A 72,089-nucleotide genomic window follows, 5' to 3' on the forward strand; every position below is an offset into this window, starting at 1 on the left:
GTTGGTTGGCTCGTCCGTTTGACTGATTGGACTATCAACTGGTTGGCTCGTCATCTTGATAGTTTATTCTTCGCCAAATTCAACGAGACACTACACTTTGTCGTGGTTTTATAAAAAAAAATGTATAATATTTCGAATTTTACAATACGTTTCTTCACTCAAGGTTTAATGTAAAGGTCCCAATGTGTGTGTGTCTCTCTCTCTCTCTCTCTCTCTCTCTCTCTGTGAATATATATATATATATATATATATATACATATATACATATATACATATATATACATACATATATATATACATATATATATACATATATATATATATATATATATATATATATATATATATATATATATATATATATATATATATATATATATATATATATATATATATATATATATATATAAACACGCTTTTCACACACACACACACATGGAACTATTGAATAACAAAATTAGAAAGCATTTGTCAGCATAATATTTTATTCTTTTTAAATTAAAATCTGGTACTTGAATTGAAATCTACTTTATATATTCTACATGTGTTAACTATACAAATGGAGTAATTTTATTCTTTGCTGAATCCTTCTTAAATCCTGATTATGAAGTCCGGTTTCGTTCTCACGCCGTCGAGTTAATATTCCTTTTCGCAGTCTGATTTCTTGTGCACTTAATTTGTTCATTCAAGAAAGGTGCAGCTTGAGAATTGTCCGGCCGACCGGCCGATTCACACGTGCAGTTCAATACTATTCTTACACGGCATCGATAATCAGTAATTAATTAAGAGTAGTTTAGGTGTCAATTAACATACAGTGCCAGACACGACATGATTATATAACTAGCAACAGGCTTCATGTCTCATTTCATCAGTATAATTGTGAAACGACACCAATGAAACTAATCATTCTTAAGCCCTAAAAAAAGAAAACGAAGAGGTTTATCCCCAACATTTTTCCCCAACCGGTCGATTACCAATCCCACCATTGAATGTAGGACAGATCACACATAGGGGATTATCAGCTCGAATTCTGTGCTAAAACTGCCTTTCCTTTGATGCGTACAAAGTTTTAGTAAAGATTTTCAAACTGACAAGTTCGAAGTACAATTAGATGTTTGCATCAAATTAAAAGACTTTCTCAAGAGGGCCAAAAAACTCCTATTTTTTGTACTTTTCTTGTTCATCATATTCTTGTTCAGTGAATTGCTAATGGCGAGTGATTAAAAAGAAAGTGGCTTCAAAGAGCTTTAATGATTTGAAGATTAGAAGAAACTATGCACTTAAAGTACAAATGTAAGTAACGAGTGAGGAGTACTACGAGAAGAGGAAGTTGACTATTTTCTGAAAGGAGATTGAAAAAGACGAACAGTATCTATCATATAAATGAAAATACGTATCTCACAAACGACAAGTTCAAACTTACAAGTCTTATATCCTTCGTTGCAAAAAAGATTTATGTAGTAAGCTGAGCTATAGGAAGAATAATCGCTGACAGAGGCAAATTCTACAGAATCTTTGCATTACGAAGCAGCATCAGAACAAAGTAACAATCATGTAAAGCAATCAAAGAACCAGAGCATTCTCGCTCGAAATAAAGAAAACATAAAATATTTTAATTACGAAAATTTGACATTGAATTTAGCCACGGGTAAAATTGTTGCCTCAAGTGACGGAGAATCTGTTAACCAGACTGTGTAACAGATGTTTTCAGATCACTGCGCAGATGGATTGAAAAAACGGTTGAGAACCTGACTTCCAGATTACGTAGCCTCGGGTAGAAAAAAAGAGAAATAAGACCCCGAAAAAATGCAGAGAATTAAGAGACTATTATTTCCCATATGAATCATAAATGGTCAAAATTTGTGACAACATTTCAATTGACATTGGATGTTGTGATTTGTATATAAATATCAGCTGACATAAATAAAACATCTATTATATTTTATTATTGTAACATTGGATGTTTCTAAAATTGAAATCATGAATTTAATTTCCGATATCGTTTGGATATTTTCACGGATGACCTGGCCAAATTTACTTAACGCACCACAAAATTCTATATTGTCACGAAAACGCAATTTCATTACACATCTATATACAAATGATGTTTCCCGATTCCAAACAAGCAAAATGAATTGCAGTCGAAGAACAAAGCAATCATTCAACGTCAGCCAGCTGTATCATAGTGTATACAGCCTACAGATAAATCAATTAAGAAACCGATACTTTCCGATTGATATCTAAAAAGTGCTCAGATTATTATCATTACATCGGACTTAAAAAACGAAATATGTTCAGTAAATGAGTGCTCCTACGTGTTCTGAATACTTCAGTAAGTCTGGCATACAAGAAGGCAATCATGTTGAAAGCACTGAAAGCACCGCCAACAAACTCTCGATGAAGCAACAAAATTCACCAAGGTTTGATATGTACGATAGAACAGGACAGTGGTAGTAGTGGTGCTGGTGGCGTGAGTAGTAATTGAAGAACATTGGAGTACCACTAAAAACATGAAGAAGAACAATCAATTGAATTGTAGTAGGTCTCCATTTCCTTCCAGCCTTGATGAGCAGGTATCATTTGGTAGCCGTTTCCAACTTCTTTAACAAGCGCAGAACAATATATGAAGAGTGGAATGCTACCGCAATATTGGGCCTGAGGGAATAAGCCTCAAAAGCTTTTTTGTTGTTGTTGTTGTGGGGTTTAACGCCATTTTTCAGCACACGCTACATGGCGGCCAGTATTAATGGTAGAGGAAGAACCCCGGGAAGACCCCGGAAAGAACCACCGACCCACGAGAAGCTACTGGCAAGCTTTCTCACATACCCACATTGGCTGAATCCTAGACTCGAACCGCCGCAGACAGAGGTGAGATGGCAGTGATCCGTAACGAAGAGCGCTTTAGACCACTCGGCCACTCGGGGCCCCTCGCCTCAAAAGCATTGGGCTTCATTGAGAGCTGGGCCTATCAGGTGCGATGCATTTTAAATATATATTGTTTCTTGAAAGCATATACAATTTATGTAATGGACCTCGTGATGTGATGAATGAATATCTATTTGATAAATGCATCAAAATTCCAGTCGGAAGAAAAACTAAATGAAAATCCTACGAGATATATAAAGGTGGTAAGCACATTCAGGTGCAAAAAGAAGTGAAGATATAGAACAAGGGGACAGACAGCAGCAGCCGCATACAATTAAATTTCCCGTACCAGTCTATATTTATTCTAATTGAATCTCTTAAGAATGCATTTATTTTTACCTACTAACTTCGGCCTTCGTGTTTGCACTGTGTTGAATATGCGATTCACTTCAGGGAAATGGCAACTATAAATATTCATTTGAAGAATGTACCCGAAAATCGTTCACAGAGTATGGCTAGAAAAAATGAGAGAAAAAAAACCCGACCCATGTCCATATTGTATCTGCTTACTGAATATAAAATTCAATAAGACAGTTGGTTACGTGCATATTTCATACCATGGAAAACGCGGCTCAAGTCCCAGGACGGAACCTTTGACACACTTTAACCATTCCGATTTTTTCCAAACCTAGCCGACGTCTTTAATTGTTTCAATGGAACAACCTATTTTTTAAATTCATTTCTCAATTGAGGCTATTCATTGTCTAGTCTTACAAGCAATTATGTCCTTTCTTATAAATAAATCATAAAACACATCTTCAATACATAGAAAAGAGGAGTTTATAGTCATTCATTTACGTATATCAAAAATAAAACAACAGCATGTATTTAAGTTGGGGATATAGCTCATTGGTAGAGCGTTCGCATCGCAAGTGAAAGGCCCGTGCTCGACTGTGTTCACTGACTCTATTGTAATACACATGTTTCCACTTTTATATTTTTTTCCTTTTAGAAATTAATGTTTACGTTAAAGAATCTTTTGAAATTGTACTTTGTACTTATGGGAAATAGAAACGTAGGCGCTGTATAGTTACGACACGCGTGTTCAAATTGATAAATTACTTGAAGACTCTACAATACTTTCACTACACTAAATAATACAACACGGGAACGATGATGACTACTATCTTTCAAATAGGAGTTCCATGCAAACTTTCATCTTACCTGACAGCTGGAGATGGGCTACACGGAGAAAGATAGAGATGGAAGTTTATTTCCATCATATAAATTTTTAGTGTTGTGCGGGGACAATTCAACTACCTATATATAATGACAAACTGCATAGAATTATATTGCTACACTAATTTGGGGAGATCAAGCTGATTCAACGTACAGCTATGCAACGGGGAAGAACGGGAAAGGAAGATCGTTTCATTGTGTGGATGTGAGTTACTTCCAGAAAGGCGGAAGAGAGGGAAAGAGAACACTTGAAAAATACTTGCTGTTGAGTCGATTTTCCTTTCCACATACTATCTAATATAAATTGGCAATGATTTCAGACCCTCTATACCCACCCCAACTGACCTCACCCAACCCGACTGTGAAACAAGGTTTTAATACTTCATCCGTTACTTTTACTATAAACCGTTTCAGCTATAGGTGTTTGTAAAATATTTTGCTAAAAAAGTTTGGTTTGCTTTGGTCCTTTAATGAAATGCAACACATGTAGGCTGTTTAATGCGGAGGCAATTGGGGAACTCGCGAACATAAGGTGTTATCCCGCCACAGCCATCTTCCCTCAGTCAACAAATGGACAGCCACTATTGCACCAGGTAAAACTAGGAGGAAAAGAAAGAAACCTGCCCTAATAACATCATGCTGGAATGTCAGAACTATGACAACTGGCCTTTCCGAAGACCTCCAATATATCAATGTTTCACGCAAACTGTTGTCATCAGCTTCGAGCTGACAATACTTAATGTTGACATTGCAACTCTCCGAGAAGCACGATTCCGATCGACTGGATTGATTAGAGAGAAAGACCACATATTCTTCTGGCAATGAAACACCTACAAGAAACAAGAAAATACGGAATAGATTTCTCAGTCAAAGACACACTAGATGATCGATCCTCTCACAAACAGTTCAGAGAGAACCTTAGTACTCCGCCTAATAACTTTCGAGGGCCCCGTCAACCGTCTGAGTGTGTAAGACCCAACACTCCACTCGTTCTCCGAAGAAAAGGACGAGTTGAATGACGTATTAGAGACCACAATCAACATAATTCCGAAACAAGAACATCTGTGCCTACTATGTTTTCTTTTTTTATTACAAAGTAGACGCCAAACGATATTGAATCCATAACTTGGCTGACCTATTCTCACAAGCATACCAGAACTCCAGGTTTACCATCGGTATGAAAAAGACACTTTTAATTTGTCAAGATGTTTATCAGCCATATTCTCTTAATACAGTATCAACAACTACAAAATTGCGGTTGTCTTCATTTTCACTTGCATTGTTTCTACCATCACAAACAAAACCTCGATTGAAGCTGAATTTATTTCCCTTGTTGGAAAGTCCACCTTAGCGGTGTTACAACTGGATAAAAGGGCCTAGAGCACCAACAAACTGAGTGAGCACACCAAAACAGAAGTGTAGTAAGCCTAGGAGACTTTTTAAGGTCAAGGTCGATTATAAGTCCCTTTCATCAGTATTCATCGGAAATATTCTCCTTACGAATCTCTTACTCCAATATACATCGAGATCTTACCGTTATGAGTCTCTTTTATCAGTATGCACTGCAGATAACCCCGACTCTTGAAATAAACCTAATTAATACCTCAAGAATAAATATAGGTTCAGTGAATCTTTAAGAAGTTTATCGAGTCTATTTTTCTATTTACATTTGTAAAATCACTTTTAGAAATGTATATTTAAAAAAATCTCATATGAAAGCCACTATTGCACCAGGTAAAACTAGGAGGAAAAAAAAAAGAAACCTGCCCTAATAACATCATGCTGGAATGTCAGAACTATGACAACTGGCCTTTCCGAAGACCTCCAATATATCAATGTTTCACGCAAACTGTTGTGATCAGCTTTGAGCTTACAATACTTAATTAATTTAATTCCCTTGTTGGAAAGTCCACCTCATCGATGTTACACTGGATAATAGGGCATAGAGCACCAAGAAGCTGAGTGAGCACACCAAAACAGAAGTGTAGTAAGCCTAGGAGACTATAGGTAAGAGGAGTAAATAGATTGATTATTTAGATATACAATAGCAAAAGGATTATGAGATTTGTTGTTCAAGTCCTTTATGAGTCCCTTTCACCAGTATCCATCGGAAATATTCGCGTTCTTAATCTCTGCCTTCAGTATACATCGAGATCTTCCCGTTATGTGACTCTTTTTTCAGTATTCACTGCAGATAACCCCGACTCTTGAAATAAACCTAATTAATACCTGAAGATTAAATATAGGTTCAGTGAATCTTTAAGAAGTTTATCGTGTCTCTTTATCTATTTACATGCGTAAAATCACTTTTAGAAATGTATATTTAGAAAAACTCATATGAAAGAAAGAGATAACAATTTCCAATTTATTCACGTATGTTTTACGTGACAAACTGAGACTTCACTGTGGACATGAAGACGAAACTATTGATTCATTGGAAAAGAAGAATTATAAGCTACTTTTACATTTCTTTGAGTGAATATTCTAATAGATCTGTTATTTAATCCACATACATTTAAGAGAAAGATCGTAAGGTGCCTGCTACATTCCTTGGCAGTATGTTGTACCGTTGGTTTGTGTGTGTGTGTTTTTTTTTCTTCAGTGTTTGTTTTCTTCGTTGTGTATTTCTTTCACATTTGCCGAGGGAGGTAAGGCCGAGTGGGTCTCCAGCAAATTGAGGATTCGATCTTCTACATGTGCATGTCATTCGGGCCTGATAAATGACGGAGAGGATGCTATACTTGTCCTAGACAATGTAAAGGACTTTTTCAAATTCAACCTTTGTTGTAAACGTGAAATATAAAATTTAATGAATCAGTTGGTTACGTGCATATTTCATATAATTGATAACGCGGCTCAAGTTCCAAGAGGTGACCTTTGAAAACAATAAAACCATTCAATTTTTTATAAACCTTAGCGTCATCATTAGTTGTTTCAATGGAACAGCCTATTTTTTGAATTCATTACTAAATTGTGGCTATTCATTGTCTAGTCTTACCCGCAATTATGTCCTTTCTCACAAATAAATCATAAAATACATCTTCAAAACATTGAAAAGAGGAGTATATAGTCATTCATTTACGGATATACCATCAATGAGAAATAATGAAAAGGATACAAAAGTATGGTCTTTCCCTCGCATTTAGGAAAATACAATTTCAATGAGAATCGGTTTTTAATCACAAACGTATATCAAATATAAAATATATCTATCCTTTCAGTTGGGGATATAGCTCAGTGGTAGAGCGTTCGCATCGCAAGTGAAAGGCCCCGGGTTCGACTCCCGGTATCTCCATAGTTTTGGTTTTCCAATGCCGTTCACTGGTTGTATTGTAATATACATGTTCTCCATTTCAATTATTTTTTTCTTGTTAGAAATTTTTTTTTACGTTAAATAATCTATTGAAATTGTACTCTGTACTCATGGCAAATAGAAACTTAGGCGCTATGTAGTTGCCACATGCGGGATCTAATTGATAAATTACTTGAAGACTCTACAATACTTTCACTGCACTATATATCACGACACGGGAACAATGTTGACTACTATCTTTCAAATAGGAGTTCCATGCAAACTTTCATCTTACCTGATAGCTGGAGATGGGCTACACGGAGAAAGATGGAGATGGAAGTTTATTTCCATCATATAAATTCTGTGTGTTGTGCGGGCACAATTCAACCACCTATATATAATGACAAGCTGCATAGAATTATATTGCTACACTAATTTGGGGAGATCAAGCTGATTCAACGTACAGCTATGCAACGGGGAAGAACGGGAAAGGAAGATCGTTTCATTGTGTGGATGTGAGTTACTTCCAGAAAGGCGGATGGGAGGGAAAGAGAACACTTGAATAATACTTGCTGTTGAGTCGATCTTCCTTTCCACATACTATCTAATATAATTTGGCAATGATTTCAGACCCTCTATACCCACCCCAACTGACCTCACCCAACCCGACTGTGAAACAACGTTTTAATACAGCATCCGTTACTTTTACTAGAAACCGTTTCAGCTATAGGCGTTTCTAAAATATTTTGCTAAAAAAAGTTTGGTTTGCTTTGGTCCTTTAATGAAATGCAACACATGTAGGCTGTTTAATGCCGAGGCAATTGGGCAACTCGCGAACATAAGGTGTATCCCGCCACAGCGATCTTCCTTCAGTCACTGCCTGGAGCATAGAAAAGCCTACGCTCGACAAATCGACAGCCACTATTGCACCAGGTAAAACTAGGAGGAAAAAAACAAAAGAAACCTGCCCTAATAACATCATGCTGGAATGTCAGAACTATGACAACTGGCCTTTTCGAAGACCTCCAATATATCAATGTTTCACGCAAACTGTTGTGATCAGCTTTGAGCTTACAATACTTAATGTTGACATTGCAACTCTCCGAGAAGCACGATTCCGATCGACTGGATGCATTAGAGAGAAAGACCACATATTCTTCTGGCAATGAAACACCTACAAGAAACAAGAAAATACGGCATAGATTTCTCAGTCAAAGATACACTAGTTGATCGATCCTCTCACAAACCGTCTGAGTGTGTACGCCCCAACACTCCACTCTTTCTCCGAAGAAAAGGACTAGTTGAATGACGTATTAGAGACCACAATCAACATAATTCCGAAACAAGAACATCTGTGCCTACTAAGTTTTTTTTTTATTACAAAGTAGACGCCAAACGAATATTGAATCCATAACTTTACTGACCTATTCTCGCAAGCCTACCAGAACTCCAGATTTACCATCGGTATGAAAAAGACACTTTTAATTTGTGAAGATGTTTATCAGCCATATTCTCTTAATACAGTATCAACAACTACGAAATTGCGGATGTCTCCATTTTCACTTGCATTGTTTCTACCATCACAAACAAACCCTCGATTGAAGCTGAATTTAATTCCCTTGTTGGAAAGTCCACCTCAGCGATGTTACAGCTGGATAATAGGCCCTAGAGCACCAAGAAGCTGAGTGAGCACACCAAAACAGAAGTGTAGTAAGGTGGCAGGGTCCAGTTTCGTAAATTGGCCCCTGGCAAATTTCTTAACTTAAGGCTATGGTGTGACTTTTTCAGCTATTATTGTTTAGTATTTGTAGACATGGATATATTTGTGAACTAGGTGTTTTGGGCTTGTGTTGTTCTTGAAATTGATGTCAGGCATGTACACCTTCCATAGTTGCTCTGCAGTATGTTGATAGTGAAATACCAATAGTTGGCTAGGAAGAAGAGCTAGCCTCCCATAGCAGTAGACACGTGGGTTCAAGGCAACTAGAGTATCTCAAAGACGGCTTGGATGACAACTATTCTGAATTGCATCAAACTATTTAGTAGACAATGTTTTTCAAAATTTTCATCCAGGGAAAGGGCTTGCGTTTGCACTGTGAGCACCACATGCTGTCAAAAATGGCATTTGGATGTGAAAAATGCAGGTATAAAATAGGGGTTGGGGTGCATAAACCTCTTCTGCTGTGAACTGCCATTGACTTCTCTTGTCAAGTGAATACTATTCTTATGCTTTGTTTTAATATAGGTATCTATCTTTTTGACCTCACTTGTGTATTTGATTTTTTTATGATTTTTTATACTAGGTCGCTGATTGCGGCATTAAATTTGTACATAAAAACTGCACCCTGCCCCCTTAAGGAAAATTGATAAACTTTTTTATGGTGCAGTCAGCCACATCTATTATACTTTTTTGTTTCTTTGTGTTTATTTAAATAATTTGTATGCATTAACTTTATTATATCTCCTTCCTCTTTCCATATATCACTTAGTGTTGTATGTAATGCTCTTTGGAGAGGGAGGTTACTGTGTTTTATACCTCCATGTGAGAACTGTTTACATCATGACAAAGTAGCATATTCTGGACTTAACTTACTAAATATGGGAACAAAATGGTACCCATAATGTATTGTCTTGCATTTTCTGTAGCTGTCAAGGTTTTGCACCCCTATTTTTATGAATAATATTCACATTTCAATACAGACACACCTAAACAATTGCATAGCATGTCAACATGTGTTCTTTAAAGTAATTTAACTCCACTGGAGCAGATAGAATTCAGAGGAATCATACATAAACATACTGTTGTGAATATTGAATGTCACCAGTTGAACGGTATTAGAAATAATGATGCATATGGCATATTACTTGCTATATTTTGGTGAAAAGAATGAAAGTTTTAGCACACCGACATAGCTTCTACCTTCATGACCCCACTCTGAAGTTGACATAAGAGATTCATATCTCACACTTGGGTGATAATAGGAAATGTTTCAGTGTTATGTATATATCTTGAAATTTCTAGGTTCAGTTAACAAAGGGGGAAAAGCTTAAAATTAAGTGGCAGCTTCATGCATTTGACAATACACATACAGTTTCTCCTCTGAAAGTCTTATGTTTTCACTGAATGTTAAAAGTACATCAATATCACTGGTTTCTTTTCTTTTTGAAGGTCTCAGTTTGCATGGTAGGAGATTAGGATTAATCAGTTAGTCATGCTGAAAGAAACAATAGCTTCAATCTCATCCAGATACTCATTCTGATCTAAGTGCACAAGAGAATGACTTTGACGGACAGATTTAGCTTCTGCAGGAGTTGTTTTATGGTACGTGCTTATCAAAAGCCAAGCCGGTGAAATGATTTTTACCTTGAACTGGATTTTCCACTTTAAACATTTGTTCTAGACCTTATCTTATTATTTACTATGATTTTGTAAACTCCAGAAAACATTAAAGTCATTTGTAAGTAAATTGGTGTCTGAGAAGAAATTTCTGTGCTAAATTGTATTGAGTAATTTGTGTATGTATGGTCAATTTCATTGGCTATGTATCAATGAATTTATTTGATATGTCACTTTGTAAGTTTTAGGGTCCCACACATAAGTATATCAATATTCCAGCATTGTCTAATGTTAATTGATTAAACTTTGACTTCACCAGACTAGCTAGACTTGTGTTGCGATTACCCCCCCCCCCCCACAATACACACTGACACAACACTGATGCTGTTATTAGCATCTCCAGAATGATAATGAAAAGTTAGGAACCACTTCTTTTATATCAGTCTAAGAGTACTTCTAAAGCACATGCTTTACTTAAATGTGTGATTTCTTTAAGTTTGCTAGAAGAGTTTATAGAAACTTTTCACTTCTGTCACTGACACCTAACATAGCATTTCTGTCATTCCCTCCTAAAATTTATAACTTCCAGATCTCTTCTTGACATTCATGAAACATTGTAAAGGAATTTTGATTTTGTACTGATGCTGTGGTGGTAAACAAAGACCAAAGACATTGTAGGTTGCAAACAATTTGAAATCTTTCAAGAAATGCAGTCAGTCATAATTCACAATGTAAATAATGCAGTGCTTTTTGCCGCAAAGAGGTAACGTTTTCAAAAGCATAATACCATTTTTAGCTTTGTGCACAAAAAGTTTTCCTTTATACCATTGTACTAGATCATGTCTAAATATGTGATATGTACACCACTTTTGACATAAACCATTTTTAGCCAAATTCTTAAGGTGGCAGGGTCCAGTTTCGTAAATTGGCCCCTGGCAAATTTCTTAACTTAAGGCTATGGTGTGACTTTTTCAGCTATTATTGTTAAGTATTTATAGACATGGATATATTTGTGAACTAGGTGTTTTGGGCTTGTGTTGTTCTTGAAATTGATGTCAGGCATGTACACCTTCCATAGTTGCTCTGCAGTATGTTGATAGTGAAATACCAATAGTTGGCTAGGAAGAAGAGCTAGCCTCCCATAGCAGTAGACACGTGGGTTCAAGGCAACTAGAGTATCTCAAAGACGGCTTGGATGACAACTATTCTAAATTGCATCAAACTATTTAGTAGACAATGTTTTTCAAAATTTTCATCCAGGGAAAGGGCTTGCGTTTGCACTGTGAGCACCACATGCTGTCAAAAATGGCATTTGGATGTGAAAAATGCAGGTATAAAATAGGGGTTGGGGTGCATAAACCTCTTCTGCTGTGAACTGCCATTGACTTCTCTTGTCAAGTGAATGCTATTCTTATGCTTCGTTTTAATATAGGTATCTAAAAATATGGACCTTTTTGACCTCACTTGTGTATTTGATTTTTTTATGATTTTTTATACTAGGTCGCTGATTGCGGCATTAAATTTGTACATAAAAACTGCACCCTGCCCCCTAAGCCTAAGAGATATTTTAAGGTCAAGGTCGATTCCAGCTATTTTATCCGGAATTAAGGCTGTGACTTTAGGTAAGAGGAGTAAATAGATTGATTATTTAGATATACAATAGTAAAAGGATTTTGAGATTTGTTGTTCAAGTCCTTTATGAGTCCCTTTCACCAGTATCCATCGGAAATATTCGCGTTCTTAATCTCTGCCTTCAGTATACATCGAGATCTTCCCGTTATAGGACTCTTTTTTCAGTATTCACTGCAGATAACCCCGACTCTTGAAATAAACCTAATTAATACCTGAAGATTAAATATAGGTTCAGTGAATCTTTAAGAAGTTTATCGTGTCTCTTTATCTAGTTACATTTGTAAAATCACTTTTAGAAATGTATATTTAAAAAATCTCATATGAAAGAAAGAGATAACAATTTCCAATTTATTCACGTATGTATTACGTGACAAACTGAGACTTTACTGTGGACATGAAAACTGAACTATTGACTCATTGGAAAAGAAGAATTATAAGCTACTTTTACATTTCTTTGAGTGAATATTCTAATAGATCTGTTATTTAATCCACATACATTTAAGAAAAAGATTGTAAGGTGCCTGCTATATTCCTTGGCAGTATGTTGTACCGTTGGTTTGTGTGTGTGTTTTTTCTTCAGTGTTTGTTTTTTTCGTTGTGTTTTTCTTTCACATTTGCCGAGGGAGGTACGGCCGAGTGGATCTCCAGCAAATTGAGGATTCGATCTTCTACATGTGCATGTCATTCGGGCCTGATACATGACGGAGAGGATGATATACTGGTCCTAAACAGTGTACCGGACTTTTTCAAATTCAAACTTTCTTATAAACGTGAAATATAAAATTTAATAAATCAGTTGGTTGCGTGCATATTTCATATAATTGATAACGCGGCTCAAGTCCCAAGAGGGGACCTTTGAAAACAATTAAACCATTCAATTTTTTTTATAAACCTAACCGTCATCTTTAATTGTTTCAATGGAACAACCTATCTTTTAAATTCATTATTAAATTGAGGCTATTCATTGTCTAGACTTACCAGCAATTATGTCCTTTCTCATAAATAAATCATAAAATACATCTTCAATACATAGAAAAGAGGAGTATATAGGAATTCATTTACGGATATACCATCAATGAGAAATAATGAAAAGGATACAGAAGTATGATCTTTCCCTCGCATTTATCAAAGGACGAATTCAATCATAATCGGTATTTAATCACAAAGGTATATCAGATATAAAATATATCTATGCTTTCAGTTGGGGATATAGCTCAGTGGTAGAGCGTTCGCATCGCAAGTGAAAGGCCCCGGGTTCGACTCCCGGTATCTCCATAGTTTTGGTTTTCCAATGCCGTTCACTGGTTGTATTATAATATACATGTTCTCCATTTTAATTTGTTTTCTTGTTAGAAATTGGTTTTTACGTTAAAGAATCTATTGAAATTGTACTCTGTACTCATGGCAAATAGAAACTTAGGCGCTATGTAGTTGCCACATGCGGGTTCTAATTGATAAATTACTTGAAGGCTCTACAATACTTTCACTACACTATATATCACGACACGGGAACAATGTTGACTACTATCTTTCAAATAGGAGTTCCATGCAAACTTTCATCTTACCTGACAGCTGGAGATGGGCTACACGGAGAAAGATAGAGATGGAAGTTTATTTCCATCATATAAATTCTGTGTGTTGTGCGGGGACAATTCAACTACCTTTATATAATGACAAGCTGCATAGAATTATATTGCTACACTAATTTGGGGAGATCAATCTGATTCAACGTACAGCTATGCAGTGGGAAAAGAACGGGAAAGGAAGATCGTTCATTGTGTGGATGTGAGTTACTTCCAGAAAGGCGGAAGGGAGGGAAAGAGAACACTTGAATAATACTTGCTGTTGAGTCGATCTTCCTTTCCACATACTATCTAATATAATTTGGCAATGATTTCAGACCCTCTATAACCACCCCAACTGACCTCACCCAACCCGACTGTGAAACAACGTTTTAATACATCATCCGTTACTTTTACTAGAAACCGTTTCAGCTATAGGCGTTTCTAAAATATTTTGCTAAAAAAAGTTTGGTTTGCTTTGGTCCTTTAATGAAATGCAACACATGTAGGCTGTTTAATGCCGAGGCAATTGGGCAACTCACGAACATAAGGTGTATCCCGCCTCAGCCATCTTCCTTCAGTCACTGCCTGGAGCATAGAAAAGCCTACGCTCGACAAAGCGACAGCCACTATTGCACCAGGTAAAACTAGGAGGAAAAAAAAAAGAAACCTGCCCTAATAACATCATGCTGGAATGTCAGAACTATGATAACTGGCCTTTCCGAAGACGTCCAATATATCAATGTTTCACGCAAACTGCTGTGATCAGCTTTGAGCTGACAATACTTAATGTTGACATTGCAACTCTCCGAGAAGCACGATTCCGATCGACTGGATGCATTAGAGAGAAAGACCACATATTCTTCTGGCAATGAAACACCTAAAAGAAACAAGAAAATACGGCATAGATTTCTCAGTCAAAGATACACTAGTTGATCGATCCTCTCACAAACCGTCTAAGTGTGTACGCCCCAACACTCCACTCTTTCTCCGAAGAAAAGGACAAGTTGAATGACGTATTAGAGACCACAATCAACATAATTCCGAAACAAGAACATTTGTGCCTACTAAGTTTTTTTTTTTTATACAAAGCAGACGCCAAACGGACACTGAATCCATAACTTCGCTGACCTATTCTCACAAGCCTACCAGAACTCCAGGTTTACCATCGGTATGAAAAAGACACTTTTAATTTGTCAAGATGTTTGTCAGCCATATTCTCTTAATACAGTTTCAACAACTACGAAATTGCTGATGTCTTCATTTTCACTTGCACTGTTTCTACCATCACAAACAAACCCTCGATTGAAGCTGAATTTTATTCCTTGTTGGAAAGTCCACCTCAGCGATGTTACAGCTGGATAATAGGCCCTAGAGCACCAAGAAGCTGAGTGAGCACACCAAAACAGAAGTGTAGTAAGGTGGCAGGGTCCAGTTTCGTAAATTGGCCCCTGGCAAATTTCTTAACTTAAGGCTATGGTGTGACTTTTTCAGCTATTATTGTTTAGTATTTGTAGACATGGATATATTTGTGAACTAGGTGTTTTGGGCTTGTGTTGTTCTTGAAATTGATGTCAGGCATGTACACCTTCCATAGTTGCTCTGCAGTATGTTGATAGTGAAATACCAATAGTTGGCTAGGAAGAAGAGCTAGCCTCCCATAGCAGTAGACACGTGGGTTCAAGGCAACTAGAGTATCTCAAAGACGGCTTGGATGACAACTATTCTGAATTGCATCAAACTATTTAGTAGACAATGTTTTTCAAAATTTTCATCCAGGGAAAGGGCTTGCGTTTGCACTGTGAGCACCACATGCTGTCAAAAATGGCATTTGGATGTGAAAAATGCAGGTATAAAATAGGGGTTGGGGTGCATAAACCTCTTCTGCTGTGAACTGCCATTGACTTCTCTTGTCAAGTGAATACTATTCTTATGCTTTGTTTTAATATAGGTATCTATCTTTTTGACCTCACTTGTGTATTTGATTTTTTTATGATTTTTTATACTAGGTCGCTGATTGCGGCATTAAATTTGTACATAAAAACTGCACCCTGCCCCCTTAAGGAAAATTGATAAACTTTTTTATGGTGCAGTCAGCCACATCTATTATACTTTTTTGTTTCTTTGTGTTTATTTAAATAATTTGTATGCATTAACTTTATTATATCTCCTTCCTCTTTCCATATATCACTTAGTGTTGTATGTAATGCTCTTTGGAGAGGGAGGTTACTGTGTTTTATACCTCCATGTGAGAACTGTTTACATCATGACAAAGTAGCATATTCTGGACTTAACTTACTAAATATGGGAACAAAATGGTACCCATAATGTATTGTCTTGCATTTTCTGTAGCTGTCAAGGTTTTGCACCCCTATTTTTATGAATAATATTCACATTTCAATACAGACACACCTAAACAATTGCATAGCATGTCAACATGTGTTCTTTAAAGTAATTTAACTCCACTGGAGCAGATAGAATTCAGAGGAATCATACATAAACATACTGTTGTGAATATTGAATGTCACCAGTTGAACGGTATTAGAAATAATGATGCATATGGCATATTACTTGCTATATTTTGGTGAAAAGAATGAAAGTTTTAGCACACCGACATAGCTTCTACCTTCATGACCCCACTCTGAAGTTGACATAAGAGATTCATATCTCACACTTGGGTGATAATAGGAAATGTTTCAGTGTTATGTATATATCTTGAAATTTCTAGGTTCAGTTAACAAAGGGGGAAAAGCTTAAAATTAAGTGGCAGCTTCATGCATTTGACAATACACATACAGTTTCTCCTCTGAAAGTCTTATGTTTTCACTGAATGTTAAAAGTACATCAATATCACTGGTTTCTTTTCTTTTTGAAGGTCTCAGTTTGCATGGTAGGAGATTAGGATTAATCAGTTAGTCATGCTGAAAGAAACAATAGCTTCAATCTCATCCAGATACTCATTCTGATCTAAGTGCACAAGAGAATGACTTTGACGGACAGATTTAGCTTCTGCAGGAGTTGTTTTATGGTACGTGCTTATCAAAAGCCAAGCCGGTGAAATGATTTTTACCTTGAACTGGATTTTCCACTTTAAACATTTGTTCTAGACCTTATCTTATTATTTACTATGATTTTGTAAACTCCAGAAAACATTAAAGTCATTTGTAAGTAAATTGGTGTCTGAGAAGAAATTTCTGTGCTAAATTGTATTGAGTAATTTGTGTATGTATGGTCAATTTCATTGGCTATGTATCAATGAATTTATTTGATATGTCACTTTGTAAGTTTTAGGGTCCCACACATAAGTATATCAATATTCCAGCATTGTCTAATGTTAATTGATTAAACTTTGACTTCACCAGACTAGCTAGACTTGTGTTGCGATTACCCCCCCCCCCCACAATACACACTGACACAACACTGATGCTGTTATTAGCATCTCCAGAATGATAATGAAAAGTTAGGAACCACTTCTTTTATATCAGTCTAAGAGTACTTCTAAAGCACATGCTTTACTTAAATGTGTGATTTCTTTAAGTTTGCTAGAAGAGTTTATAGAAACTTTTCACTTCTGTCACTGACACCTAACATAGCATTTCTGTCATTCCCTCCTAAAATTTATAACTTCCAGATCTCTTCTTGACATTCATGAAACATTGTAAAGGAATTTTGATTTTGTACTGATGCTGTGGTGGTAAACAAAGACCAAAGACATTGTAGGTTGCAAACAATTTGAAATCTTTCAAGAAATGCAGTCAGTCATAATTCACAATGTAAATAATGCAGTGCTTTTTGCCGCAAAGAGGTAACGTTTTCAAAAGCATAATACCATTTTTAGCTTTGTGCACAAAAAGTTTTCCTTTATACCATTGTACTAGATCATGTCTAAATATGTGATATGTACACCACTTTTGACATAAACCATTTTTAGCCAAATTCTTAAGGTGGCAGGGTCCAGTTTCGTAAATTGGCCCCTGGCAAATTTCTTAACTTAAGGCTATGGTGTGACTTTTTCAGCTATTATTGTTAAGTATTTATAGACATGGATATATTTGTGAACTAGGTGTTTTGGGCTTGTGTTGTTCTTGAAATTGATGTCAGGCATGTACACCTTCCATAGTTGCTCTGCAGTATGTTGATAGTGAAATACCAATAGTTGGCTAGGAAGAAGAGCTAGCCTCCCATAGCAGTAGACACGTGGGTTCAAGGCAACTAGAGTATCTCAAAGACGGCTTGGATGACAACTATTCTAAATTGCATCAAACTATTTAGTAGACAATGTTTTTCAAAATTTTCATCCAGGGAAAGGGCTTGCGTTTGCACTGTGAGCACCACATGCTGTCAAAAATGGCATTTGGATGTGAAAAATGCAGGTATAAAATAGGGGTTGGGGTGCATAAACCTCTTCTGCTGTGAACTGCCATTGACTTCTCTTGTCAAGTGAATGCTATTCTTATGCTTCGTTTTAATATAGGTATCTAAAAATATGGACCTTTTTGACCTCACTTGTGTATTTGATTTTTTTATGATTTTTTATACTAGGTCGCTGATTGCGGCATTAAATTTGTACATAAAAACTGCACCCTGCCCCCTAAGCCTAAGAGATATTTTAAGGTCAAGGTCGATTCCAGCTATTTTATCCGGAATTAAGGCTGTGACTTTAGGTAAGAGGAGTAAATAGATTGATTATTTAGATATACAATAGTAAAAGGATTTTGAGATTTGTTGTTCAAGTCCTTTATGAGTCCCTTTCACCAGTATCCATCGGAAATATTCGCGTTCTTAATCTCTGCCTTCAGTATACATCGAGATCTTCCCGTTATAGGACTCTTTTTTCAGTATTCACTGCAGATAACCCCGACTCTTGAAATAAACCTAATTAATACCTGAAGATTAAATATAGGTTCAGTGAATCTTTAAGAAGTTTATCGTGTCTCTTTATCTAGTTACATTTGTAAAATCACTTTTAGAAATGTATATTTAAAAAATCTCATATGAAAGAAAGAGATAACAATTTCCAATTTATTCACGTATGTATTACGTGACAAACTGAGACTTTACTGTGGACATGAAAACTGAACTATTGACTCATTGGAAAAGAAGAATTATAAGCTACTTTTACATTTCTTTGAGTGAATATTCTAATAGATCTGTTATTTAATCCACATACATTTAAGAAAAAGATTGTAAGGTGCCTGCTATATTCCTTGGCAGTATGTTGTACCGTTGGTTTGTGTGTGTGTTTTTTCTTCAGTGTTTGTTTTTTTCGTTGTGTTTTTCTTTCACATTTGCCGAGGGAGGTACGGCCGAGTGGATCTCCAGCAAATTGAGGATTCGATCTTCTACATGTGCATGTCATTCGGGCCTGATACATGACGGAGAGGATGATATACTGGTCCTAAACAGTGTACCGGACTTTTTCAAATTCAAACTTTCTTATAAACGTGAAATATAAAATTTAATAAATCAGTTGGTTGCGTGCATATTTCATATAATTGATAACGCGGCTCAAGTCCCAAGAGGGGACCTTTGAAAACAATTAAACCATTCAATTTTTTTTATAAACCTAACCGTCATCTTTAATTGTTTCAATGGAACAACCTATCTTTTAAATTCATTATTAAATTGAGGCTATTCATTGTCTAGACTTACCAGCAATTATGTCCTTTCTCATAAATAAATCATAAAATACATCTTCAATACATAGAAAAGAGGAGTATATAGGAATTCATTTACGGATATACCATCAATGAGAAATAATGAAAAGGATACAGAAGTATGATCTTTCCCTCGCATTTATCAAAGGACGAATTCAATCATAATCGGTATTTAATCACAAAGGTATATCAGATATAAAATATATCTATGCTTTCAGTTGGGGATATAGCTCAGTGGTAGAGCGTTCGCATCGCAAGTGAAAGGCCCCGGGTTCGACTCCCGGTATCTCCATAGTTTTGGTTTTCCAATGCCGTTCACTGGTTGTATTATAATATACATGTTCTCCATTTTAATTTGTTTTCTTGTTAGAAATTGGTTTTTACGTTAAAGAATCTATTGAAATTGTACTCTGTACTCATGGCAAATAGAAACTTAGGCGCTATGTAGTTGCCACATGCGGGTTCTAATTGATAAATTACTTGAAGGCTCTACAATACTTTCACTACACTATATATCACGACACGGGAACAATGTTGACTACTATCTTTCAAATAGGAGTTCCATGCAAACTTTCATCTTACCTGACAGCTGGAGATGGGCTACACGGAGAAAGATAGAGATGGAAGTTTATTTCCATCATATAAATTCTGTGTGTTGTGCGGGGACAATTCAACTACCTTTATATAATGACAAGCTGCATAGAATTATATTGCTACACTAATTTGGGGAGATCAATCTGATTCAACGTACAGCTATGCAGTGGGAAAAGAACGGGAAAGGAAGATCGTTCATTGTGTGGATGTGAGTTACTTCCAGAAAGGCGGAAGGGAGGGAAAGAGAACACTTGAATAATACTTGCTGTTGAGTCGATCTTCCTTTCCACATACTATCTAATATAATTTGGCAATGATTTCAGACCCTCTATAACCACCCCAACTGACCTCACCCAACCCGACTGTGAAACAACGTTTTAATACATCATCCGTTACTTTTACTAGAAACCGTTTCAGCTATAGGCGTTTCTAAAATATTTTGCTAAAAAAAGTTTGGTTTGCTTTGGTCCTTTAATGAAATGCAACACATGTAGGCTGTTTAATGCCGAGGCAATTGGGCAACTCACGAACATAAGGTGTATCCCGCCTCAGCCATCTTCCTTCAGTCACTGCCTGGAGCATAGAAAAGCCTACGCTCGACAAAGCGACAGCCACTATTGCACCAGGTAAAACTAGGAGGAAAAAAAAAAGAAACCTGCCCTAATAACATCATGCTGGAATGTCAGAACTATGATAACTGGCCTTTCCGAAGACGTCCAATATATCAATGTTTCACGCAAACTGCTGTGATCAGCTTTGAGCTGACAATACTTAATGTTGACATTGCAACTCTCCGAGAAGCACGATTCCGATCGACTGGATGCATTAGAGAGAAAGACCACATATTCTTCTGGCAATGAAACACCTAAAAGAAACAAGAAAATACGGCATAGATTTCTCAGTCAAAGATACACTAGTTGATCGATCCTCTCACAAACCGTCTAAGTGTGTACGCCCCAACACTCCACTCTTTCTCCGAAGAAAAGGACAAGTTGAATGACGTATTAGAGACCACAATCAACATAATTCCGAAACAAGAACATTTGTGCCTACTAAGTTTTTTTTTTTTATACAAAGCAGACGCCAAACGGACACTGAATCCATAACTTCGCTGACCTATTCTCACAAGCCTACCAGAACTCCAGGTTTACCATCGGTATGAAAAAGACACTTTTAATTTGTCAAGATGTTTGTCAGCCATATTCTCTTAATACAGTTTCAACAACTACGAAATTGCTGATGTCTTCATTTTCACTTGCACTGTTTCTACCATCACAAACAAACCCTCGATTGAAGCTGAATTTTATTCCTTGTTGGAAAGTCCACCTCAGGGATGTTACAGCTGGATAATAGGGCCTAGAGCACCAACAAGTTGAGTGAGCACACCAAAACAGAAGTGTAGTAAGCCTAAGAGATTTTATAAGGTCAATTTCGATTGCAGCTATTTTATCCGGAAATGAGGTTGTGACTTTAGGTAAGAGGAGTAAATAGATTGATTATTTAGATATACAATAGTAAAAGGATTTAGAGATTTGTTGTTCAAGTCCTTTATGAGTTCCTTTCACCAGTATCCATCGGAAATATTCGCGTTCTTAATCTCTGCCTTCAGTATACATCGAGATCTTCCCGTTATGTGACTCTTTTTTCAGTATTCACTGCAGATAACCCCGACTCTTGAAATAAACCTAATTAATACCTGAAGATTAAATATAGGTTCAGTGAATCTGTAAGAAGTTTATCGTGTCTCTTTATCTATTTACGTTTGTAAAATCACTTTTAGAAATGTATATTTAAAAAATCTCATATGAAAGAAAGAGATAACAATTTCCAATTTATTCACGTATGTATTACGTGACAAACTGAGACTTCACTGTGGACATGAAAACTAAACTATTGATTCATTGGAAAAGAAGAATTATAAGCTACTTTTACATTTCTTTGAGTGAATATTCTAATAGATCTGTTATTTAATCCACATACATTTAAGAGAAAGATCGTAAGGTGCCTGCTACATTCCTTGGCAGTAGGTTGTACCGTTGGTTTGTGTGTGTGTTTTCTTTCTTCAGTGTTTGTTTTCTTCGTTGTGTATTTCTTTCACATTTACCGAGGGAGGTAAGGCTGAGTGGATCTCCGTCAAATTGAGGATTCGATCTTCTACATGTGCATGTCATTCGGGCCTGATACATGACGGAGAGGATGCTATACTGGTCCTAAACAGTGTACCGGACTTTTTCAAATTCAAACTTTCTTATAAACGTGAAATATAAAATTTAATAAATCAGTTGGTTACGTGCATATTTCGTATAATTGATAACGCGGCTCAAGTCCCAAGAGGTGACCTTTGAAAACAATAAAACCATTCAATTTTTTATAAACCTAACCGTCATCTTTAGTTGTTTCAATGGAACAGCCTATTTTTTGAATTCATTACTAAATTGTGGCTATTCATTGTCTAGTCTTACCCGCAATTATGTCCTTTCTCATAAATAAATCATAAAATACATATTCAAAACATTGAAAAGAGAAGTATATAGTCATTTATTTACGGATATACCATCAATGAGAAATAATGAAAAGGATACAAAAGTATGGTCTTTCCCTCGCATTTTGAAAATACGATTTCAATGATAATCGGTATTTAATCACAAACGTATATCAAATATAAAATATACCTATGCCTTCAGTTGGGGATATAGCTCAGTGGTAGAGCGTTCGCATCGCAAGTGAAAGGCCCCGGGTTCGACTCCCGGTATCTCCATAGTTTTGGTTTTCCAATGCCGTTCACTGGTTGTATTGTGATATACATGTTGTACATTTTAATTATTTTTTTCTTCTTAGAAATTGTTTTTACGTTAAAGAATCTATTGAAATTGTACTCTGTACTCATGGCAAATAGAAACTTAGGCGCTATGTAGTTGCCACATGCGGGATCTAACTGATAAATTACTTGAAGACTCTACAATACTTTCACTACACTATATATCACGACACGGGAACAATGTTGACTACTATCTTTCAAATAGGAGTTCCATGCACACTTTCATCTTACCTGACAGCTGGAGATGGGCTACACGGAGAAAGATAGAGATGGAAGTTTATTTCCATCATATAAATTCTGTGTGTTGTGCGGGCACAATTCAACCACCTATATATAATGACAAGCTGCATAGAATTATATTGCTACACTAATTTGGGGAGATCAAGCCGATTCACCAAGAACATCAGCAGCAATAGTCTTCTCTGAATTCAATATACAAACGAGATCCAGATTACCTGACTATTGGTCCATTTACACTACTGAATTCTGGGCTATACTTGAATCACTACAATGGATTAAAGACAACCAAATACCTAAAGCAGTCATTAGAAGCGATTCCCTAAGCGTAATCAAATCGATCCAAAATCGCAATACACACTCTAGGGAACAATCCTTCGACAGAGCATGCCAATTAATCGACGATATCGCCACAGCACATTAATTAGTCGAGCTCATGTGGATACCGTCGCACATTGGAATCTCTGGCAGCGAAACAGCATACAAAGTTGCACAAACCAAACTAGGAGATCAAAACTCAATCAACTTAACTATAGCTCTACAGAAGCACTAAGCTTCTCACAAACATATACAAACCAAAAATGGCAAGATTTTTGGAACTCCTCCACAAAAGGTAAAAAGCACCATGAAACCCACTAAACCGTAGATAGGAACATACAGCTACCTAAGGGTATCTATTTAGAACAGAAAACCATAAACAAATTAATGACTGGAAAAACTAAACTAGAAACCAGTTTTGGAAGGTTTATAGGACCCAAACCAGCAGCCATTAACTGCTGTAACTGCCACACCACCGAAGATCAACACCACGTATTCAGTATATGCCCAAAATATCAACCCGCTACGAAAATATTTATCAAAAACCAAAAAGAGATTGGATCACCAAGCACATATCCAGAGTTACTTACGGACTCTAATAAAAATAAACAATCAGCATATAAAAATATAAATAAATTCATAGATTCAGCAGGACTTAGGAATATAATATAATTACTATCCCCACAAAACCAAAAGACCCAGTAACTAGCTAAATAAATTTAGAAGCCCTCACATAAAAACCCATAACATATCATTCAATGTTATAAAAATATTAATAAATAATTCACTTACGAAGCACATATAAAAAACTAAGGAAACCGCAAAATCGGATGTCCTAGATGTCCTTAACGAACCGAGTAATCAGCAAGGACTGCGGTCCTAAATGTCCTTAACGAACCGTGTAATCGGCTAGGACTCCGGTCTCTAGCTAAATAAAGTATAAATAACATTCAATCTCTAAAAACATTAATAAATAAATAACTTAAAGAGGCAATATCTAAAAACTTATAAATAACATAAAGTAGGAAGCACACACTAAACACCTCGACTAGTAATACCATAATAACCTTGAAAATCTCTCTTCATACATGATTTGTACTAACAACCTCTATAAACAGCATAGAGCACACACCCCTTTTTAGAACATTTTGAAAAAGAAAAAAAAACTAGGCAAATGCAACAAGAAACCAGCGATGTGAAAAGCAACCAGGACCATTCCCGAGCTCTCCTTCCCACTAATGACAGCCAACCATTCAACTGTAAGGGACCTTTATGGACCCACAGATTGAGGCCAAACTATAAGGGTTCCATGAACCCATAAAAGCCTAGGGTAGGTGGCACCATTCCCTTTCCCAGGAAAAACTAACAGACTGCGGTGTGTCAGAAAAAAAGTGGCACATGCACAATTGTGCGCACACCACTATAATTAAACTCAACAACAACAACAAGATGATTCAACGTACAGCTATGCAATGGGGAACAACGGGAAAGGAGGATCGTTTGATTATGTGGATGTTAGTTTCTTCCAGAAAGGCGGAAGGGAGGGAAAGAGAACATTTGAATAATACTTGCTGTTCAGTCGATTTTCCTCTCCACATAAGATCTAATATAAATTGGCAACGATTTCAGACCCTCTATACCCACCCCAACTGACCTCACCGAACTCGACTGTAAAATAAGGTTGGAATACTTCATCCGTTACTTTTACTATAAACCGTTTCAGCTATAGGCGTTTCTAAAATATTTTGCTAAAAAGAGGTTAGTTTGGTTTGGTCCTTTAATGAAATGCGACACATGTAGGCTGTTTAATGCGGAGGCAATTGGGGAACTCGCGAACATAAGTTGTTATCCCGCCTCAGCCATCTTCCTTCAGTCACTGCCTGGAGCTTAGAAAAGCCTACGCTCGACAAATCGACAGCCACTATTGCACCAGGTAAAACTAGGAGGAAATAAAAAAGAAACCTGCCCTAATAACATCATGCTGGAATGTCAGAACTATGACAACTGGCCTTTCCGAAGACCTCCAATATATCAATGTTTCACGCAAACTGCTTTGATCAGCTTCGAGCTGACAATACTGAATGTTGACATTGCAACTCTCCGAGAAGCACGATTCCAATCGACTGGATGCATTAGAGAGAAAGACCACACCTTCTTCTGACAAAAGAAACACCTGCAAGAAACAAGAAAATACGGCATAGATTTCTCAGTCAAAGATACACTAAATGTTCGATCCTCTCACAGACAGTTCAGAGAGAACCTTGGTACTCCTCCTAATAACTTTCGAGGGCCCCGTCAACCGTCTGAGTGTGTAAGCCCCAACACTCCACTCGTTCTCCGAAGAAAAGGACGAGATGAATGACGCATTAGAGACCACAATTAACATAATTCTGAAACAAAAACATATGTGCCTACTAAGTTTGTTTTTTTTTTATTGCAAAGGGCCTAGAGCACCAACAAACTGAGTGAGCACACCAAAACAGAAGTGTAGTAAACCTAGGAGACTTTTTAATGTCAAGGTCGATTGCAGCTATTTTTATCCGGAAATGAGGTTGTGACTATAGGTAAGAGGAGTAAATAGATTGATTATTTAGATATAGAATAACAAAGGGCTTTTGATACTTGGTGTTCAAGTCCTTTATGAGTCTCTTTCATCAGTATCCATCGGAAATATTCTCTTTACGAATCTCTTTCTCCAATATACATCGAGATCTTCCCGTTATGAGTCTCTTTTATCAGTATGCACTGCAGATAACACCGACTCTTGAAATAAACCTAATTAATACCTCAAGAATAAATATAGGTTCAGTGAATCTTTAAGAAGTTTATCGAGTCTATTTTTCTATTTACATTTGTAAAATCACTTTTAGAAATGTATATTTTAAAAAAATCTCATATGAAAGAAAGAGACAACAATTTCCAAGTTATTCACATATGTATTACGTGACAAATTGAGACTTTACTGTGGACATGAGAACTGAACTATTGATTCATCGGAAAAGAAGAATTATAAGCTACTTTTACATTTCTTTGAGTGAATATTTGAATAGATCTGTTATTTAATCCACTTACATTTAAGAAAAAGATCGTAAACTGCCTGCTACATTCCTTGGCAGCATAGTTGTACCGTTGGTTTGTGTGTGTGTGTTTATTTTCAGTGTTTGTTTCCTTCGTTGTGTATTTCTTTCACATTTGCTGAGGGAGGTAAGGCCGAGTGGATCTCCAGCAAATTGAGGATTCGATCTTCTACATGTGCATGTCATTCGGGCCTGATACATGACAGAGAGGATGCTATACTGGTCCTAAACAGTGTAAAGGACTTTTTCAAATTCAAACTTTCTTATAAACGTGAAATATAAAATTCAGTAAATCGGTTGGTTACGTGCATATTTCATATAATTGATTACGCGGCTCAAGTCCCAAGAGGGGACCTTTGAAAACAATTCAACCATTCAATTTTTTATGTACCTAATCGTCATCTTTAATTGTTTCAATGGAACAACCTATTTTTTAAATTCATTATTAAATTGAGGCTATTCATTGTCTAGTCTTACCCGCAATTGCGTCCTTTCTCATAAATAAATCATAAAATACATCTTCAATACATAGAAAAGAGGAGTATATAGTCATTAATTTACGGATATACCCTCAATGACAAATGATCCAAAGCATACAAAAGTATGATCTTTCCCTCGCATTTATCAAAAGACGAATTCAATGATAATCGGTATTTAACCACAAACGTATAGCAGGTATAAAATATCCCCAGGCATTCAGTTGGGGATATAGCTCAGTGGTAGAGCGTTCGCATCGCAAGTGAAAGGCCCCGGGTTCGACTCCCGGTATCTCCATAGTTTTGGTTTTCCAATGCCGTTCACTGGTTGTATTGTAATACACATGTTCTCCATTTTATCTTGTTAGAAATTGGTTTTTACGTTAAAGATTCTATTGAAATTGTACTCTGTACTCATGGCAAATAGAAACTTAGGCGCTATGTAGTTGCCACATGCGGGATCTAATTGATAAATTACTTGAAGTCTCTACAATACTTTCACTACACTATATATCACGACACGGGAACAATGTTGACTACTATCTTTCAAATAGGAGTTCCATGCAAACTTTCATCTTACCTGACAGCTGGAGATGGGCTACACGGAGAAAGATAGAGATGGAAGTTTATTTCCATCATATAAATTCTGTGTGTTGTGCGGGGACAATTCAACTACCTATATATAATGACAAATTGTATATAATTATATTGCTACACTATATTCGGGAGATCAATCTGATTCAACGTACAGCTATGCAACGGGGAAGAATGGGAAAGGAAGATCGTTTGATTGTGCGGATGTGGGTTACTTCCAGAAAGGCGGAGGGGAGGGAAAGAGAACACTTGAATACTACTTGCTCTTGAGTCGATCTTACTTTCCACATACTATCTAATATAAATTTGCAATAATTTCAGACCCTCTATACCCACCCCAACTGACCTCACCCAACCCGACTGTGAAATAACGTTTTAATACTTCATCCGTTACTTCTGCTATAAATCGTGCTGCTATAGGTGCTTGTAAAATATTTTGCTAGAAAGAGTTTGGTTTCCTTTGGTCCTTTAATGAAATGCATCACATGTAGGCTGTTTAATGCGCAGGCAATTGGGGAACTCGCGAACATAAGGTGTTATCCCGCCGCAACCATCTTCCTTCAGTCACTGCCTGGAACTTAGAAAAGCCTACGCGCGACAAATGGACAGACACTATTGCACGAGGTAAAACTGGGACAAAACAAAAAACAAAAAACAAAAAAACAACTTCTCTAATAACATCATGCTGGAATGTCAGAACTATGACAACTGGCCTTTCCGAAGACCTCCAATATATCAATGTTTCACGCAAACTGTTGTGATCAGCTTTGAGCTTACAATACTTAATGTTGCCATTGCAACTCTCCGAGAAGCACGATTCCGATCGACTGGATGCATTAGAGAGAAAGACCACACCTTCTTCTGGCAATGAAACACCTACAAGAAACAAGAAAATACGGCATAGATTTCTCAGTCAAAGATACACTAGTTGATCGATCCTCTCACAAACCGTCTGAGTGTGTACGCCCCAATACTCCACTCTTTCTCCGAAGAAAAGGACGAGTTCAATGACGTATTAGAGACCACAATCAACATAATTCCGAAACAAGAACATCTGTGCCTACTAAGTTTTTTTTTTTATTACAAAGTAGACGCCAAACGAATATTGGAGTCCATAACTTGGCTGACCTATTCTCACAAGCCTACCAGAACTCCAGATTTACCATCGGTATGAAAAAGACACTTTTAATTTGTCAAGATGTTTGTCAGCCATATTCTCTTAATACAGTTTCAACAACTACGAAATTGCGGATGTCTTCATTTTCACTTGCGTTGTTTCTACCATCACAAACAAACCCTCGATTGAAGCTGAATTTAATCCCTTGTTGGAAAGTCCATCTCAGCGATGTTACAGCTGGATAATAGGGCCTAGAGCACCAACAAACTGAGTGGGCACACCAAAACAGAAGTGTAGTAAGCCTAAGAGATATTTTAAGGTCAAGGTCGATTCCAGCTATTTTATCCGGAAATGAGGTTGTGACTATAGGTAAGAGGAGTAAATAGATTGATTATTTAGATATACAATAGTAAAAGGATTTTGAGATTTGTTGTTCAAGTCCTTTATGAGTCCCTTTCACCAGTATCCATCGGAAATATTCGCGTTCTTAATCTCTGCCTTCAGTATACATCGAGATCTTCCCGTTATGTGACTCTTTTTTCAGTATTCACTGCAGATAACACCGACTCTTGAAATAAACCTAATTAATACCTGAAGATTAAATATAGGTTCAGTGAATCTGTAAGAAGTTTATCGTGTCTCTTTATCTATTTACATTTGTAAAATCAGTTTTAGAAATGTATATTTAAAAAATCTCATATGAAAGAAAGAGATAACAATTTCCAATTTATTCACGTATGTATTACGTGACAAACTGAGACTTTACTGTGGACATAAAAAATGAACTATTGATTCATTGGAAAGGAAGAATTATAAGCTACTTTTACATTTCTTTGAGTGAATATTCTAATAGATCTGTTATTTAATCCACATCCATTTAAGAAAAAGATCGTAAGGTGCCTGCTATATTCCTTGGCAGTATGTTGTACCGTTGGTTTGCGTGTGTGTGTTTTCTTCGGTGTTTGTTTTCTTCGTTGTGTATTTCTTTCACATTTGCCGAGGGAGGTAAGGCCGAGTGGATCTCCAGCAAATTGAGGATTCGATCTTCTACATGTGCATGTCATTCGGGCCTGATACATGACGGAGAGGATGCTATACTGGTCCTAAACAGTGTACCGGACTTTTTCAAATTCAAACTTTCTTATAAGCGTGAAATATAAAATTTAATAAATCAGTTGGTTGCGTGCATATTTCATATAATTGATAACACGGCGCAAGTCCCAAGAGGGGACCTTTGAAAACAATTACACCATTCAATATTTTTTTATAAACCTAACCGTCATCTTTAATTGTTTCAATGGAACAACCTATTTTTTAAATTCATTATTAAATTGAGGCTATTCTTTGTCTAGTCTTACCCGCAATTATGTCCTTTCTCATAAATAAATCATAAAATACATATTCAATACATCGAAAGGAGGAGTATATAGGCATTCATTTACGGATATACCATCAATGAGAAATAATGAAAAGGATACAGAAGTATGATCTTTCCCTCGCATTTATCAAAAGACGAATTCAATGATAATCGGTATTTAACCACAAACGTATAGCAGGTATAAAATATCCCCAGGCATTCAGTTGGGGATATAGCTCAGTGGTAGAGCGTTCGCATCGCAAGTGAAAGGCCCCGGGTTCGACTCCCGGTATCTCCATAGTTTTGGTTTTCCAATGCCGTTCACTGGTTGTATTGTAATACACATGTTCTCCATTTTATCTTGTTAGAAATTGGTTTTTACGTTAAAGATTCTATTGAAATTGTACTCTGTACTCATGGCAAATAGAAACTTAGGCGCTATGTAGTTGCCACATGCGGGATCTAATTGATAAATTACTTGAAGTCTCTACAATACTTTCACTACACTACATATCACGACACGGGAACAATGTTGACTACTATCTTTCAAATAGGAGTTCCATGCAAACTTTCATCTTACCTGACAGCTGGAGATGGGCTACACGGAGAAAGATAGAGATGGAAGTTTATTTCCATCATATAAATTCTGTGTGTTGTGCGGGGACAATTCAACTACCTATATATAATGACAAATTGTATATAATTATATTGCTACACTATATTCGGGAGATCAATCTGATTCAACGTACAGCTATGCAACGGGGAAGAATGGGAAAGGAAGATCGTTTGATTGTGCGGATGTGGGTTACTTCCAGAAAGGCGGAGGGGAGGGAAAGAGAACACTTGAATACTACTTGCTCTTGAGTCGATCTTACTTTCCACATACTATCTAATATAAATTTGCAATAATTTCAGACCCTCTATACCCACCCCAACTGACCTCACCCAACCCGACTGTGAAATAACGTTTTAATACTTCATCCGTTACTTCTGCTATAAATCGTGCTGCTATAGGTGCTTGTAAAATATTTTGCTAGAAAGAGTTTGGTTTCCTTTGGTCCTTTAATGAAATGCATCACATGTAGGCTGTTTAATGCGCAGGCAATTGGGGAACTCGCGAACATAAGGTGTTATCCCGCCGCAACCATCTTCCTTCAGTCACTGCCTGGAACTTAGAAAAGCCTACGCGCGACAAATGGACAGACACTATTGCACGAGGTAAAACTGGGACAAAAAGAAAAACAAAAAACAAAAAAACAACTTCTCTAATAACATCATGCTGGAATGTCAGAACTATGACAACTGGCCTTTCCGAAGACCTCCAATATATCAATGTTTCACGCAAACTGTTGTCATCAGCTTCGAGCTGACAATACTTAATGTTGACATTGCAACTCTCCGAGAAGCACGATTCCGATCGACTGGATGCATTAGAGAGAAAGACCACACCTTCTTCTGACAAAGAAACACCTACAAGAAACAAGAAAATACGGCATAGATTTCTCAGTCAAAGATACACTAAATGATCGATCCTCTCACAAACAGTTCAGAGAGAACCTTGGTACTCCGCCTAATAACTTTCGAGGGCCCCGTCAACCGTCTAAGTGTGTAAGCCCCAACACTCCACTCGTTCTCCGAAGAAAACGACGAGTTCAATGACGTATTAGAGACCACAATCAACATAATTCCGAAACAAGAACATCTGTGCCTACCAATTTTTCTTTTATTATTACAAAGTAGATGCCAAACGGATATTGAATCCATAACTTGGCTGACCTATTCTCACAAGCCTACCAGAACTCCAGGTTTGCCATCGGTATGAAAAAGACACTTTTAATTTGTCAAGATGTTTATCAGCCATATTCTCTTATTACAGTATCAACAACTACGAAATTTCGGATGTCTTCATTTTCACTTGTATTGTTCCTACCATCACAAACAAACCCTCGATTGAAGCTGAATTTAATTCCTTGTTGGAAAGTCTACCTCAGCGATGTTGCAGCTGAATAATAGGGCCTAGAGCAACAACAAGTTGAGTGAGCACACCAAAACAGAAGTGTAGTAAGCCTAAGAGATATTTTAAGGTCAAGGTCGATTCCAGCTATTTTATCCGGAAATGAGGTTGTGACTATAGGTAAGAGGAGTAAATAGATTGATTATTTAGATATACAATAGTAAAAGGATTTTGAGATTTGTTGTTCAAGTCCTTTATGAGTCCCTTTCACCAGTATCCATCGGAAATATTCGCGTTCTTAATCTCTGCCTTCAGTACACATCGAGATCTTCCCGTTATGTGACTCTTTTATCAGTATTCACTGCAGATAACCCCGACTCTTGAAATAAACCTAATTAATACCTGAAGATTAAATATAGGTTCAGTGAATCTGTAAGAAGTTTATCGTGTCTCTTTATCTATTTACATTTGTAAAATCAGTTTTAGAAATGTATATTTAAAAAATCTCATATGAAAGAAAGAGATAACAATTTCCAATTTATTCACGTATGTATTACGTGACAAACTGAGACTTTACTGTGGACATGAAAACTGAACTATTGATTCACTGGAAAAGAAGAATTATAAGCTACTTTTACATTTCTTTGAGTGAATATTCTAATAGATCTGTTATTTAATCCACATCCATTTAAGAAAAAGATCGTAAGGTGCCTGCTATATTCCTTGGCAGTATGTTGTACCGTTGGTTTGTGTGCGTGTTTTTTCTTCGGTGTTTGTTTTCTTCGTTGTGTATTTCTTTCACATTTGCCGAGGGAGGTAAGGCCGAGTGGATCTCCAGCAAATTGAGGATTCGATCTTCTACATGTGCATGTCATTCGGGCCTGATACATGACGGAGAGGATGCTATACTGGTCCTAAACAGTGTACCGGACTTTTTCAAATTCAAACTTTCTTATAAGCGTGAAATATAAAATTTAATAAATCAGTTGGTTGCGTGCATATTTCATATAATTGATAACGCGGCTCAAGTCCCAAGAGGGGACCTTTGAAAACAATTAAACCATTCAATTTTTTTTATAAACCTAACCGTCATCTTTAATTGTTTCAATGGAACAACCTATTTTTTAAATTCATTATTAAATTGAGGCTATTCATTGTCTAGATTTACCAGCAATTATATCCTTTCTCATAAATAAATCATAAAATACATCTTCAATACATAGAAAAGAGGAGTATATAAGCATTCATTTACGGATATACCATCAATGAGAAATAATGAAAAGGATACAGAAGTATGATCTTTCCCTCGCATTCATCAAAGGACGAATTCAATCATAATCGGTATTTAATCACAAAGGTATATCAGATATAAAATATATCTATGATTTCAGTTGGGGATATAGCTCAGTGGTAGAACGTTCGCATCGCAAGTGAAAGGCCCCGGGTTCGACTCCCGGTATCTCCATAGTTTTGGTTTTCCAATGCCGTTCACTGGTTGTATTATAATATACATGTTCTCCATTTTAATTTGTTTTCTTGTTAGAAATTGGTTTTTACGTTAAAGAATCTATTGAAATTGTACTCTTTACTCATGGCAAATAGAAACTTAGGCGCTATGTAGTTGCCACATGCGGGTTCTAATTGATAAATTACTTGAAGGTTCTACAATACTTTCACTACACTATATATCACGACACGGGAACAATGTTGACTACTATCTTTCAAATAGGAGTTCCATGCAAACTTTCATCTTACCTGACAGCTGGAGATGGGCTACACGGAGAAAGATAGAGATGGAAGTTTATTTCCATCATATAAATTCTGTGTGTTGTGCGGGGACAATTCAACTACCTTTATATAATGACAAGCTGCATAGAATTATATTGCTACACTAATTTGGGGAGATCAATCTGATTCAACGTACAGCTATGCAGCGGGAAAGAACGGGAAAGGAAGATCGTTCATTGTGTGGATGTGAGTTACTTCCAGAAAGGCGGAAGGGAGGGAAAGAGAACACTTGAATAATACTTGCTGTTGAGTCGATCTTTCTTTCCACATACTATCTAATATAATTTGGCAATGATTTCAGACCCTCTATAACCACCCCAACTGACCTCACCCAACCCGACTGTGAAACAACGTTTTAATACATCATCCGTTACTTTTACTAGAAACCGTTTCAGCTATAGGCGTTTCTAAAATATTTTGCTAAAAAAAGTTTGGTTTGCTTTCGTCCTTTAATGAAATGCAACACATGTAGGCTGTTTAATGCCGAGGCAATTGGGCAACTCGCGAACATAAGGTGTATCCCGCCTCAGCCATCTTCCTTCAGTCACTGCCTGGAGCTTAGAAAAGCCTACGCTCGACAAAGCGACAGCCACTATTGCCCCAGGTAAAACTAGGAGGAGAAAAAAAAGAAACCTGCCCTAATAACATCATGCTGGAATGTCAGAACTATGACAACTGGCCTTTCCGAAGACGTCCAATATATCAATGTTTCACGCAAACTGCTGTGATCAGCTTTGAGCTGACAATACTTAATGTTGACATTGCAACTCTCCGAGAAGCACGATTCCGATCGACTGGATGCATTAGAGAGAAAGACCACATATTCTTATGGCAATGAAACACCTAGAAGAAACAAGAAAATACGGCATAGATTTCTCAGTCAAAGATACACTAGTTGATCGATCCTCTCACAAACCGTCTAAGTGTGTACGCCCCAACACTCCACTCTTTCTCCGAAGAAAAGGACGAGTTCAATGACGTATTAGAGACCACAATCAACATAATTCCGAAACAAGAACATTTGTGCCTACTAAGTTTTTTTTTTATACAAAGTAGACGCCAAACGGACACTGAATCCATAACTTCGCTGACCTATTCTCACAAGCCTACCGGAACTCCAGGTTTACCATCGGTATGAAAAAGACACTTTTAATTTGTCAAGATGTTTGTCAGCCATATTCTCTTAATACAGTTTCAACAACTACGAAATTGCTGATGTCTTCATTTTCACTTGCACTGTTTCTACCATCACAAACAAACCCTCGATTGAACCTGAATTTAATTCCCTTGTTGGAAAGTCCACCTCAGCGATGTTACAGCTGGATAATAGGGCCTAGAGCACCAACAAACTGAGTGAGCACACCAAAACAGAAGTGTAGTAAGCCTAAGAGATTTTATAAGGTCAATTTCGATTGCAGCTATTTTATCCGGAAATGAGGTTGTGACTATAGGTAAGAGGAGTAAATCGATTGATTATTTAGATATACAATAGTAAAAGGATTTAGAGATTTGTTGTTCAAGTCCTTTATGAGTTCCTTTCACCAGTATCCATCGGAAATATTCGCGTTCTTAATCTCTGCCTTCAGTATACATCGAGATCTTCCCGTTATGTGATTCTTTTTTCAGTATTCACTGCAGATAACACCGACTCTTGAAATAAACCTAATTAATACCTGAAGATTAAATATAGGTTCAGTGAATCTGTAAGAAGTTTATCGTGTCTCTTTATCTATTTACGTTTGTAAAATCACTTTTAGAAATGTATATTTAAAAAATCTCATATGAAAGAAAGAGATAACAATTTCCAATTTATTCCCGTATGTATTACGTGACAAACTGAGACTTCACTGTGGACATGAAAACTAAACTATTGATTCATTGGAAAAGAAGAATTATAAGCTACTTTTACATTTCTTTGAGTGAATATTCTAATAGATCTGTTATTTAATCCACATACATTTAAGAGAAAGATCGTAAGGTGCCTGCTACATTCCTTGGCAGTAGGTTGTACCGTTGGTTTGTGTGTGTGTTTTCTTTCTTCAGTGTTTGTTTTCTTCGTTGTGTATTTCTTTCACATTTACCGAGGGAGGTAAGGCTGAGTGGATCTCCGTCAAATTGAGGATTCGATCTTCTACATGTGCATGTCATTCGGGCCTGATACATGACGGAGAGGATGCTATACTGGTCCTAAACAGTGTACCGGACTTTTTCAAATTCAAACTTTCTTATAAACGTGAAATATAAAATTTAATAAATCAGTTGGTTACGTGCATATTTCGTATAATTGATAACGCGGCTCAAGTCCCAAGAGGTGACCTTTGAAAACAATAAAACCATTCAATTTTTTATAAACCTAACCGTCATCTTTAGTTGTTTCAATGGAACAGCCTATTTTTTGAATTCATTACTAAATTGTGGCTATTCATTGTCTAGTCTTACCCGCAATTATGTCCTTTCTCATAAATAAATCATAAAATACATATTCAAAACATTGAAAAGAGAAGTATATAGTCATTTATTTACGGATATACCATCAATGAGAAATAATGAAAAGGATACAAAAGTATGGTCTTTCCCTCGCATTTTGAAAATACGATTTCAATGATAATCGGTATTTAATCACAAACGTATATCAAATATAAAATATACCTATGCCTTCAGTTGGGGATATAGCTCAGTGGTAGAGCGTTCGCATCGCAAGTGAAAGGCCCCGGGTTCGACTCCCGGTATCTCCATAGTTTTGGTTTTCCAATGCCGTTCACTGGTTACACATGTTCTCCATTTTATCTTGTTAGAAATTGGTTTTTACGTTAAAGATTCTATTGAAATTGTACTCTGTACTCATGGCAAATAGAAACTTAGGCGCTATGTAGTTGCCACATGCGGGATCTAATTGATAAATTACTTGAAGTCTCTACAATACTTTCACTACACTACATATCACGACACGGGAACAATGTTGACTACTATCTTTCAAATAGGAGTTCCATGCAAACTTTCATCTTACCTGACAGCTGGAGATGGGCTACACGGAGAAAGATAGAGATGGAAGTTTATTTCCATCATATAAATTCTGTGTGTTGTGCGGGCACAATTCAACCACCTATATATAATGACAAGCTGCATAGAATTATATTGCTACACTAATTTGGGGAGATCAAGCCGATTCACCAAGAACATCAGCAGCAATAGTCTTCTCTGAATTCAATATACAAACGAGATCCAGATTACCTGACTATTGGTCCATTTACACTACTGAATTCTGGGCTATACTTGAATCACTACAATGGATTAAAGACAACCAAATACCTAAAGCAGTCATTAGAAGCGATTCCCTAAGCGTAATCAAATCGATCCAAAATCGCAATACACACTCTAGGGAACAATCCTTCGACAGAGCATGCCAATTAATCGACGATATCGCCACAGCACATTAATTAGTCGAGCTCATGTGGATACCGTCGCACATTGGAATCTCTGGCAGCGAAACAGCAGACAAAGTTGCACAAACCAAACTAGGAGATCAAAACTCAATCAACTTAACTATAGCTCTACAGAAGCACTAAGCTTCTCGCAAACATATACAAACCAAAAATGGCAAGATTTTTGGAACTCCTCCACAAAAGGTAAAAAGCACCATGAAACCCACTAAACCGTAGATAGGAACATACAGCTACCTAAGGGTATCTATTTAGAACAGAAAACCATAAACAAATTAATGACTGGAAAAACTAAACTAGAAACCAGTTTTGGAAGGTTTATAGGACCCAAACCAGCAGCCATTAACTGCTGTAACTGCCACACCACCGAAGATCTACGCCACGTATTCAGTATATGCCCAAAATATCAACCCGCTACGAAAATATTTATCAAAAACCAAAAAGAGATTGGATCACCAAACACATATCCAGAGTTACTTACGGACTCTAATAAAAATAAACAATCAGCATATAAAAATATAAATAAATTCATAGATTCAGCAGGACTTAGGAATATAATATAATTACTATCCCCACAAAACCAAAAGACCCAGTAACTAGCTAAATAAATTTAGAAGCCCTCACATAAAAACCCATAACATATCATTCAATGTTATAAAAATATTAATAAATAAATCACTTACGAAGCACATATAAAAAACTAAGGAAACCGCAAAATCGGATGTCCTAGATGTCCTTAACGAACCGTGTAATCAGCAAGGACTGCGGTCCTAAATGTCCTTAACGAACCGTGTAATCGGCTAGGACTCCGGTCTCTAGCTAAATAAAGTATAAATAACATTCAATCTCTAAAAACATTAATAAATAAATAACTTAAAGAGGCAATATCTAAAATCTTATAAATAACATAAAGTAGGAAGCACACACTAAACACCTCGACTAGTAATACCATAATAACCTTGAAAATCTCTCTTCATACATGATTTGTACTAACAACCTCTATAAACAGCATAGAGCACACACCCCTTTTTAGAACATTTTGAAAAAGAAAAAAAAACTAGGCAAATGCAACAAGAAACCAGCGATGTGAAAAGCAACCAGGACCATTCCCGAGCTCTCCTTCCCACTAATGACAGCCAACCATTCAACTGTAAGGGACCTTTATGGACCCACAGACTGAGGCCAAACTATCAGGATTCCATGAACCCATAAAAGCCTAGGGTAGGTGGCACCATTCCCTTTCCCAGGAAAAACTAACAGACTGCGGTGCGTCAGAAAAAAAGTGGCACATGCACAATTGTGCGCACACCGCTATAATTAAACTCAACAACAACAACAAGATGATTCAACGTACAGCTATGCAATGGGGAACAACGGGAAAGGAGGATCGTTTGATTATGTGGATGTTAGTTTCTTCCAGAAAGGCGGAAGGGAGGGAAAGAGAACATTTGAATAATACTTGCTGTTCAGTCGATTTTCCTCTCCACATAAGATCTAATATAAATTGGCAACGATTTCAGACCCTCTATACCCACCCCAACTGACCTCACCGAACTCGACTGTAAAATAAGGTTGGAATACTTCATCCGTTACTTTTACTATAAACCGTTTCAGCTATAGGCGTTTCTAAAATATTTTGCTAAAAAGAGGTTAGTTTGCTTTGGTCCTTTAATGAAATGCAACACATGTAGGCTGTTTAATGCGGAGGCAATTGGGGAACTCGCGAACATAAGTTGTTATCCCGCCTCAGCCATCTTCCTTCAGTCACTGCCTGAGCTTAGAAAAGCCTACGCTCGACAAATCGACAGCCACTATTGCACCAGGTAAAACTAGGAGGAAAAAAAAAAGAAACCTGCCCTAATAACATCATGCTGGAATGTCAGAACTATGACAACTGGCCTTTCCGAAGACCTCCAATATATCAATGTTTCACGCAAACTGCTTTGATCAGCTTCGAGCTGACAATACTGAATGTTGACATTGCAACTCTCCGAGAAGCACGATTCCAATCGACTGGATGCATTAGAGAGAAAGACCACACCTTCTTCTGACAAAGAAACACCTGCAAGAAACAAGAAAATACGGCATAGATTTCTCAGTCAAAGATACACTAAATGTTCGATCCTCTCACAGACAGTTCAGAGAGAACCTTGGTACTCCTCCTAATAACTTTCGAGATCCCCGTCAACCGTCTGAGTGTGTAAGCCCCAACACTCCACTCGTTCTCCGAAGAAAAGGACGAGATGAATGACGCATTAGAGACCACAATTAACATAATTCCGAAACAAAAACATATGTGCCTACTAAGTTTGTTTTTTTTTTATTGCAAAGGGCCTAGAGCACCAACAAACTGAGTGAGCACACCAAAACAGAAGTGTAGTAAACCTAGGAGACTTTTTAATGTCAAGGTCGATTGCAGCTATTTTTATCCGGAAATGAGGTTGTGACTATAGGTAAGAGGAGTAAATAGATTGATTATTTAGATATAGAATAACAAAAGGCTTTTGATACTTGGTGTTCAAGTCCTTTATGAGTCTCTTTCATCAGTATCCATCGGAAATATTCTCTTTACGAATCTCTTTCTCCAATATACATCGAGATCTTCCCGTTATGAGTCTCTTTTATCAGTATGCACTGCAGATAACACCGACTCTTGAAATAAACCTAATTAATACCTCAAGAATAAATATAGGTTCAGTGAATCTTTAAGAAGTTTATCGAGTCTATTTTTCTATTTACATTTGTAAAATCACTTTTAGAAATGTATATTTTAAAAAAATCTCATATGAAAGAAAGAGACAACAATTTCCAAGTTATTCACATATGTATTACGTGACAAATTGAGACTTTACTGTGGACATGAGAACTGAACTATTGATTCACCGGAAAAGAAGAATTATAAGCTACTTTTACATTTCTTTGAGTGAATATTTGAATAGATCTGTTATTTAATCCACTTACATTTAAGAAAAAGATCGTAAACTGCCTGCTACATTCCTTGGCAGCATAGTTGTACCGTTGGTTTGTGTGTGTGTGTTTATTTTCAGTGTTTGTTTCCTTCGTTGTGTATTTCTTTCACATTTGCTGAGGGAGGTAAGGCCGAGTGGATCTCCAGCAAATTGAGGATTAGATCTTCTACATGTGCATGTCATTCGGGCCTGATACATGACAGAGAGGATGCTATACTGGTCCTAAACAGTGTAAAGGACTTTTTCAAATTCAAACTTTCTTATAAACGTGAAATATAAAATTCAGTAAATCGGTTGGTTACGTGCATATTTCATATAATTGATTACGCGGCTCAAGTCCCAAGAGGGGACCTTTGAAAACAATTCAACCATTCAATTTTTTATGTACCTAATCGTCATCTTTAATTGCTTCAATGGAACAACCTATTTTTTAAATTCATTATTAAATTGAGGCTATTCATTGTCTAGTCTTACCCGCAACTGTGTCCTTTCTCATAAATAAATCATAAAATACATCTTCAATACATAGAAAAGAGGAGTATATAGTCATTAATTTACGGATATACCCTCAATGACAAATGATCAAAAGCATACAAAAGTATGATCTTTCCCTCGCATTTATCAAAAGACGAATTCAATGATAATCGGTATTTAACCACAAACGTATAGCAGGTATAAAATATCCCCAGGCATTCAGTTGGGGATATAGCTCAGTGGTAGAGCGTTCGCATCGCAAGTGAAAGGCCCCGGGTTCGACTCCCGGTATCTCCATAGTTTTGGTTTTCCAATGCCGTTCACTGGTTGTATTGTAATACACATGTTCTCCATTTTATCTTGTTAGAAATTGGTTTTTACGTTAAAGATTCTATTGAAATTGTACTCTGTACTCATGGCAAATAGAAACTTAGGCGCTATGTAGTTGCCACATGCGGGATCTAATTGATAAATTACTTGAAGTCTCTACAATACTTTCACTACACTACATATCACGACACGGGAACAATGTTGACTACTATCTTTCAAATAGGAGTTCCATGCAAACTTTCATCTTACCTGACAGCTGGAGATGGGCTACACGGAGAAAGATAGAGATGGAAGTTTATTTCCATCATATAAATTCTGTGTGTTGTGCGGGGACAATTCAACTACCTATATATAATGACAAATTGTATATAATTATATTGCTACACTATATTCGGGAGATCAATCTGATTCAACGTACAGCTATGCAACGGGGAAGAATGGGAAAGGAAGATCGTTTGATTGTGCGGATGTGGGTTACTTCCAGAAAGGCGGAGGGGAGGGAAAGAGAACACTTGAATACTACTTGCTCTTGAGTCGATCTTACTTTCCACATACTATCTAATATAAATTTGCAATAATTTCAGACCCTCTATACCCACCCCAACTGACCTCACCCAACCCGACTGTGAAATAACGTTTTAATACTTCATCCGTTACTTTTGCTATAAATCGTGCTGCTATAGGTGCTTGCAAAATATTTTGCTAGAAAGAGTTTGGTTTCCTTTGGTCCTTTAATGAAATGCATCACATGTAGGCTGTTTAATGCGCAGGCAATTGGGGAACTCGCGAACATAAGGTGTTATCCCGCCGCAACCATCTTCCTTCAGTCACTGCCTGGAGCTTAGAAAAGCCTACGCGCGACAAATGGACAGACACTATTGCACGAGGTAAAACTGGGACAAAAAAAAAAACAACAAAAAACAAAAAAACAACTTCTCTAATAACATCATGCTGGAATGTCAGAACTATGACAACTGGCCTTTCCGAAGACGTCCAATATATCAATGTTTCACGCAAACTGCTGTGATCAGCTTTGAGCTGACAATACTTAATGTTGACATTGCAACTCTCCGAGAAGCACGATTCCAATCGACTGGATGCATTAGAGAGAAAGACCACACCTTCTTCTGGCAATGAAACACCTACAAGAAACAAGAAAATACGGCATAGATTTCTCAGTCAAAGATACACTAGTTGATCGATCCTCTCACAAACCGTCTGAGTGTGTACGCCCCAATACTCCACTCTTTCTCCGAAGAAAAGGACGAGTTCAATGACGTATTAGAGACCACAATCAACATAATTCCGAAACAAGAACATCTGTGCCTACTAAGTTTTTTTTTTATTACAAAGTAGACGCCAAACGAATATTGGAGTCCATAACTTGGCTGACCTATTCTCACAAGCCTACCAGAACTCCAGATTTACCATCGGTATGAAAAAGACACTTTTAATTTGTCAAGATGTTTGTCAGCCATATTCTCTTAATACAGTTTCAACAACTACGAAATTGCGGATGTCTTCATTTTCACTTGCGTTGTTTCTACCATCACAAACAAACCCTCGATTGAAGCTGAATTTAATCCCTTGTTGGAAAGTCCATCTCAGCGATGTTACAGCTGGATAATAGGGCCTAGAGCACCAACAAACTGAGTGGGCACACCAAAACAGAAGTGTAGTAAGCCCAAGAGATATTTTAAGGTCAAGGTCGATTGCAGCTATTTTATCCGGAAATGAGGTTGTGACTATAGGTAAGAGGAGTAAATAGATTGATTATTTAGATATACAATAGTAAAAGGATTTTGAGATTTGTTGTTCAAGTCCTTTATGAGTCCCTTTCACCAGTATCCATCGGAAATATTCGCGTTCTTAATCTCTGCCTTCAGTATACATCGAGATCTTCCCGTTATGTGACTCTTTTTTCAGTATTCACTGCAGATAACACCGACTCTTGAAATAAACCTAATTAATACCTGAAGATTAAATATAGGTTCAGTGAATCTTTAAGAAGTTTATCGTGTCTCTTTATCTATTTACGTTTGTAAAATCACTTTTAGAAATGTATATTTAAAAAATCTCATATGAAAGAAAGAGATAACAATTTCCAATTTATTCACGTATGTATTACGTGACAAACTGAGACTTCACTGTGGACATGAAAACTAAACTATTGATTCATTGGAAAAGAAGAATTATAAGCTACTTTTACATTTCTTTGAGTGAATATTCTAATAGATCTGTTATTTAATCCACATACATTTAAGAGAAAGATCGTAAGGTGCCTGCTACATTCCTTGGCAGTAGGTTGTACCGTTGGTTTGTGTGTGTGTTTTCTTTCTTCAGTGTTTGTTTTCTTCGTTGTGTATTTCTTTCACATTTACCGAGGGAGGTAAGGCTGAGTGGATCTCCGTCAAATTGAGGATTCGATCTTCTACATGTGCATGTCATTCGGGCCTGATACATGACGGAGAGGATGCTATACTGGTCCTAAACAGTGTACCGGACTTTTTCAAATTCAAACTTTCTTATAAACGTGAAATATAAAATTTAATAAATCAGTTGGTTACGTGCATATTTCGTATAATTGATAACGCGGCTCAAGTCCCAAGAGGTGACCTTTGAAAACAATAAAACCATTCAATTTTTTATAAACCTAACCGTCATCTTTAGTTGTTTCAATGGAACAGCCTATTTTTTGAATTCATTACTAAATTGTGGCTATTCATTGTCTAGTCTTACCCGCAATTATGTCCTTTCTCATAAATAAATCATAAAATACATATTCAAAACATTGAAAAGAGAAGTATATAGTCATTTATTTACGGATATACCATCAATGAGAAATAATGAAAAGGATACAAAAGTATGGTCTTTCCCTCGCATTTTGAAAATACGATTTCAATGATAATCGGTATTTAATCACAAACGTATATCAAATATAAAATATACCTATGCCTTCAGTTGGGGATATAGCTCAGTGGTAGAGCGTTCGCATCGCAAGTGAAAGGCCCCGGGTTCGACTCCCGGTATCTCCATAGTTTTGGTTTTCCAATGCCGTTCACTGGTTGTATTGTAATATACATGTTGTACATTTTAATTATTTTTTTCTTCTTAGAAATTGTTTTTACGTTAAAGAATCTATTGAAATTGTACTCTGTACTCATGGCAAATAGAAACTTAGGCGCTATGTAGTTGCCACATGCGGGATCTAACTGATAAATTACTTGAAGACTCTACAATACTTTCACTACACTATATATCACGACACGGGAACAATGTTGACTACTATCTTTCAAATAGGAGCTCCATGCACACTTTCATCTTACCTGACAGCTGGAGATGGGCTACACGGAGAAAGATAGAGATGGAAGTTTATTTCCATCATATAAATTCTGTGTGTTGTGCGGGCACAATTCAACCACCTATATATAATGACAAGCTGCATAGAATTATATTGCTACACTAATTTGGGGAGATCAAGCCGATTCACCAAGAACATCAGCAGCAATAGTCTTCTCTGAATTCAATATACAAACGAGATCCAGATTACCTGACTATTGGTCCATTTACACTACTGAATTCTGGGCTATACTTGAATCACTACAATGGATTAAAGACAACCAAATAACTAAAGCAGTCATTAGAAGCGATTCCCTAAGCGTAATCAAATCGATCCAAAATCGCAATACACACTCTAGGGAACAATCCTTCGACAGAGCATGCCAATTAATCGACGATATCGCCACAGCACATTAATTAGTCGAGCTCATGTGGATACCGTCGCACATTGGAATCTCTGGCAGCGAAACAGCAGACAAAGTTGCACAAACCAAACTAGGAGATCAAAACTCAATCAACTTAACTATAGCTCTACAGAAGCACTAAGCTTCTCACAAACATATACAAACCAAAAATGGCAAGATTTTTGGAACTCCTCCACAAAAGGTAAAAAGCACCATGAAACCCACTAAACCGTAGATAGGAACATACAGCTACCTAAGGGTATCTATTTAGAACAGAAAACCATAAACAAATTAATGACTGGAAAAACTAAACTAGAAACCAGTTTTGGAAGGTTTATAGGACCCAAACCAGCAGCCATTAACTGCTGTAACTGCCACACCACCGAAGATCTACACCACGTATTCAGTATATGCCCAAAATATCAACCCGCTACGAAAATATTTATCAAAAGCCAAAAAGAGATTGGATCACCAAACACATATCCAGAGTTACTTACGGACTCTAATAAAAATAAACAATCAGCATATAAAAATATAAATAAATTCATAGATTCAGCAGGACTTAGGAATATAATATAATTACTATCCCCACAAAACCAAAAGACCCAGTAACTAGCTAAATAAATTTAGAAGCCCTCACATAAAAACCCATAACATATCATTGAATGTTATAAAAATATTAATAAATAAATCACTTACGAAGCACATATAAAAAACTAAGGAAACCGCAAAATCGGATGTCCTAGAAGTCCTTAACGAACCGACTAATCAGCAAGGACTGCGGTCCTAAATGTCCTTAACGAACCGTGTAATCGGCTAGGACTCCGGTCTCTAGCTAAATAAAGTATAAATAACATTCAATCTCTAAAAACATTAATAAATAAATAACTTAAAGAGGCAATATCTAAAAACTTATAAATAACATAAAGTAGGAAGCACACACTAAACACCTCGACTAGTAATACCATAATAACCTTGAAAATCTCTCTTCATACATGATTTGTACTAACAACCTCTATAAACAGCATAGAGCACACACCCCTTTTTAGAACATTTTGAAAAAGAAAAAAAAACTAGGCAAATGCAACAAGAAACCAGCGATGTGAAAAGCAACCAGGACCATTCCCGAGCTCTCCTTCCCACTAATGACAGCCAACCATTCAACTGTAAGGGACCTCTATGGACCCACAGATTGAGGCCAAACTATCAGGGTTCCATGAACCCATAAAAGCCTAGGGTAGGTGGCACCATTCCCTTTCCCAGGAAAAACTAACAGACTGCGGTGCGTCAGAAAAAAAGTGGCACATGCACAATTGTGCGCACACCACTATAATTAAACTCAACAACAACAACAAGATGATTCAACGTACAGCTATGCAATGGGGAACAACGGGAAAGGAGGATCGTTTGATTATGTGGATGTTAGTTTCTTCCAGAAAGGCGGAAGGGAGGGAAAGAGAACATTTGAATAATACTTGCTGTTCAGTCGATTTTCCTCTCCACATAAGATCTAATATAAATTGGCAACGATTTCAGACCCTCTATACCCACCCCAACTGACCTCACCGAACTCGACTGTAAAATAAGGTTGGAATACTTCATCCGTTACTTTTACTATAAACCGTTTCAGCTATAGGCGTTTCTAAAATATTTTGCTAAAAAGAGGTTAGTTTGCTTTGGTCCTTTAATGAAATGCAACACATGTAGGCTGTTTAATGCGGAGGCAATTGGGGAACTCGCGAACATAAGTTGTTATCCCGCCTCAGCCATCTTCCTTCAGTCACTGCCTGAGCTTAGAAAAGCCTACGCTCGACAAATCGACAGCCACTATTGCACCAGGTAAAACTAGGAGGAAAAAAAAAAGAAACCTGCCCTAATAACATCATGCTGGAATGTCAGAACTATGACAACTGGCCTTTCCGAAGACCTCCAATATATCAATGTTTCACGCAAACTGCTTTGATCAGCTTCGAGCTGACAATACTTAATGTTGACATTGCAACTCTCCGAGAAGCACGATTCCAATCGACTGGATGCATTAGAGAGAAAGACCACACCTTCTTCTGACAAAGAAACACCTGCAAGAAACAAGAAAATACGGCATAGATTTCTCAGTCAAAGATACACTAAATGTTCGATCCTCTCACAGACAGTTCAGAGAGAACCTTGGTACTCCTCCTAATAACTTTCGAGATCCCCGTCAACCGTCTGAGTGTGTAAGCCCCAACACTCCACTCGTTCTCCGAAGAAAAGGACGAGATGAATGACGCATTAGAGACCACAATTAACATAATTCCGAAACAAAAACATATGTGCCTACTAAGTTTGTTTTTTTTTTATTGCAAAGGGCCTAGAGCACCAACAAACTGAGTGAGCACACCAAAACAGAAGTGTAGTAAACCTAGGAGACTTTTTAATGTCAAGGTCGATTGCAGCTATTTTTATCCGGAAATGAGGTTGTGACTATAGGTAAGAGGAGTAAATAGATTGATTATTTAGATATAGAATAACAAAAGGCTTTTGATACTTGGTGTTCAAGTCCTTTATGAGTCTCTTTCATCAGTATCCATCGGAAATATTCTCTTTACGAATCTCTTTCTCCAATATACATCGAGATCTTCCCGTTATGAGTCTCTTTTATCAGTATGCACTGCAGATAACACCGACTCTTGAAATAAACCTAATTAATACCTCAAGAATAAATATAGGTTCAGTGAATCTTTAAGAAGTTTATCGAGTCTATTTTTCTATTTACATTTGTAAAATCACTTTTAGAAATGTATATTTTAAAAAAATCTCATATGAAAGAAAGAGACAACAATTTCCAAGTTATTCACATATGTATTACGTGACAAATTGAGACTTTACTGTGGACATGAGAACTGAACTATTGATTCACCGGAAAAGAAGAATTATAAGCTACTTTTACATTTCTTTGAGTGAATATTTGAATAGATCTGTTATTTAATCCACTTACATTTAAGAAAAAGATCGTAAACTGCCTGCTACATTCCTTGGCAGCATAGTTGTACCGTTGGTTTGTGTGTGTGTGTTTATTTTCAGTGTTTGTTTCCTTCGTTGTGTATTTCTTTCACATTTGCTGAGGGAGGTAAGGCCGAGTGGATCTCCAGCAAATTGAGGATTAGATCTTCTACATGTGCATGTCATTCGGGCCTGATACATGACAGAGAGGATGCTATACTGGTCCTAAACAGTGTAAAGGACTTTTTCAAATTCAAACTTTCTTATAAACGTGAAATATAAAATTCAGTAAATCGGTTGGTTACGTGCATATTTCATATAATTGATTACGCGGCTCAAGTCCCAAGAGGGGACCTTTGAAAACAATTCAACCATTCAATTTTTTATGTACCTAATCGTCATCTTTAATTGCTTCAATGGAACAACCTATTTTTTAAATTCATTATTAAATTGAGGCTATTCATTGTCTAGTCTTACCCGCAACTGTGTCCTTTCTCATAAATAAATCATAAAATACATCTTCAATACATAGAAAAGAGGAGTATATAGTCATTAATTTACGGATATACCCTCAATGACAAATGATCAAAAGCATACAAAAGTATGATCTTTCCCTCGCATTTATCAAAAGACGAATTCAATGATAATCGGTATTTAACCACAAACGTATAGCAGGTATAAAATATCCCCAGGCATTCAGTTGGGGATATAGCTCAGTGGTAGAGCGTTCGCATCGCAAGTGAAAGGCCCCGGGTTCGACTCCCGGTATCTCCATAGTTTTGGTTTTCCAATGCCGTTCACTGGTTGTATTGTAATACACATGTTCTCCATTTTATCTTGTTAGAAATTGGTTTTTACGTTAAAGATTCTATTGAAATTGTACTCTGTACTCATGGCAAATAGAAACTTAGGCGCTATGTAGTTGCCACATGCGGGATCTAATTGATAAATTACTTGAAGTCTCTACAATACTTTCACTACACTACATATCACGACACGGGAACAATGTTGACTACTATCTTTCAAATAGGAGTTCCATGCAAACTTTCATCTTACCTGACAGCTGGAGATGGGCTACACGGAGAAAGATAGAGATGGAAGTTTATTTCCATCATATAAATTCTGTGTGTTGTGCGGGGACAATTCAACTACCTATATATAATGACAAATTGTATATAATTATATTGCTACACTATATTCGGGAGATCAATCTGATTCAACGTACAGCTATGCAACGGGGAAGAATGGGAAAGGAAGATCGTTTGATTGTGCGGATGTGGGTTACTTCCAGAAAGGCGGAGGGGAGGGAAAGAGAACACTTGAATACTACTTGCTCTTGAGTCGATCTTACTTTCCACATACTATCTAATATAAATTTGCAATAATTTCAGACCCTCTATACCCACCCCAACTGACCTCACCCAACCCGACTGTGAAATAACGTTTTAATACTTCATCCGTTACTTTTGCTATAAATCGTGCTGCTATAGGTGCTTGCAAAATATTTTGCTAGAAAGAGTTTGGTTTCCTTTGGTCCTTTAATGAAATGCATCACATGTAGGCTGTTTAATGCGCAGGCAATTGGGGAACTCGCGAACATAAGGTGTTATCCCGCCGCAACCATCTTCCTTCAGTCACTGCCTGGAGCTTAGAAAAGCCTACGCGCGACAAATGGACAGACACTATTGCACGAGGTAAAACTGGGACAAAAAAAAAAACAACAAAAAACAAAAAACAACTTCTCTAATAACATCATGCTGGAATGTCAGAACTATGACAACTGGCCTTTCCGAAGACGTCCAATATATCAATGTTTCACGCAAACTGCTGTGATCAGCTTTGAGCTGACAATACTTAATGTTGACATTGCAACTCTCCGAGAAGCACGATTCCAATCGACTGGATGCATTAGAGAGAAAGACCACACCTTCTTCTGGCAATGAAACACCTACAAGAAACAAGAAAATACGGCATAGATTTCTCAGTCAAAGATACACTAGTTGATCGATCCTCTCACAAACCGTCTGAGTGTGTACGCCCCAATACTCCACTCTTTCTCCGAAGAAAAGGACGAGTTCAATGACGTATTAGAGACCACAATCAACATAATTCCGAAACAAGAACATCTGTGCCTACTAAGTTTTTTTTTTTATTACAAAGTAGACGCCAAACGAATATTGGAGTCCATAACTTGGCTGACCTATTCTCACAAGCCTACCAGAACTCCAGATTTACCATCGGTATGAAAAAGACACTTTTAATTTGTCAAGATGTTTGTCAGCCATATTCTCTTAATACAGTTTCAACAACTACGAAATTGCGGATGTCTTCATTTTCACTTGCGTTGTTTCTACCATCACAAACAAACCCTCGATTGAAGCTGAATTTAATCCCTTGTTGGAAAGTCCATCTCAGCGATGTTACAGCTGGATAATAGGGCCTAGAGCACCAACAAACTGAGTGGGCACACCAAAACAGAAGTGTAGTAAGCCCAAGAGATATTTTAAGGTCAAGGTCGATTGCAGCTATTTTATCCGGAAATGAGGTTGTGACTATAGGTAAGAGGAGTAAATAGATTGATTATTTAGATATACAATAGTAAAAGGATTTTGAGATTTGTTGTTCAAGTCCTTTATGAGTCCCTTTCACCAGTATCCATCGGAAATATTCGCGTTCTTAATCTCTGCCTTCAGTATACATCGAGATCTTCCCGTTATGTGACTCTTTTTTCAGTATTCACTGCAGATAACACCGACTCTTGAAATAAACCTAATTAATACCTGAAGATTAAATATAGGTTCAGTGAATCTTTAAGAAGTTTATCGTGTCTCTTTATCTATTTACGTTTGTAAAATCACTTTTAGAAATGTATATTTAAAAAATCTCATATGAAAGAAAGAGATAACAATTTCCAATTTATTCACGTATGTATTACGTGACAAACTGAGACTTCACTGTGGACATGAAAACTAAACTATTGATTCATTGGAAAAGAAGAATTATAAGCTACTTTTACATTTCTTTGAGTGAATATTCTAATAGATCTGTTATTTAATCCACATACATTTAAGAGAAAGATCGTAAGGTGCCTGCTACATTCCTTGGCAGTAGGTTGTACCGTTGGTTTGTGTGTGTGTTTTCTTTCTTCAGTGTTTGTTTTCTTCGTTGTGTATTTCTTTCACATTTACCGAGGGAGGTAAGGCTGAGTGGATCTCCGTCAAATTGAGGATTCGATCTTCTACATGTGCATGTCATTCTGGCCTGATACATGACGGAGAGGATGCTATACTGGTCCTAAACAGTGTACCGGACTTTTTCAAATTCAAACTTTCTTATAAACGTGAAATATAAAATTTAATAAATCAGTTGGTTACGTGCATATTTCGTATAATTGATAACGCGGCTCAAGTCCCAAGAGGTGACCTTTGAAAACAATAAAACCATTCAATTTTTTATAAACCTAACCGTCATCTTTAGTTGTTTCAATGGAACAGCCTATTTTTTGAATTCATTACTAAATTGTGGCTATTCATTGTCTAGTCTTACCCGCAATTATGTCCTTTCTCATAAATAAATCATAAAATACATATTCAAAACATTGAAAAGAGAAGTATATAGTCATTTATTTACGGATATACCATCAATGAGAAATAATGAAAAGGATACAAAAGTATGGTCTTTCCCTCGCATTTTGAAAATACGATTTCAATGATAATCGGTATTTAATCACAAACGTATATCAAATATAAAATATACCTATGCCTTCAGTTGGGGATATAGCTCAGTGGTAGAGCGTTCGCATCGCAAGTGAAAGGCCCCGGGTTCGACTCCCGGTATCTCCATAGTTTTGGTTTTCCAATGCCGTTCACTGGTTGTATTGTAATATACATGTTGTACATTTTAATTATTTTTTTCTTCTTAGAAATTGTTTTTACGTTAAAGAATCTATTGAAATTGTACTCTGTACTCATGGCAAATAGAAACTTAGGCGATATGTAGTTGCCACATGCGGGATCTAACTGATAAATTACTTGAAGACTCTACAATACTTTCACTACACTATATATCACGACACGGGAACAATGTTGACTACTATCTTTCAAATAGGAGCTCCATGCACACTTTCATCTTACCTGACAGCTGGAGATGGGCTACACGGAGAAAGATAGAGATGGAAGTTTATTTCCATCATATAAATTCTGTGTGTTGTGCGGGCACAATTCAACCACCTATATATAATGACAAGCTGCATAGAATTATATTGCTACACTAATTTGGGGAGATCAAGCCGATTCACCAAGAACATCAGCAGCAATAGTCTTCTCTGAATTCAATATACAAACGAGATCCAGATTACCTGACTATTGGTCCATTTACACTACTGAATTCTGGGCTATACTTGAATCACTACAATGGATTAAAGACAACCAAATAACTAAAGCAGTCATTAGAAGCGATTCCCTAAGCGTAATCAAATCGATCCAAAATCGCAATACACACTCTAGGGAACAATCCTTCGACAGAGCATGCCAATTAATCGACGATATCGCCACAGCACATTAATTAGTCGAGCTCATGTGGATACCGTCGCACATTGGAATCTCTGGCAGCGAAACAGCAGACAAAGTTGCACAAACCAAACTAGGAGATCAAAACTCAATCAACTTAACTATAGCTCTACAGAAGCACTAAGCTTCTCACAAACATATACAAACCAAAAATGGCAAGATTTTTGGAACTCCTCCACAAAAGGTAAAAAGCACCATGAAACCCACTAAACCGTAGATAGGAACATACAGCTACCTAAGGGTATCTATTTAGAACAGAAAACCATAAACAAATTAATGACTGGAAAAACTAAACTAGAAACCAGTTTTGGAAGGTTTATAGGACCCAAACCAGCAGCCATTAACTGCTGTAACTGCCACACCACCGAAGATCTACACCACGTATTCAGTATATGCCCAAAATATCAACCCGCTACGAAAATATTTATCAAAAGCCAAAAAGAGATTGGATCACCAAACACATATCCAGAGTTACTTACGGACTCTAATAAAAAATAAACAATCAGCATATAAAAATATAAATAAATTCATAGATTCAGCAGGACTTAGGAATATAATATAATTACTATCCCCACAAAACCAAAAGACCCAGTAACTAGCTAAATAAATTTAGAAGCCCTCACATAAAAACCCATAACATATCATTGAATGTTATAAAAATATTAATAAATAAATCACTTACGAAGCACATATAAAAAACTAAGGAAACCGCAAAATCGGATGTCCTAGAAGTCCTTAACGAACCGAGTAATCAGCAAGGACTGCGGTCCTAAATGTCCTTAACGAACCGTGTAATCGGCTAGGACTCCGGTCTCTAGCTAAATAAAGTATAAATAACATTCAATCTCTAAAAACATTAATAAATAAATAACTTAAAGAGGCAATATCTAAAAACTTATAAATAACATAAAGTAGGAAGCACACACTAAACACCTCGACTAGTAATACCATAATAACCTTGAAAATCTCTCTTCATACATGATTTGTACTAACAACCTCTATAAACAGCATAGAGCACACACCCCTTTTTAGAACATTTTGAAAAAGAAAAAAAAACTAGGCAAATGCAACAAGAAACCAGCGATGTGAAAAGCAACCAGGACCATTCCCGAGCTCTCCTTCCCACTAATGACAGCCAACCATTCAACTGTAAGGGACCTCTATGGACCCACAGATTGAGGCCAAACTATCAGGGTTCCATGAACCCATAAAAGCCTAGGGTAGGTGGCACCATTCCCTTTCCCAGGAAAAACTAACAGACTGCGGTGCGTCAGAAAAAAAGTGGCACATGCACAATTGTGCGCACACCACTATAATTAAACTCAACAACAACAACAAGATGATTCAACGTACAGCTATGCAATGGGGAACAACGGGAAAGGAGGATCGTTTGATTATGTGGATGTTAGTTTCTTCCAGAAAGGCGGAAGGGAGGGAAAGAGAACATTTGAATAATACTTGCTGTTCAGTCGATTTTCCTCTCCACATAAGATCTAATATAAATTGGCAACGATTTCAGACCCTCTATACCCACCCCAACTGACCTCACCGAACTCGACTGTAAAATAAGGTTGGAATACTTCATCCGTTACTTTTACTATAAACCGTTTCAGCTATAGGCGTTTCTAAAATATTTTGCTAAAAAGAGGTTAGTTTGCTTTGGTCCTTTAATGAAATGCAACACATGTAGGCTGTTTAATGCGGAGGCAATTGGGGAACTCGCGAACATAAGTTGTTATCCCGCCTCAGCCATCTTCCTTCAGTCACTGCCTGAGCTTAGAAAAGCCTACGCTCGACAAATCGACAGCCACTATTGCACCAGGTAAAACTAGGAGGAAAAAAAAAAGAAACCTGCCCTAATAACATCATGCTGGAATGTCAGAACTATGACAACTGGCCTTTCCGAAGACCTCCAATATATCAATGTTTCACGCAAACTGCTTTGATCAGCTTCGAGCTGACAATACTTAATGTTGACATTGCAACTCTCCGAGAAGCACGATTCAATCGACTGGATGCATTAGAGAGAAAGACCACACCTTCTTCTGACAAAGAAACACCTGCAAGAAACAAGAAAATAACGGCATAGATTTCTCAGTCAAAGATACACTAAATGTTCGATCCTCTCACAGACAGTTCAGAGAGAACCTTGGTACTCCTCCTAATAACTTTCGAGATCCCCGTCAACCGTCTGAGTGTGTAAGCCCCAACACTCCACTCGTTCTCCGAAGAAAAGGACGAGATGAATGACGCATTAGAGACCACAATTAACATAATTCCGAAACAAAAACATATGTGCCTACTAAGTTTGTTTTTTTTTTATTGCAAAGGGCCTAGAGCACCAACAAACTGAGTGAGCACACCAAAACAGAAGTGTAGTAAACCTAGGAGACTTTTTAATGTCAAGGTCGATTGCAGCTATTTTTATCCGAAAATGAGGTTGTGACTATAGGTAAGAGGAGTAAATAGATTGATTATTTAGATATAGAATAACAAAAGGCTTTTGATACTTGGTGTTCAAGTCCTTTATGAGTCTCTTTCATCAGTATCCATCGGAAATATTCTCTTTACGAATCTCTTTCTCCAATATACATCGAGATCTTCCCGTTATGAGTCTCTTTTATCAGTATGCACTGCAGATAACACCGACTCTTGAAATAAACCTAATTAATACCTCAAGAATAAATATAGGTTCAGTGAATCTTTAAGAAGTTTATCGAGTCTATTTTTCTATTTACATTTGTAAAATCACTTTTAGAAATGTATATTTTAAAAAAATCTCATATGAAAGAAAGAGACAACAATTTCCAAGTTATTCACATATGTATTACGTGACAAATTGAGACTTTACTGTGGACATGAGAACTGAACTATTGATTCATCGGAAAAGAAGAATTATAAGCTACTTTTACATTTCTTTGAGTGAATATTTGAATAGATCTGTTATTTAATCCACTTACATTTAAGAAAAAGATCGTAAACTGCCTGCTACATTCCTTGGCAGCATAGTTGTACCGTTGGTTTGTGTGTGTGTGTTTATTTTCAGTGTTTGTTTCCTTCGTTGTGTATTTCTTTCACATTTGCTGAGGGAGGTAAGGCCGAGTGGATCTCCAGCAAATTGAGGATTAGATCTTCTACATGTGCATGTCATTCGGGCCTGATACATGACAGAGAGGATGCTATACTGGTCCTAAACAGTGTAAAGGACTTTTTCAAATTCAAACTTTCTTATAAACGTGAAATATAAAATTCAGTAAATCGGTTGGTTACGTGCATATTTCATATAATTGATTACGCGGCTCAAGTCCCAAGAGGGGACCTTTGAAAACAATTCAACCATTCAATTTTTTATGTACCTAATCGTCATCTTTAATTGCTTCAATGGAACAACCTATTTTTTAAATTCATTATTAAATTGAGGCTATTCATTGTCTAGTCTTACCCGCAACTGTGTCCTTTCTCATAAATAAATCATAAAATACATCTTCAATACATAGAAAAGAGGAGTATATAGTCATTAATTTACGGATATACCCTCAATGACAAATGATCAAAAGCATACAAAAGTATGATCTTTCCCTCGCATTTATCAAAAGACGAATTCAATGATAATCGGTATTTAACCACAAACGTATAGCAGGTATAAAATATCCCCAGGCATTCAGTTGGGGATATAGCTCAGTGGTAGAGCGTTCGCATCGCAAGTGAAAGGCCCCGGGTTCGACTCCCGGTATCTCCATAGTTTTGGTTTTCCAATGCCGTTCACTGGTTGTATTGTAATACACATGTTCTCCATTTTATCTTGTTAGAAATTGGTTTTTACGTTAAAGATTCTATTGAAATTGTACTCTGTACTCATGGCAAAAAGAAACTTAGGCGCTATGTAGTTGCCACATGCGGGATCTAATTGATAAATTACTTGAAGTCTCTACAATACTTTCACTACACTACATATCACGACACGGGAACAATGTTGACTACTATCTTTCAAATAGGAGTTCCATGCAAACTTTCATCTTACCTGACAGCTGGAGATGGGCTACACGGAGAAAGATAGAGATGGAAGTTTATTTCCATCATATAAATTCTGTGTGTTGTGCGGGGACAATTCAACTACCTATATATAATGACAAATTGTATATAATTATATTGCTACACTATATTCGGGAGATCAATCTGATTCAACGTACAGCTATGCAACGGGGAAGAATGGGAAAGGAAGATCGTTTGATTGTGCGGATGTGGGTTACTTCCAGAAAGGCGGAGGGGAGGGAAAGAGAACACTTGAATACTACTTGCTCTTGAGTCGATCTTACTTTCCACATACTATCTAATATAAATTTGCAATAATTTCAGACCCTCTATACCCACCCCAACTGACCTCACCCAACCCGACTGTGAAATAACGTTTTAATACTTCATCCGTTACTTTTGCTATAAATCGTGCTGCTATAGGTGCTTGCAAAATATTTTGCTAGAAAGAGTTTGGTTTCCTTTGGTCCTTTAATGAAATGCATCACATGTAGGCTGTTTAATGCGCAGGCAATTGGGGAACTCGCGAACATAAGGTGTTATCCCGCCGCAACCATCTTCCTTCAGTCACTGCCTGGAGCTTAGAAAAGCCTACGCGCGACAAATGGACAGACACTATTGCACGAGGTAAAACTGGGACAAAAAAAAAACAACAAAAAACAAAAAAACAACTTCTCTAATGACATCATGCTGGAATGTCAGAACTATGACAACTGGCCTTTCCGAAGACGTCCAATATATCAATGTTTCACGCAAACTGCTGTGATCAGCTTTGAGCTGACAATACTTAATGTTGACATTGCAACTCTCCGAGAAGCACGATTCCAATCGACTGGATGCATTAGAGAGAAAGACCACACCTTCTTCTGGCAATGAAACACCTACAAGAAACAAGAAAATACGGCATAGATTTCTCAGTCAAAGATACACTAGTTGATCGATCCTCTCACAAACCGTCTGAGTGTGTACGCCCCAATACTCCACTCTTTCTCCGAAGAAAAGGACGAGTTCAATGACGTATTAGAGACCACAATCAACATAATTCCGAAACAAGAACATCTGTGCCTACTAAGTTTTTTTTTTTATTACAAAGTAGACGCCAAACGAATATTGGAGTCCATAACTTGGCTGACCTATTCTCACAAGCCTACCAGAACTCCAGATTTACCATCGGTATGAAAAAGACACTTTTAATTTGTCAAGATGTTTGTCAGCCATATTCTCTTAATACAGTTTCAACAACTACGAAATTGCGGATGTCTTCATTTTCACTTGCGTTGTTTCTACCATCACAAACAAACCCTCGATTGAAGCTGAATTTAATCCCGTGTTGGAAAGTCCATCTCAGCGATGTTACAGCTGGATAATAGGGCCTATAGCACCAACAAACTGAGTGGGCACACCAAAACAGAAGTGTAGTAAGCCCAAGAGATATTTTAAGGTCAAGGTCGATTGCAGCTATTTTATCCGGAAATGAGGTTGTGACTATAGGTAAGAGGAGTAAATAGATTGATTATTTAGATATACAATAGTAAAAGGATTTTGAGATTTGTTGTTCAAGTCCTTTATGAGTCCCTTTCACCAGTATCCATCGGAAATATTCGCGTTCTTAATCTCTGCCTTCAGTATACATCGAGATCTTCCCGTTATGTGACTCTTTTTTCAGTATTCACTGCAGATAACACCGACTCTTGAAATAAACCTAATTAATACCTGAAGATTAAATATAGGTTCAGTGAATCTTTAAGAAGTTTATCGTGTCTCTTTATCTATTTACGTTTGTAAAATCACTTTTAGAAATGTATATTTAAAAAATCTCATATGAAAGAAAGAGATAACAATTTCCAATTTATTCACGTATGTATTACGTGACAAACTGAGACTTCACTGTGGACATGAAAACTAAACTATTGATTCATTGGAAAAGAAGAATTATAAGCTACTTTTACATTTCTTTGAGTGAATATTCTAATAGATCTGTTATTTAATCCACATACATTTAAGAGAAAGATCGTAAGGTGCCTGCTACATTCCTTGGCAGTAGGTTGTACCGTTGGTTTGTGTGTGTGTTTTCTTTCTTCAGTGTTTGTTTTCTTCGTTGTGTATTTCTTTCACATTTACCGAGGGAGGTAAGGCTGAGTGGATCTCCGTCAAATTGAGGATTCGATCTTCTACATGTGCATGTCATTCGGGCCTGATACATGACGGAGAGGATGCTATACTGGTCCTAAACAGTGTACCGGACTTTTTCAAATTCAAACTTTCTTATAAACGTGAAATATAAAATTTAATAAATCAGTTGGTTACGTGCATATTTCGTATAATTGATAACGCGGCTCAAGTCCCAAGAGGTGACCTTTGAAAACAATAAAACCATTCAATTTTTTATAAACCTAACCGTCATCTTTAGTTGTTTCAATGGAACAGCCTATTTTTTGAATTCATTACTAAATTGTGGCTATTCATTGTCTAGTCTTACCCGCAATTATGTCCTTTCTCATAAATAAATCATAAAATACATATTCAAAACATTGAAAAGAGAAGTATATAGTCATTTATTTACGGATATACCATCAATGAGAAATAATGAAAAGGATACAAAAGTATGGTCTTTCCCTCGCATTTTGAAAATACGATTTCAATGATAATCGGTATTTAATCACAAACGTATATCAAATATAAAATATACCTATGCCTTCAGTTGGGGATATAGCTCAGTGGTAGAGCGTTCGCATCGCAAGTGAAAGGCCCCGGGTTCGACTCCCGGTATCTCCATAGTTTTGGTTTTCCAATGCCGTTCACTGGTTGTATTGTAATATACATGTTGTACATTTTAATTATTTTTTTCTTCTTAGAAATTGTTTTTACGTTAAAGAATCTATTGAAATTGTACTCTGTACTCATGGCAAATAGAAACTTAGGCGCTATGTAGTTGCCACATGCGGGATCTAACTGATAAATTACTTGAAGACTCTACAATACTTTCACTACACTATATATCACGACACGGGAACAATGTTGACTACTATCTTTCAAATAGGAGTTCCATGCACGCTTTCATCTTACCTGACAGCTGGAGATGGGCTACACGGAGAAAGATAGAGATGGAAGTTTATTTCCATCATATAAATTCTGTGTGTTGTGCGGGCACAATTCAACCACCTATATATAATGACAAGCTGCATAGAATTATATTGCTTCACTAATTTGGGGAGATCAAGCCGATTCACCAAGAACATCAGCAGCAATAGTCTTCTCTGAATTCAATATACAAACGAGATCCAGATTACCTGACTGTTGGTCCATTTACACTACTGAATTCTGGGCTATACTTGAATCACTACAATGGATTAAAGACAACCAAATACCTAAAGCAGTCATTAGAAGCGATTCCCTAAGCGTAATCAAATCGATCCAAAATCGCAATACACACTCTAGGGAACAATCCTTCGACAGAGCATGCCAATTAATCGACGATATCGCCACAGCACATTAATTAGTCGAGCTCATGTGGATACCGTCGCACATTGGAATCTCTGGCATCGAAACAGCAGACAAAGTTGCACAAACCAAACTAGGAGATCAAAACTCAATCAACTTAACTATAGCTCTACAGAAGCACTAAGCTTCTCACAAACATATACAAACCAAAAATGGCAAGATTTTTGGAACTCCTCCACAAAAGGTAAAAAGCACCATGAAACCCACTAAACCGTAGATAGGAACATACAGCTACCTAAGGGTATCTATTTAGAACAGAAAACCATAAACAAATTAATGACTGGAAAAACTAAACTAGAAACCAGTTTTGGAAGGTTTATAGGACCCAAACCAGCAGCCATTAACTGCTGTAACTGCCACACCACCGAAGATCTACACCACGTATTCAGTATATGCCCAAAATATCAACCCGCTACGAAAATATTTATCAAAAACCAAAAAGAGATTGGATCACCAAACACATATCCAGAGTTACTTACGGACTCTAATAAAAATAAACAATCAGCATATAAAAATATAAATAAATTCATAGATTCAGCAGGACTTAGGAATATAATATAATTACTATCCCCACAAAACCAAAAGACCCAGTAACTAGCTAAATAAATTTAGAAGCCCTCACATAAAAACCCATCACATATCATTCAATGTTATAAAAATATTAATAAATAATTCACTTACGAAGCACATATAAAAAACTAAGGAAACCGCAAAATCGGATGTCCTAGATGTCCTTAACGAACCGAGTAATCAGCAAGGACTGCGGTCCTAAATGTCCTTAACGAACCGTGTAATCGGCTAGGACTCCGGTCTCTAGCTAAATAAAGTATAAATAACATTCAATCTCTAAAAACATTAATAAATAAATAACTTAAAGAGGCAATATCTAAAAACTTATAAATAACATAAAGTAGGAAGCACACACTAAACACCTCGACTAGTAATACCATAATAACCTTGAAAATCTCTCTTCATACATGATTTGTACTAACAACCTCTATAAACAGCATAGAGCACACACCCCTTTTTAGAACATTTTGAAAAAGAAAAAAAAACTAGGCAAATGCAACAAGAAACCAGCGATGTGAAAAGCAACCAGGACCATTCCCGAGCTCTCCTTCCCACTAATGACAGCCAACCATTCAACTGTAAGGGACCTCTATGGACCCACAGATTGAGGCCAAACTATCAGGGTTCCATGAACCCATAAAAGCCTAGGGTAGGTGGCACCATTCCCTTTCCCAGGAAAAACTAACAGACTGCGGTGTGTCAGAAAAAAAGTGGCACATGCACAATTGTGCGCACACCACTATAATTAAACTCAACAACAACAACAAGATGATTCAACGTACAGCTATGCAATGGGGAACAACGGGAAAGGAGGATCGTTTGATTATGTGGATGTTAGTTTCTTCCAGAAAGGCGGAAGGGAGGGAAAGAGAACATTTGAATAATACTTGCTGTTCAGTCGATTTTCCTCTCCACATAAGATCTAATATAAATTGGCAACGATTTCAGACCCTCTATACCCACCCCAACTGACCTCACCGAACTCGACTGTAAAATAAGGTTGGAATACTTCATCCGTTACTTTTACTATAAACCGTTTCAGCTATAGGCGTTTCTAAAATATTTTGCTAAAAAGAGGTTAGTTTGCTTTGGTCCTTTAATGAAATGCAACACATGTAGGCTGTTTAATGCGGAGGCAATTGGGGAACTCGCGAACATAAGTTGTTATCCCGCCTCAACCATCTTCCTTCAGTCACTGCCTGGAGCTTAGAAAAGCCTACGCTCGACAAATCGACAGCCACTATTGCACCAGGTAAAACTAGGAGGAAAAAAAAAAGAAACCTGCCCTAATAACATCATGCTGGAATGTCAGAACTATGACAACTGGCCTTTCCGAAGACCTCCAATATATCAATGTTTCACGCAAACTGCTTTGATCAGCTTCGAGCTGACAATACTGAATGTTGACATTGCAACTCTCCGAGAAGCACGATTCCAATCGACTGGATGCATTAGAGAGAAAGACCACACCTTCTTCTGACAAAGAAACACCTGCAAGAAACAAGAAAATACGGCATAGATTTCTCAGTCAAAGATACACTAAATGTTCGATCCTCTCACAGACAGTTCAGAGAGAACCTTGGTACTCCTCCTAATAACTTTCGAGGGCCCCGTCAACCGTCTGAGTGTGTAAGCCCCAACACTCCACTCGTTCTCCGAAGAAAAGGACGAGATGAATGACGCATTAGAGACCACAATTAACATAATTCTGAAACAAAAACATATGTGCCTACTAAGTTTGTTTTTTTTTATTGCAAAGGGCCTAGAGCACCAACAAACTGAGTGAGCACACCAAAACAGAAGTGTAGTAAACCTAGGAGACTTTTTAATGTCAAGGTCGATTGCAGCTATTTTTATCCGGAAATGAGGTTGTGACTATAGGTAAGAGGAGTAAATAGATTGATTATTTAGATATAGAATAACAAAAGGCTTTTGATACTTGGTGTTCAAGTCCTTTATGAGTCTCTTTCATCAGTATCCATCGGAAATATTCTCTTTACGAATCTCTTTCTCCAATATACATCGAGATCTTCCCGTTATGAGTCTCTTTTATCAGTATGCACTGCAGATAACACCGACTCTTGAAATAAACCTAATTAATACCTCAAGAATAAATATAGGTTCAGTGAATCTTTAAGAAGTTTATCGAGTCTATTTTTCTATTTACATTTGTAAAATCACTTTTAGAAATGTATATTTTAAAAAAATCTCATATGAAAGAAAGAGACAACAATTTCCAAGTTATTCACATATGTATTACGTGACAAATTGAGACTTTACTGTGGACATGAGAACTGAACTATTGATTCATCGGAAAAGAAGAATTATAAGCTACTTTTACATTTCTTTGAGTGAATATTTGAATAGATCTGTTATTTAATCCACTTACATTTAAGAAAAAGATCGTAAACTGCCTGCTACATTCCTTGGCAGCATAGTTGTTCCGTTGGTTTGTGTGTGTGTGTTTATTTTCAGTGTTTGTTTCCTTCGTTGTGTATTTCTTTCACATTTGCTGAGGGAGGTAAGGCCGAGTGGATCTCCAGCAAATTGAGGATTCGATCTTCTACATGTGCATGTCATTCGGGCCTGATACATGACAGAGAGGATGCTATACTGGTCCTAAACAGTGTACCGGACTTTTTCAAATTCAAACTTTCTTATAAACGTGAAATATAAAATTCAGTAAATCGGTTGGTTACGTGCATATTTCATATAATTGATTACGCGGCTCAAGTCCCAAGAGGGGACCTTTGAAAACAATTCAACCATTCAATTTTTTATGTACCTAATCGTCATCTTTAATTGTTTCAATGGAACAACCTATTTTTTAAATTCATTATTAAATTGAGGCTATTCATTGTCTAGTCTTACCCGCAATTGTGTCCTTTCTCATAAATAAATCATAAAATACATCTTCAATACATAGAAAAGAGGAGTATATAGTCATTAATTTACGGATATACCCTCAATGACAAATGATCCAAAGCATACAAAAGTATGATCTTTCCCTCGCATTTATCAAAAGACGAATTCAATGATAATCGGTATTTAACCACAAACGTATAGCAGGTATAAAATATCCCCAGGCATTCAGTTGGGGATATAGCTCAGTGGTAGAGCGTTCGCATCGCAAGTGAAAGGCCCCGGGTTCGACTCCCGGTATCTCCATAGTTTTGGTTTTCCAATGCCGTTCACTGGTTGTATTGTAATACACATGTTCTCCATTTTATCTTGTTAGAAATTGGTTTTTACGTTAAAGATTCTATTGAAATTGTACTCTGTACTCATGGCAAATAGAAACTTAGGCGCTATGTAGTTGCCACATGCGGGATCTAATTGATAAATTACTTGAAGTCTCTACAATACTTTCACTACACTACATATCACGACACGGGAACAATGTTGACTACTATCTTTCAAATAGGAGTTCCATGCAAACTTTCATCTTACCTGACAGCTGGAGATGGGCTACACGGAGAAAGATAGAGATGGAAGTTTATTTCCATCATATAAATTCTGTGTGTTGTCCGGGGACAATTCAACTACCTATATATAATGACAAATTGTATATAATTATATTGCTACACTATATTCGGGAGATCAATCTGATTCAACGTACAGCTATGCAACGGGGAAGAATGGGAAAGGAAGATCGTTTGATTGTGCGGATGTGGGTTACTTCCAGAAAGGCGGAGGGGAGGGAAAGAAAACACTTGAATACTACTTGCTCTTGAGTCGATCTTACTTTCCACATACTATCTAATATAAATTTGCAATAATTTCAGACCCTCTATACCCACCCCAACTGACCTCACCCAACCCGACTGTGAAATAACGTTTTAATACTTCATCCGTTACTTCTGCTATAAATCGTGCTGCTATAGGTGCTTGTAAAATATTTTGCTAGAAAGAGTTTGGTTTCCTTTGGTCCTTTAATGAAATGCATCACATGTAGGCTGTTTAATGCGCAGGCAATTGGGGAACTCGCGAACATAAGGTGTTATCCCGCCGCAACCATCTTCCTTCAGTCACTGCCTGGAACTTAGAAAAGCCTACGCGCGACAAATGGACAGACACTATTGCACGAGGTAAAACTGGGACAAAAAAAAAAAACAAAAAACAAAAAAACAACTTCTCTGATAACATCATGCTGGAATGTCAGAACTATGACAACTGGCCTTTCCGAAGACCTCCAATATATCAATGTTTCACGCAAACTGTTGTGATCAGCTTTGAGCTTACAATACTTAATGTTGACATTGCAACTCTCCGAGAAGCACGATTCCGATCGACTGGATGCATTAGAGAGAAAGACCACACCTTCTTCTGGCAATGAAACACCTACAAGAAACAAGAAAATACGGCATAGATTTCTCAGTCAAAGATACACTAGTTGATCGATCCTCTCACAAACCGTCTGAGTGTGTACGCCCCAATACTCCACTCTTTCTCCGAAGAAAAGGACGAGTTCAATGACGTATTAGAGACCACAATCAACATAATTCCGAAACAAGAACATCTGTGCCTACTAAGTTTTTTTTTTATTACAAAGTAGACGCCAAACGAATATTGGAGTCCATAACTTGGCTGACCTATTCTCACAAGCCTACCAGAACTCCAGATTTACCATCGGTATGAAAAAGACACTTTTAATTTGTCAAGATGTTTGTCAGCCATATTCTCTTAATACAGTTTCAACAACTACGAAATTGCGGATGTCTTCATTTTCACTTGCGTTGTTTCTACCATCACAAACAAACCCTCGATTGAAGCTGAATTTAATCCCTTGTTGGAAAGTCCATCTCAGCGATGTTACAGCTGGATAATAGGGCCTATAGCACCAACAAACTGAGTGGGCACACCAAAACAGAAGTGTAGTAAGCCTAAGAGATATTTTAAGGTCAAGGTCGATTGCAGCTATTTTATCCGGAAATGAGGTTGTGACTATAGGTAACAGGAGTAAATAGATTGATTATTTAGATATACAATAGTAAAAGGATTTTGAGATTTGTTGTTCAAGTCCTTTATGAGTCCCTTTCACCAGTATCCATCGGAAATATTCGCGTTCTTAATCTCTGCCTTCAGTATACATCGAGATCTTCCCGTTATGTGACTCTTTTATCAGTATTCACTGCAGATAACCCCGACTCTTGAAATAAACCTAATTAATACCTGAAGATTAAATATAGGTTCAGTGAATCTGTAAGAAGTTTATCGTGTCTCTTTATCTATTTACATTTGTAAAATCAGTTTTAGAAATGTATATTTAAAAAATCTCATATGAAAGAAAGAGATAACAATTTCCAATTTATTCACGTATGTATTACTTGACAAACTGAGACTTTACTGTGGACATGAAAACTGAACTATTGATTCACTGGAAAAGAAGAATTATAAGCTACTTTTACATTTCTTTGAGTGAATATTCTAATAGATCTGTTATTTAATCCACATCCATTTAAGAAAAAGATCGTAAGGTGCCTGCTATATTCCTTGGCAGTATGTTGTACCGTTGGTTTGTGTGTGTGTTTTTTCTTCGGTGTTTGTTTTCTTCGTTGTGTATTTCTTTCACATTTGCCGAGGGAGGTAAGGCCGAGTGGATCTCCAGCAAACTGAGGATTCGATCTTCTACATGTGCATGTCATTCGGGCCTGATACATGACGGAGAGGATGCTATACTGGTCTTAAACAGTGTACCGGACTTTTTCAAATTCAAACTTTCTTATAAGCGTGAAATATAAAATTTAATAAATCAGTTGGTTGCGTGCATATTTCATATAATTGATAACGCGGCTCAAGTCCCAAGAGGGGACCTTTGAAAACAATTAAACCATTCAATATTTTTTTATAAACCTAACCGTCATCTTTAATTGTTTCAATGGAACAACCTATTTTTTAAATTCATTATTAAATTGAGGCTATTCTTTGTCTAGTCTTACCCGCAATTATGTCCTTTCTCATAAATAAATCATAAAATACATATTCAATACATCGAAAGGAGGAGTATATAGGCATTCATTTACGGATATACCATCAATGAGAAATAATGAAAAGGATACAAACGTATGATCTTTCCCTCGCATTTATCAAAAGACGAATTCAAACATAATCGGTATTTAATCACAAAGGTATATCAGATATAAAATATATCTATGCTTTCAGTTGGGGATATAGCTCAGTGGTAGAGCGTTCGCATCGCAAGTGAAAGGCCCCGGGTTCGACTCCCGGTATCTCCATAGTTATGGTTTTCAAATGCCGTTCACTGGTTGTATTGTAATACACATGTTCTCCATTTTAATTTTTTTTTCTTCTTAGAAATTGGTTTTTACGTTAAAGAATCTATTGAAATTGTACTCTGTACTCATGGCAAAAAGAAACTTAGGCGCTATGTAGTTGCCACATGCGGGTTCTAATTGATAAATTACTTGAAGACTCTACAATACTTTCACTGCACTATATATCAAGACACGGGAACGATGATGACTAATATCTTTCAAATAGGAGTTCCATGCAAACTTTCATCTTACCTGACAGCTGGAGATGGGCTGCACGGAGAAAGATAGAGATGGAAGTTTATTTCCATCATATAAATTCTGTGTGTTGTCCGGGGACAATTCAACTACCTTTATATAATGACAAGCTGCATAGAATTATATTGCTACACTAATTTGGGGAGATCAAGCTGATTCAACGTACAGCTATGCAACGGGGAAGAACGGGAAAGGAAGATCGTTTCATTGTGTGGATGTGAGTTACTTCCAGAAAGGCGGAAGGGAGGGAAAGAGAACACTTGAATAATACTTGCTGTTGAGTCGATTTTCCTTTGCACATACTATCTAATATAATTTGGCAATGGTTTCAGACCCTCTATAACCACCCCAAATGACCTCACCCAACCCGACTGTGAAAAGGTTTTAATACTTCATCCGTTACTTTTACTAGAATCCGTTTCAGCTATAGGCGTTTCTAAAATATTTTGCTAAAATAAGTTTGGTTTTCTTTGGTCCTTTAATGAAACGCAACACATGTGGGCTGTTTAATGCGGAGGCAATTGGGCAACTCGCGAACATAAGGTGTTATCCCGCCACAGCCATCTTCCCTCAGTCAACAAATGGACAGCCACTATTGCACCAGGTAAAACTAGGAGGAAAAGAAAGAAACCTGCCCTAATAACATCATGCTGGAATGTCAGAACTATGACAACTGGCCTTTCCGAAGACCTCCAATATATCAATGTTTCACGCAAACTGTTGTCATCAGCTTCGAGCTGACAATACCTAATGTTGACATTGCAACTCTCCGAGAAGCACGATTCCGATCGACTGGATTGATTAGAGAGAAAGACCACACCTTCTTCTGACAAAGAAACACCTACAAGAAACAAGAAAATACGGCATAGATTTCTCAGTCAAAGATACACTAAATGATCGATCCTCTCACAAACAGTTCAGAGAGAACCTTGGTACTCCGCCTAATAACTTTCGAGGGCCCCGTCAACCGTCTAAGTGTGTAAGCCCCAACACTCCACTCGTTCTCCGAAGAAAAGGACGAGTTCAATGACGTATTAGAGACCACAATCAACATAATTCCGAAACAAGAACATCTGTGCCTACTAATTTTTCTTTTTTTATTACAAAGTAGACGCCAAACGGATATTGAATCCATAACTTGGCTGACCTATTCTCACAAGCCTACCAGAACTCCAGGTTTACCATCGGTATGAAAAAGACACTTTTAATTTGTCAAGATGTTTATCAGCCATATTCTCTTATTACAGTATCAACAACTACGAAATTTCGGATGTCTTCATTTTCACTTGTATTGTTCCTACCATCACAAACAAACCCTCGATTGAAGCTGAATTTAATTCCTTGTTGGAAAGTCTACCTCAGCGATGTTGCAGCTGAATAATAGGGCCTAGAGCAACAACAAGCTGAGTGAGCACACCAAAACAGAAGTGTAGTAAGCCTAAGAGATATTTTAAGGTCAAGGTCGATTCCAGCTATTTTATCCGGAAATGAGGTTGTGACTATAGGTAAGAGGAGTAAATAGATTGATTATTTAGATATACAATAGTTAAAGGATTTTGAGATTTGTTGTTCAAGTCCTTTATGAGTCCCTTTCACCAGTATCCATCGGAAATATTCGCGTTCTTAATCTCTGCCTTCAGTATACATCGAGATCTTCCCGTTATGTGACTCTTTTATCAGTATTCACTGCAGATAACCCCGACTCTTGAAATAAACCTAATTAATACCTGAAGATTAAATATAGGTTCAGTGAATCTGTAAGAAGTTTATCGTGTCTCTTTATCTATTTACATTTGTAAAATCAGTTTTAGAAATGTATATTTAAAAAATCTCATATGAAAGAAAGAGATAACAATTTCCAATTTATTCACGTATGTATTACTTGACAAACTGAGACTTTACTGTGGACATGAAAACTGAACTATTGATTCACTGGAAAAGAAGAATTATAAGCTACTTTTACATTTCTTTGAGTGAATATTCTAATAGATCTGTTATTTAATCCACATCCATTTAAGAAAAAGATCGTAAGGTGCCTGCTATATTCCTTGGCAGTATGTTGTACCGTTGGTTTGTGTGTGTGTTTTTTCTTCGGTGTTTGTTTTCTTCGTTGTGTATTTCTTTCACATTTGCCGAGGGAGGTAAGGCCGAGTGGATCTCCAGCAAACTGAGGATTCGATCTTCTACATGTGCATGTCATTCGGGCCTGATACATGACGGAGAGGATGCTATACTGGTCTTAAACAGTGTACCGGACTTTTTCAAATTCAAACTTTCTTATAAGCGTGAAATATAAAATTTAATAAATCAGTTGGTTGCGTGCATATTTCATATAATTGATAACGCGGCTCAAGTCCCAAGAGGGGACCTTTGAAAACAATTAAACCATTCAATATTTTTTTATAAACCTAACCGTCATCTTTAATTGTTTCAATGGAACAACCTATTTTTTAAATTCATTATTAAATTGAGGCTATTCTTTGTCTAGTCTTACCCGCAATTATGTCCTTTCTCATAAATAAATCATAAAATACATATTCAATACATCGAAAGGAGGAGTATATAGGCATTCATTTACGGATATACCATCAATGAGAAATAATGAAAAGGATACAAACGTATGATCTTTCCCTCGCATTTATCAAAAGACGAATTCAAACATAATCGGTATTTAATCACAAAGGTATATCAGATATAAAATATATCTATGCTTTCAGTTGGGGATATAGCTCAGTGGTAGAGCGTTCGCATCGCAAGTGAAAGGCCCCGGGTTCGACTCCCGGTATCTCCATAGTTATGGTTTTCAAATGCCGTTCACTGGTTGTATTGTAATACACATGTTCTCCATTTTAATTTTTTTTTCTTCTTAGAAATTGGTTTTTACGTTAAAGAATCTATTGAAATTGTACTCTGTACTCATGGCAAAAAGAAACTTAGGCGCTATGTAGTTGCCACATGCGGGTTCTAATTGATAAATTACTTGAAGACTCTACAATACTTTCACTGCACTATATATCAAGACACGGGAACGATGATGAGTAATATCTTTCAAATAGGAGTTCCATGCAAACTTTCATCTTACCTGACAGCTGGAGATGGGCTACATGGAGAAAGACAGATTTGGATGTTTATTTCCATCATATAAATTCTGTGTGTTGTCCGGGGACAATTCAACTACCTTTATGTAATGACAAGCTGCATAGAATTATATTACTACACTAATTTGGGGAGATCAAGCTGATTCAACGTACAGCTATGCAACGGGGAAGAACGGGAAAGGAAGATCGTTTCATTGTGTGGATGTGAGTTACTTCCAGAAAGGCGGAAGGGAGGGAAAGAGAACACTTGAATAATACTTGCTGTTGAGTCGATTTTCCTTTGCACATACTATCTAATATAATTTGGCAATGGTTTCAGACCCTCTATAACCACCCCAAATGACCTCACCCAACCCGACTGTGAAAAGGTTTTAATACTTCATCCGTTACTTTTACTAGAATCCGTTTCAGCTATAGGCGTTTCTAAAATATTTTGCTAAAATAAGTTTGGTTTTCTTTGGTCCTTTAATGAAACGCAACACATGTGGGCTGTTTAATGCGGAGGCAATTGGGCAACTCGCGAACATAAGGTGTTATCCCGCCACAGCCATCTTCCCTCAGTCAACAAATGGACAGCCACTATTGCACCAGGTCAAACTAGGAGGAAAAGAAAGAAACCTGCCCTAATAACATCATGCTGGAATGTCAGAACTATGACAACTGGCCTTTCCGAAGACCTCCAATATATCAATGTTTCACGCAAACTGTTGTCATCAGCTTCGAGCTGACAATACCTAATGTTGACATTGCAACTCTCCGAGAAGCACGATTCCGATCGACTGGATTGATTAGAGAGAAAGACCACACCTTCTTCTGACAAAGAAACACCTACAAGAAACAAGAAAATACGGCATAGATTTCTCAGTCAAAGATACACTAAATGATCGATCCTCTCACAAACAGTTCAGAGAGAACCTTGGTACTCCGCCTAATAACGTTCGAGGGCCCCGTCAACCGTCTAAGTGTGTAAGCCCCAACACTCCACTCGTTCTCCGAAGAAAAGGACGAGTTCAATGACGTATTAGAGACCACAATCAACATAATTCCGAAACAAGAACATCTGTGCCTACTAATTTTTCTTTTTTTATTACAAAGTAGACGCCAAACGGATATTGAATCCATAACTTGGCTGACCTATTCTCACAAGCCTACCAGAACTCCAGGTTTACCATCGGTATGAAAAAGACACTTTTAATTTGTCAAGATGTTTATCAGCCATATTCTCTTATTACAGTATCAACAACTACGAAATTTCGGATGTCTTCATTTTCACTTGTATTGTTCCTACCATCACAAACAAACCCTCGATTGAAGCTGAATTTAATTCCTTGTTGGAAAGTCTACCTCAGCGATGTTGCAGCTGAATAATAGGGCCTAGAGCAACAACAAGCTGAGTGAGCACACCAAAACAGAAGTGTAGTAAGCCTAAGAGATATTTTAAGGTCAAGGTCGATTCCAGCTATTTTATCCGGAAATGAGGTTGTGACTATAGGTAAGAGGAGTAAATAGATTGATTATTTAGATATACAATAGTAAAAGGATTTTGAGATTTGTTGTTCAAGTCCTTTATGAGTCCCTTTCACCAGTATCCATCGGAAATATTCGCGTTCTTAATCTCTGCCTTCAGTATACATCGAGATCTTCCCGTTATGTGACTCTTTTATCAGTATTCACTGCAGATAACCCCGACTCTTGAAATAAACCTAATTAATACCTGAAGATTAAATATAGGTTCAGTGAATCTGTAAGAAGTTTATCGTGTCTCTTTATCTATTTACATTTGTAAAATCAGTTTTAGAAATGTATATTTAAAAAATCTCATATGAAAGAAAGAGATAACAATTTCCAATTTATTCACGTATGTATCACTTGACAAACTGAGACTTTACTGTGGACATGAAAACTGAACTATTGATTCACTGGAAAAGAAGAATTATA

The 72,089-nt window shown here is 37.0% G+C and overlaps 17 non-coding genes across 17 annotated transcripts; all 17 read left to right on the forward strand.

Annotated features, from left to right (window-relative positions):
• The first annotated feature begins 7,327 nt into the window (after positions 1-7,327).
• Positions 7,328-7,399, forward strand: Trnaa-cgc (transfer RNA alanine (anticodon CGC)). Its single transcript has one exon. It is a non-coding gene; the product is annotated as a tRNA-Ala (tRNA).
• A 6,169-nt stretch (positions 7,400-13,568) lies between these two features.
• On the forward strand, positions 13,569-13,640 carry Trnaa-cgc (transfer RNA alanine (anticodon CGC)). The gene has a single exon. It is a non-coding gene; the product is annotated as a tRNA-Ala (tRNA).
• Positions 13,641-19,804: 6,164 nt separating this feature from the next.
• Positions 19,805-19,876, forward strand: Trnaa-cgc (transfer RNA alanine (anticodon CGC)). The gene has a single exon. It is a non-coding gene; the product is annotated as a tRNA-Ala (tRNA).
• A 2,988-nt stretch (positions 19,877-22,864) lies between these two features.
• On the forward strand, positions 22,865-22,936 carry Trnaa-cgc (transfer RNA alanine (anticodon CGC)). Its single transcript has one exon. It is a non-coding gene; the product is annotated as a tRNA-Ala (tRNA).
• A 4,394-nt stretch (positions 22,937-27,330) lies between these two features.
• Trnaa-cgc (transfer RNA alanine (anticodon CGC)) lies at positions 27,331-27,402 on the forward strand. The gene has a single exon. It is a non-coding gene; the product is annotated as a tRNA-Ala (tRNA).
• A 2,996-nt stretch (positions 27,403-30,398) lies between these two features.
• On the forward strand, positions 30,399-30,470 carry Trnaa-cgc (transfer RNA alanine (anticodon CGC)). The gene has a single exon. It is a non-coding gene; the product is annotated as a tRNA-Ala (tRNA).
• A 3,049-nt stretch (positions 30,471-33,519) lies between these two features.
• Positions 33,520-33,591, forward strand: Trnaa-cgc (transfer RNA alanine (anticodon CGC)). The gene has a single exon. It is a non-coding gene; the product is annotated as a tRNA-Ala (tRNA).
• Positions 33,592-36,577: 2,986 nt separating this feature from the next.
• On the forward strand, positions 36,578-36,649 carry Trnaa-cgc (transfer RNA alanine (anticodon CGC)). The gene has a single exon. It is a non-coding gene; the product is annotated as a tRNA-Ala (tRNA).
• Positions 36,650-41,022: 4,373 nt separating this feature from the next.
• On the forward strand, positions 41,023-41,094 carry Trnaa-cgc (transfer RNA alanine (anticodon CGC)). Its single transcript has one exon. It is a non-coding gene; the product is annotated as a tRNA-Ala (tRNA).
• A 2,996-nt stretch (positions 41,095-44,090) lies between these two features.
• On the forward strand, positions 44,091-44,162 carry Trnaa-cgc (transfer RNA alanine (anticodon CGC)). The gene has a single exon. It is a non-coding gene; the product is annotated as a tRNA-Ala (tRNA).
• A 4,392-nt stretch (positions 44,163-48,554) lies between these two features.
• Positions 48,555-48,626, forward strand: Trnaa-cgc (transfer RNA alanine (anticodon CGC)). The gene has a single exon. It is a non-coding gene; the product is annotated as a tRNA-Ala (tRNA).
• A 2,996-nt stretch (positions 48,627-51,622) lies between these two features.
• On the forward strand, positions 51,623-51,694 carry Trnaa-cgc (transfer RNA alanine (anticodon CGC)). Its single transcript has one exon. It is a non-coding gene; the product is annotated as a tRNA-Ala (tRNA).
• A 4,393-nt stretch (positions 51,695-56,087) lies between these two features.
• On the forward strand, positions 56,088-56,159 carry Trnaa-cgc (transfer RNA alanine (anticodon CGC)). The gene has a single exon. It is a non-coding gene; the product is annotated as a tRNA-Ala (tRNA).
• Positions 56,160-59,155: 2,996 nt separating this feature from the next.
• Trnaa-cgc (transfer RNA alanine (anticodon CGC)) lies at positions 59,156-59,227 on the forward strand. Its single transcript has one exon. It is a non-coding gene; the product is annotated as a tRNA-Ala (tRNA).
• A 4,392-nt stretch (positions 59,228-63,619) lies between these two features.
• On the forward strand, positions 63,620-63,691 carry Trnaa-cgc (transfer RNA alanine (anticodon CGC)). The gene has a single exon. It is a non-coding gene; the product is annotated as a tRNA-Ala (tRNA).
• Positions 63,692-66,687: 2,996 nt separating this feature from the next.
• Positions 66,688-66,759, forward strand: Trnaa-cgc (transfer RNA alanine (anticodon CGC)). Its single transcript has one exon. It is a non-coding gene; the product is annotated as a tRNA-Ala (tRNA).
• A 3,013-nt stretch (positions 66,760-69,772) lies between these two features.
• Trnaa-cgc (transfer RNA alanine (anticodon CGC)) lies at positions 69,773-69,844 on the forward strand. Its single transcript has one exon. It is a non-coding gene; the product is annotated as a tRNA-Ala (tRNA).
• Positions 69,845-72,089: the final 2,245 nt, after the last annotated feature.

Source organism: Sinohyriopsis cumingii, chromosome 1, assembly GCF_028554795.1.
Source record: "Sinohyriopsis cumingii isolate HCF-2022 chromosome 1, ASM2855479v2, whole genome shotgun sequence".
Lineage (NCBI taxonomy): Eukaryota > Metazoa > Mollusca > Bivalvia > Unionida > Unionidae > Sinohyriopsis > Sinohyriopsis cumingii.